The 70,730-nt window shown below is 47.3% G+C and overlaps 2 protein-coding genes across 2 annotated transcripts; one reads left to right on the top strand and one right to left on the bottom strand.

Annotated features, from left to right (window-relative positions):
• The first annotated feature begins 13,613 nt into the window (after positions 1-13,613).
• On the top strand, positions 13,614-33,243 carry ATP12A (ATPase H+/K+ transporting non-gastric alpha2 subunit). Its single transcript, XM_051812218.1, has 23 exons — positions 13,614-13,895; positions 15,549-15,695; positions 17,073-17,132; positions 17,992-18,195; positions 18,780-18,893; positions 19,028-19,162; positions 19,785-19,902; positions 20,224-20,492; positions 21,204-21,402; positions 21,904-22,013; positions 22,786-22,920; positions 23,174-23,366; positions 23,557-23,732; positions 24,744-24,880; positions 25,573-25,723; positions 27,737-27,905; positions 28,513-28,667; positions 29,269-29,392; positions 29,665-29,810; positions 30,447-30,580; positions 31,555-31,656; positions 32,421-32,512; positions 32,714-33,243. Exons 1-23 carry the CDS (start codon positions 13,887-13,889, stop codon positions 32,740-32,742), a joined length of 3,108 nt encoding a protein of 1,035 aa, XP_051668178.1. The 5' UTR covers positions 13,614-13,886; the 3' UTR covers positions 32,743-33,243.
• Positions 33,244-48,339: 15,096 nt separating this feature from the next.
• Positions 48,340-60,696, bottom strand: LOC127482201 (uncharacterized). Its single transcript, XM_051812302.1, has 20 exons — positions 60,684-60,696; positions 60,308-60,532; positions 59,774-59,900; positions 59,263-59,462; positions 58,671-58,883; positions 57,667-57,812; positions 56,870-56,997; positions 55,224-55,356; positions 54,832-54,964; positions 54,219-54,371; positions 53,712-53,838; positions 53,279-53,490; positions 52,463-52,625; positions 52,238-52,320; positions 51,435-51,595; positions 50,960-51,101; positions 50,436-50,620; positions 50,258-50,336; positions 49,647-49,784; positions 48,340-48,958 (listed from the first exon to the last, which is right to left on the bottom strand). Exons 4-20 carry the CDS (start codon positions 59,396-59,398, stop codon positions 48,915-48,917), a joined length of 2,376 nt encoding a protein of 791 aa, XP_051668262.1. The 5' UTR covers positions 59,399-59,462; positions 59,774-59,900; positions 60,308-60,532; positions 60,684-60,696; the 3' UTR covers positions 48,340-48,914.
• Positions 60,697-70,730: the final 10,034 nt, after the last annotated feature.

Genomic DNA, 70,730 nt, shown 5'->3' with positions numbered 1-70,730 from the left:
TCACAGAAAATAACAGAGCTCACCAGCAGCCCCCAGACTCCAGCCTTGGCAGAGTCCAGCCCAGCAGAGCTCAGCTTAGCAATGGAAAGTACTTGCCCTTAATCATAGCAGGCAGGAAAGCTCATCAGCTGATTGTCAGTTACTAATTTCTTATTTCCAGCTGTTTTAAAGCTAATTTAAAAACACTTCCTTAAAAAAAAAAAAATTAATTTATGCTGATCCCCTCCCAGTGTAATTATTCAGATTTTGTAAAACATAATTCAGCTTGGATTCTACCAACTGTCTCTACACTCCTGAAAAATCACCCTGAGCACCCAACTGCAAATTCCTTTCAGCTCCAAATGGAACAGAACGACGATGTCACCATCTATGGATGTGCTAAAGTGCATCCAAGTGCCCAGCAGCAGCAGGGAGGAAACCAGAGGGGGAAAAAAAGCAGAAGAGAGACGCGACTAAAGCAGGATGTGGGAGAAGACAGCACAGTTCCTGGTCAGGAAAAGTGTCTGGATGCAGGGAGCAGCAGACCCCAACACTCACCTGGGCAACAAGAAAGGAATCTCGGGGCAGGAGCTGTTTTGTCGCCCGTGTGCTGCTCTAATCAGGTCAACCCAGTCTTGGTTTCGACTGGAATTTCCTACTGCAACCAGAACAAAGCTCCCCAGCCCTTGCCTGGAGCAGTCTGGAGTGCAGCTCACGTGTGACAGAGGCTCCTGTGCTTTGGTGCAGTTCTTGGAAGCAGCATTCCCACAGTCCTCGCTGCCATTCCCAGCTGGTTGCATTTTGTCACCCACCTGCCTCACGTGGCTTGGAATGCTTTCCATGGGGAGGCAGCCAGGACAAAGTGGCAACAACACTGAACCAGGGCACAGGGACCTGATGAACAGCAGGGACCTGATGAGCAGTAGGGTAGAGCTGGCAGGGAACTCACTGTCAGTCAGTTCAGACACATAAACCTACATGGTCTGGGGTCCACTGGGAGTATTTAACCCTTTTTCATACCTTAAATTCTGCAGGAAACTTAATAATTTGCTTTTTCTTCCAGAAAATTCCCCACAGGCATCCTGGCAACCCCCTAACACCACCATTTGATTCCCTTTCACCAAAAATTCTGCCAAGCCTCTCTCACCATCCCTGTTGAATTTTTTCCCCTTCCCCAAAGTTTTCCCCTCGAGCAAGTTTTTTTTTTTCAAGCTTTGAATTCGCAGCAAACCCCTTTTATCCTTGGGGTGTAACAACCTGCCCAACCCAAGGTTTTGTTCAGAACATTGTTCAGAACCAGCAGGAGACAAATTGGTTGCATGGGAACAACCCATGTAGGTGTGACAAGATTTATGGCACTGAGACCGTGGGGCACATGCCCACAGGAGATTCCTGCAGGCAGCAGAGTATCCCCAGGGAAGCAAACAGCTGCAGGAGGGAGGAAGGTGAGACACATGTCAAAGGATCAGATGTGGAATTCAAAAATTAGGAGGCAGCACAACGGTCTGGGACAAGCTCCAAGGCAGTGTCCTGACATGGCTCGTGCCACAGAAGCCTCTGCTGGAATCAATGCCCAAATGTCACCTCTCACTCCTCAGGGAACAGGCTCAGGAAAAACCTGGCACACATTTTAAGGGGGAATCAGCAACAGGGCAGTTCACTGAGCACAGTCTGAACCTCAGTGCCCGAGCTGGGAGTCCTGACAAGCCTCAGGGAAGGAATTCTGCCATTCCCAGGCTTGCACAGGCCAACTTTGGCTGTTTATCAACTCACAGTGCAAGGGCAGAAAGTAGGGCAGCAAGCAGCACACCCCAAAAATGGAGAGAAACCATCTTCCAGCCCCTTCTTCCAGCATGGTTCTGACTGACATATGCTGGCACGATTTTTAATGACAAACCAGAAACTGTTTGAGCCCAAGGCAGTGCTGAACTCCCCCAGATCAAGTGCAAGCAATTCAGCACTCAGGAAAGGAGAAAAGATGTTCACACCCGAGTTCCTGGGGGCCCTGCATCAAAACTGAATCAAAAATCAACCCTGTGTGCAGCAAAGCAGAGATTATAACAGCAGATTTAGCCCAGGCACACACAGCTTTAAGCTATTCTTCCTGAATGTCCTACATAAGGAACCCAAACAAATTAAGGCATGAGTAATGAGAAGGTAGGAGGTGGCAAGGCTTGTTTTGGTTCAGGAAAGGATTCCCATCCCTTGCTTGGAATCTAAATTAGATTCAATTTAGATTAGAGTGAGGCAAGGCCAAATTCCCTTGATGAATGAGCTGCTGCAGTAAATCACTCATATTTTGCAGCCCATTCTTCAACAAATCTGCTTTTCATTTCCCCCTTCTCCTTTTGTCTCTGATCTTGTCAGCCTCGTGCCATGCCTTCCCCTGTTCCTCCAGGCTGGGATATCCCTCATTATCTCCCTCAGTAAGGAAAGGACTAATTTGTTGCCTGGTAGAGGGAGAACGTGTTCCTGGCCTGATAAGTGGATTATCTCCCTAAACATGCTCTGCAATGCAAGGACACCCCACACACTCCGAAACCCAAAGGAGTTAACCTCAACCAGTGGTGTGACACCCAGAAGTGAAAGCTCCCTCTCCTGCCCAGTGCTACAGCCAGGGTTTTGCTAAGGGAAAAATCCAGGGAAAATGCACATGAGGAAATGCATGTTCAGGCTTGCCATGACTGCAAGTGGACCTCTGTGCTCCCACCAGCCTTGGTGTGGTCACAGCAGTCCCAGGTGAGTCCCAGAGCAAAACCCGCAGCTAAAAATTGTTTAAAAGTGCAGAAATAGGAAAAGAGGGGCCACGTCAGGAGTACAGCACCAAAAATACCCCAAAAGGGATGGGAACAGGGGAAGGGGAGCCATCTGCCCCCAGGAACTGGGCAATGCTTTGCCATGATCCATTTGCTGCAGCCCAGGCTTGGGATTTTTGATCTCCATCCCCCAGATTATCACCTGAGATATCAGTGATATCAGCCACGATATTCAGTCCCTCTCAGGAGGAATCAACAACGAACAGCAACTTAAAATAAACACTGGACTGAAACTATTTGGCCTCTGACTCACCTCCAGGAGGAAGACAAGCAGATGCAAATCATTTGTTGATGCAGAACCTTGTACCTGGTGGACCTCTGTGTGCCACCTGCTGCAACAGAAATTGGGATTCGTTAATTTAATAGTTATCAAGTGCTGGTTTACAGCTTATTCTTCCTGGCTAACAGGAAGGCATGTCCTGCAGGAGCCTGGAACACTGAAAAGCTTCTGGCTCCTAATTGTAACCCTCAGTCAGGTTAGTAAGGTAGCTGAGATGATCTGGGGGGAAGGAGCATTAGCCAGGAGCTTGTCTGGGGATAATATATTTCTGTTATGGTTCAGAATTAAACTGCTGTATTTCACTGGTCCAGCTCCCTTTGGAAACATCCTAATTTTTGCCTCTTCCTTAGAGAACCCAATTTCACGACAGGCAGCTGCAAAAACACCAAGCTTTCATTTTTAGTGCTTACATTGTGCTTAAACATGCTGCCTTTGGCAGAACCAGCCCATTAATCATCCTGATGAGAAGGAATACACAGAACTACTTTTCAGAGTAGGAGACAATTCCCCCAGGACTGGTGATTTACTGAGACTGATTTTCTTTATGAAGCTGTTTTCCTTTTCTGAACTCAGGTGGCCTTTGCAAAACTGTTTTACTACTGTATTTCAGTCTTTGTTTCCAGCTGGCAAAGCATTCCATTCTTCCTTTCTGATCTTTGGTTTCACACACACTCACTTTGTGATAAAATTATGCTCATTTTGTAGCATCACTTCAGTAGCTGAATAACATACTTTAGGGTGATACTGCAAGACAGCAACATTTCAATGCAATGCTGATTTTGTGCAATAACCTGATAAAACCAGACATTATTCCAAGGAGCTGCCCTCTTGAATGGATGCCCAGAAGCTTCTGAAATTATTAATCTTGAAATATATTATGTTAAAGAGTAATCTCCTTCCAAAAGATGCAGTAGCCTAAACTCCTACGTGTTGGGGATTTAATGCCAAGTAGTGTAAATTTTCAGGGTTCTGAAAGAGCTAAAAATAAGATATTATTCACAAGAAATATCAAAATATCTGATTCCACTTCCAAGGAAGGAAATACTAACTCATGTGTTTTAATTTGCCGTGATTACAGTTTTCATAGGAGAGGAGAATAATACACATTTTGGAGCTTTTCTGGTCGTCTGTGGTTGCCCAAACTGCAGTGAAATTTAAAACAATCACACAGGGGAGATAAAGATGCAGTTTGCTATTGCTAAAAAGCTCATGGCCAGTGTCCAACAAAACCCCGGGGCCAGTAACTCAGCTGTGCACATTCCCAAATTTAAATTGACCTGGGCACCAAGGAGGATGAAAACTGCTCAGATAAAGGCAGTATTGTGCCACCAAGCCCTGCAAAACATAAAATAAACCTCCTCACACAGCAGCTTACATGGAGGAAAACAGAAGCATGGCTGTTCCCACGGCTTTTAGGGCCCCTCACGGAAGCAGCACCCCCAAAATGCTGATTTTTTACTTAGAAACTTCACCTGCACGTCGCTCTGCTACCAGTGTTCCAAGCTCAGGTGGTTTCACACCTCTGAAGAGGAGGGAGCCCCAACCAAAATAACCAGAGGTTTGATCCAACCCCGTGTTTTGCATTCATCTCCAGAGCCAAAGTGCCTAATTAGCAGAGAGGGCAGGCTCCAGAGGCAGGCTGGGAGCCAACCCATCCATCATTTGCATTTAAGCAACTGCTCTCAGATTTGCAAAGTGCTGTGCAAACACCAATTACTGCCGTGAGGCAGCAGAGCTGATTAACCCCGGGCTGCTGGCACTGGGCTGCTCCCAGCTCTGGGGCTGGAGCACCTGGAGCTCCAGCCCTGCATCCAGCTGCCTCCTCCTGGGGGGTGCAGTTGGGCTGTGACACCCCCAGCTCCCTCACACCGTCCTGGGGAGTGCCTGCAACAAGTCTCACACAATATTTCACAAAAACTGACTTCCAGAGCAAGAAGTTCTGGTTCAAACACTTTGCACGACCCCAGTGCTGGTGCTGCACAAGGGACAGGCTGCCCAGCAGCAAGGAGAAGGGAATAAAGCTCATTTGACAGGACACACCAGTTATCCCTTGCTTTTTCCCCTCTTTCTCCAGGGTTACCAAGTGCATGAGCGTGTGTTGCACTTCACAGTCCTTCACCTTGTTGAGCTCAGAGCATCTCATGTGACTTTGCTCTCTTTAAATTCCTCTCTTCCCCTTCCAAGGGCATGGAGCACATCCCTGGAAGTGCTCAAGGCCGGGTTGGACGGGGCTTGGAGCAACCTGGTGTAGTGGGAGGTGTCCCTGCCCAGAGCAGGAGGTGAAATGAGGTGATTTTTAAGGTCCCTTCCAACCCAAACCGTTCTGGGTTTTATTTTGGCTGATTTGCTGCTCACACTGACACTGTGCTGACCTGCAGGTACCTCCCAGCAGCCCTGAGCCACCACACACTTACTCATCACAAAACTTTGCACACTGAGCATGGATTTGGTGACACAGGAAGCCTTTCATTCATCCTCAGCCCAGATGCATTCAAAATACTTGACTCGTGAAGCAAAACTTGATGGGATTTGTGAGATCCTCTTTTAGAAAAAAAAATCAGCATTAACAGCAAATATTTCTGCAGCAAATCAGGGTGACCCTCTGAAGCTCAGTTCCTAGGAAAGTCTGTTACAAAAGCTCCAGGACTGTGCTCACATCTGGCTCAGATCATCTGTACACAAAAGCCAAATCAAAGCTTGGGAAATGCTTCCTTTAATTTAATATTTAAACCATGTCATCTGGACACATCTATACATGCATTTGTTCCTAAGGACAGGAGTCACCTGCCCTAAAAGCATGTATTTCATCTGAACTGCTTTAGCCAGGCAGAGAACAGGGTAATTATCATCTCATCTATGTCTAACACGGATGAGGAACTGCTGTCTGGAGGTGCTGCTTTCTCCCTCTTGGCTGCAGAGACAATTTGAGTGGCTGGTGCAGCCCCAGAGCTAAATTAGATGAGCTGCATCCCCTCCCAGGCAATTCTGTGCTGGGGGATCTGATGTTGTGCAGCCCTCAAGCAGATTAGACAGGCAAGGGACACACAGAAATCAAGAAAGTGGAAAACTCAGTCCTTGTCCTTTCCCTGGGACCCTCCTGCTGTTGGTTTTACACTCTCTGAGACTCAGTTTCTCCATCTGTCAAGTGCAAATGAGGCTCCTGACCCCCTTTGGTGATCACTGCTAGAGGTACTGATGGAAAGAACCCCAACCCTAACACACAGGTGTCACTGCTCACCAAATAAAGGTGCTTTACAACCATGATAATAAAAAGGCCCAGCCCTGCCACCTTCCCCAAGCTGAGCACAGTAAGAAGAGGTACCTCAGACATCACTTATAAAAAAAAATAAAAGAGCTGAAGGAAAAAATCTAAACTCAGCCAACATTTTCTGCTTAAAATAACGTTTCAGAGCTGTTCAGTACAATAATTCTCCACCAACACAGAGCTACAAAACACTGAAGGACGTCTTGCAGTTGAGTGCACTCAAGTCTAACAAAACTTTGCATTCTTTGTGGATAGAAAGAGCTTTACAAGACATTATCCACACTATCCTGAGCCGCTTCCCAAGTGAGACAGACTGAAAACCAGTGGGTTCCCTGCCAGCCAAGCCCCAAGCCTGTAACTTTCTACATCTCTTACTTAACTGCCTTTATTCCAATAAATTAAGCGGGTGGTTGGACTGGTTCTCAGCAGCACTTGAACAATACCCACTGTAAATCAAAGTCAGGGGCATTTTCCCAAGGGGAAGGTGGGTGAAAGGTGGGGTTGGGTTTTCCTGCAGCATGAACTGCCCCAGGACTGGAGGTGGGAGGTGACACTGCCCACGGCTGGGGACACGCAGGGAAGGGCTGGCAGAGGTGGGAGGCTCTGATGAGGGAGCAGAGGCTCCTTCCTCTCTTTAAAAAGCCAGTGAACATCTGGCTGTGGCACTTTTGCCATGTTCCAAGGCACTGGAGGGGAAGTGGCATGCAAAGGGAATGTCATTCCAAGGAATGCCAATGTGAGTCCCTTTGAGTCCGTGTGTGCAGACCTGCAGCATGTACAGCTTCCTGAGTGCCAGGGGAGTTGTTTCACCCTGATTTCTGTGCCATGGCAGAAGCAGAAGCAGCTCCCACTACAGTGCACAGCCAAAATGCCTGGTCTGTCAGACACAGGAGGGAATTGGCACCTTGAATTCCCCGTGTTCCTCATGCCAAGGCCCAGCATCAGCACTGGCCCTTCATTACTTCATCCACCACCGTGTTTTCCCTCTCAAACCATTCCTGCCCCACTCCAGACTGGGGGCTCTGAGTGAGGCACTGGGATCCACATCCAAAGGATGCTCTGGGACCAAGGCAGAGGCACTGGTGGTGGGAATGGAGACACTGCCAAGCCCCTTCGCGTGGCTTTGACAAATATGAAACAAGTTTTTCTTGACCCCAAGTATTTTCTGTGCAAGGCCAAGTGCAGGGAAGATCTCACACAGCTCCAAGCTGTGCAGCCAAACCCACGTGACCTTCGAATTCCACAGGTAAAATGCTGTTTGCAGCTTCACATCACAGCTCAAACATCCCAGTTGTGTAACACCTTCAACTATTTCAAGGTGTTTTCTCTGACCCCAGAAGCCCTTCTCTGAATTTTACTCAAGGGCAAAAATGTGACCATCATGCTGGTGATGGCAGAGGACAGGATTTCTAAGGGATAGAATTTCAGAAGGAAATACAAATGGAAAAATAAGATAGAGATTGCCTGAAACATCTCAGCAGGTATGAGGAGTTGAGTAGAGAATTCTCTTCCTCCCTCCTCATCTTTTAAATAAGCCAACAAAATTCCATTGATATGGATATGTGTTGATATTGAATGGAAATGAAAGAAAAAATAAAGTAAGAAGAGGGGGACAGAGCCTTCTTAAATGCTTCACTAGATTCCTTCCCCTGTGGCTGCTCTGGGAGCAGCTCTTCAGAACCCACCTACTTTTCTGGGAATGTAAAAGCAGTGATTTTTAAACATGTCTTAATCACCTTCCAGTGGAGGTCACCACATCTGGCTGTGGCACCTCAGCCACCTTCCAAGGAGAGTTGTCCTGCCAGTCAACACCAGTCCTGCTCTGCCAGTTGGCCATCACTTGTGCAGCCACAGCAGTGCAGTGACCTGCTTTTCATCCTGAAAGAAAAAAAATAAAAAAACTAACAAAAAGCCACAGAACCCAAATTTGCTAAGCAAACCCCTGCCAAATAACGCTTGCTTTGGTTCCAAGTGAATTTAGGAATCAATTGTTGCCCACTCAACGTGACTTTTGAGGAATAATGGACGCACACCTGGGCGTGGAAACCACGGGATGCTGTTTCTGGAGAGGTGCAGGGGCTTGGAGCAGCCTGTGGAAGGTGGCCCTGCCCACTGCAGGGGGTGGAACTGGATGAGTTTTAAGGTCCCTTCCAACCCAAACCGTGCTGGGATTCTGTGATGCTGGGATTGCTCCAAGCATGACACACATGGCAGGTGTTTTACAGCCTGGCTGCTCCCTCCCCTGTGTCTGCAGAGGTGCTCTGGGGTGAACACACCTCTCATCACTCTCCATTTTCTCTTCCCACCCATCCAGCTCCAGCCCAGACTCAAATCCCTCTTGGAATCATCCCATTTCCTCCTGTCTCCACCCCAAAGAGTTCTCCTGCCTCTCTCCAGGCTGGGATGTCTGTCAGGAAGGAGGTTGGGTGTGTTCCAGAGGAGCAGACCCTGACTGCAAACCACAGGTTGGATCTGCAAAGTTCCTGCTGCACCAAACCAGCACATCACATAATATTTTAAAAGGAAAAATGTCTTTTTTTTTTTTTTTTTCTCCTCAGAATGATCAAGGCATCAAGACAGCAGCTGTTTGAAAGGAAGACTAGAATTTACAACCCCCCCATAAATCATTTATGATTGCAAATGAAATGTTGGCAATATAACCATGTTTAAAGAAGAAAGTTACTCTGTGTTTCTGCACCAACTTCCAGTCCATGACTGGTACCTTTGCAGAGCCCCAGGACGCTGCTGAGAGAAAGATTAATTTTCCTTACTGTTTTTACACCACTATGGATTCAGGAATGGTTCATATTAGTAGCACTAGGAAGCAGTAAAATAAAATATTCAGAAGAGTGAGATAGTTCTGGAAGCTGTGACTTGCTTGTGGCTTGTTTTCCTCCTCACAGACAGCTGTTCTTCAAATGATGTGAAGAAATAAAGGATATATCGAAATACATATATGAAATCATATATTTAATCCACTTCAGCAGTGTATCAGCTTCAAAAGGCCAAGGGAAGCCCAAATCCTTTTGTAAAATCAGAAACTTGCCCTGAAACAACCTGCAGCTGTGGTGGCTGTGCCAGGTCTGCAGGGACACAGGGTCAGTATGGCATTTATAATGCTGTTCCTCCCTCAAAATGCCATCCTAAAATCTGGGAGTGAAGCCCATTGCTCCTCAGCATTCCCTGCTCATCTTTGATTAACAAGAAAGGAAAACTGGGAGGAAAAAAAGCACAGAAATTCAGCTTTCCATGGACTCTGTCCAGCCCCACATAGAACAGAACGTGCCATTCCCTGATCCCAGGAGGTGAATGCTCAGACAAGGAGTGGTTTACAACCAGTGCCTAAATTACCAGTGTCCAAATACCACTTAAGCTGCTTTAATTTGGCCCCTGAGAGCTTTATACAGGTGCTTGGTTCATCACTTGTGGCCTGTGAATCACAGTTTAACGTCTTTGGGTTAAACTAAGGAGGGGGAAAAGATAAGATGTAGCACCATCTTTTCCTTCTGCTGAAAGGGGATTTTCTCCTCTTGCTGAGTAAGAAAACAAGAAATCCTCCAGAATTCTCAATGGATGGACCCAGAACACATTCCCAGAATACAAACTTCTCAATGGATGGACCCAGAACACATTCCCAGGACACAAACTTCTCAATAGATGGACCCAGAACACATTCCCAGCCCCTTTGACTTGCCTGATCCTGGAGACAGGAGCAAAGCCTGCCTTTAAAGGGTGTTTAAAGGACTAGGAAACCACACAGCTCCCATGTGCCAGTGTGTGCCCAGCTCACCTGCAGCCCCATCCCACCTTTCAAAGGTGATTTCAGCACTGCAAAACCCTCACCTGAAGCTCAGGTTCTGTTTTACCTTTGGCCTTGAAGAAGGAAAAAAAACAAACCCCAAACAAAAACCCCACGTTTTTCTACAGAGTCTCAGAATCCCAGAATGGTTTGGGTTGGGAGGGACCTTAAAGCTCATCCACTCCCACTAGGGTGTCCCAGGGACACCTCCCACTAGCCCAGGTTGCTCCAAGCCCCCTCCAACCTGGCCTTGGACACTTCCAGGGACGGGGCAGCGAAGAATTCCTTCCCAAAATCCCATCTAACCCTGCCCTCTGGCACTCTGAAGCCATTCCCTGTGTCCTGTCACTCCAGGCCCTTGTAAATAGTCTCTCCCCCTCTTTCCTGCAGGCTCCCTGCAGGCACTGGAAGGGCACAATTAGGTCACCCCAAAGCTTCTCTTTTCCAGGCTGAACAATCCCAGTTCTCCCAGACTTTCCCCATCTGACAGATGTTCCATCCCTCTGATCAGCTTGGTGCCCAGGCCCACGTCCTCCTTGTGGACCAGGGGAGGCGGCAGGCTTGTGCCGGGACACCAAGGCGGACACACACTCAATTCTCGCAGAATTTAAGGAATTTTTCGGGTTTAAAAGCCGGGAATTGGGGAGGGAATGGCTGAGCCCGTGCGCCCTCTGCCGGCACCTCCCGCAGCTGCAGCCCACCCGCACCGCGCCGGGAAAGGCGAATTTAAGCAATTTTAAGCGAATTTAAGCAATTTTAAGTGTCCATTTACCATCCCCTCTGCGGCTTTAGGGCTTCCCAAGCTCTCTGCTGCCCCAGCTGAGCTCGTTCTGCTTCACACAGGAGAGGAGGCACATAAATAGCAAAGCAAAGTTCATCAGGCAGCAGCATCTCCTTCTCGCTCCAAAACCCTTCACAAAGATTTACACTTTTACCTCAAAGCCTGGGGGTATCTGACAATCTGAGCGCTGGGATCAGCAACCTGCAGCCTTCCCACACGAGAAGTGTGGTGTCCCTGTGTTAAATAACAGCAAAGCATTCTCCTGGCTGCCTTTTTTCCTGAGCTTGCATGTAGACAGAAGAACTTAGAATATGATCAAAGCACGTCATGATTGTGGGGAAGAAACGTGAGACACAATAATTGAGAAGGGACACATCGTTTTTCTAGACTGATGTTTAGAAATATTTAGCTACTTCAAGGTTGATCTTTAGAAATCCTAATTCATTTTACCTCCTAACCAGGGCCCAGCTGGGGCTGTTGTGACACACCAGAGACACACGTGATGGTTGCAGCCCTCTGGCACAGGCCCAGGGATATTCCTCTCCACACAAGCCATGTCTTGCCAAAGCAAGGCACAAGCACTTCCCTGGCAGGATTTGGTGGTGCACAAACCCTTGTCCAGAACTGCAGCCTGAATTCACACCCGGGTTCTGTTTCTGAGACTTTCCATCAGGGCCAAGTGACAAAACACAAGGTGATCAGTGGCAAGTGACTCCTGGTAACAAGGATGATCCAACCCTGGTTTGTTTGTTCACAGAGAACAGGAGATTGGACTTTTTACAGTGCTTCTCATCCTTCTCATCTCACAGGAAAACAAGCCCTTCAGTGGACAAAATTAATGACATTTTGGGCACAGAGCTTTTTAACCACCAACTCTGCCCTTTGAACTTGGCAGCTCAACACACATCATTTGTCAGCAGCAAACCCAGCTGAATGCTCTGTAAATTCTAAGCTGTGGAGATTTCCCAGTCCAATTCCTTTGCTATAAAACACATCCTTCAGCAGACAGATGTGGCAGTGCAAATATTCCACGCAGAGCAGGGTTATGAGGCATTTTGTTGCCAAAAATCTTCCAATTTGCATTTCTAACATTGGTCCCCGGGCAAAAGTCGGCAGGATTTATAGAAGACGAACACAAAAGCTGCCCAAATGACCCAGATAACTTCCTGAATCACAAACCATTACTAAAAAGTGCAGGGTGGCTGTCTTTATGGGTTCCATGAATAGCAGGATACACGTTCTTGTTTCCCACCCACCACTGGACTAGAAATCTCAGTTCCCAGTTAAAACCTCTGCATGGACAGGGTGAAGTTTGCTGGCCCTGTTTTCATGTTTTGCAGCCCACTGGTTTTAGCCACAGATCTGATGTGGTGCAACCCCATTCCTGGAAGGCATTTCCCTACTTCCAAGTCCATTTCCTTTCTCACATCCCCCCTATTTCCAGCCTCAGCAAAGCCAAATATCCTCACTGTACCTCTCCATCGTCCTGCTCCGGTGTGTTTTCCAGAACAAGCACAGATTCACTGGAGGCAGTCATTCTATCCCTGCTCCTGCACACATTGTGAAACCTGCAGCACTTACACACCTATGAAAAGGTTTATATTCCAGCCCCAGGACACAGCCCAGTTCTCAACACACCGAGCAGCAGAAACCGAACACGAAACCTTTCCAGCGGCACTTCCGCGCCTTGCGAAACGTCCCAGGATCCCAGAGTGCCATGGAAAAGGACCAACACACATAAACTGAGAGGTGGAAACGGCTCAAGGAGGTAGGAAACTCCAGTTCCCTGGAAGCCTGTCGGTGATTTGAACATAAATTATTCATGCTGCTGTTGAAGCAGCTTTTATCTACGGCTTGATAAATTCAACCTCACTTATCTCCGCTACCGCGTCACGTCTCTCACCACAGCTTGAGTCATTTGCTGGTGGCACCTCAAATGATCCAATTTGGAGTTTACGGATCCTATAACGTCAGAGACCAACTGCTGAGATGCTGTGCTGGTCAGCAGGACTGGTTCTGTCAGACAGACAGTTCCCCCCCAAATGATGCCGAACTGTGGAAAACCTTTGGCCACATCTCACTTAGTTTTTCACCAGTTAAATTTCAGAGGCGAAGAAGTTGTTTTAACTTTACTTGGAAGTGATGAGCCAAGCCAGGAATCCGAAGTGTCATAAATCTCATTCTCACTCCTGTCTGGAAGCTGGTAATTGGTGCAAGATAAACAAAGTAAACAAACTGTTCAGGTGAGTGCTCCTGCTGAAAATGCACCAGGAAGCGCTTTTTCCAGCTGAGCATGAAGGTTAAAAACACAACAAATGCAGGGCTAGAATTGAGAGTGAAGTCCAAGCCAAGAAGCTTGAGAGAGCACCACTCCATAAATCCCTGTTAGTACCTAAATGGGGCAGGGATTTGACTCTGAGGGACCTTAGGGGTCACCTGAACAGGCAAGACAAAACGTGCAGAGCCTCCCTTTGCCCCTCCACCGGGACAGCCGGAATCCTGAGGGCAGCCTGGAGCTGGAAAGTCTCGGAAGGAAACTCTTCGCTTCCAGCAAGATGAATAATACACCTGTTCCCTACTTGTGAGCAAACACTACGAGGGAATAATTAGAACCTATCTGACCTGAAACCCACATGCCCATTACTGTGGTATTTTTCCACCTACTCCAGGTGAAACAGAAGATGGGCTGGACCTGGAAGGGGAGGGGTGGAGTGGCAGCACAAGATGCTGATTTATAAAGCACTGGCAAACAGTGCTCTTTCTCCACAGGCTTTGGACAAGGAGCTCGTCCTGCCTGAAGGATGCCAAGGAGGGAGCAGGATTCCAGCTAACACCTGCTGGCCATCTGAGAGGGACCTACCACCTCCTGCACTCCAGCTGCTCCGAGCCACCTCACCTCCAGCTGGGCTTTGGCTTTTCATCCAGAGACTTTTTCACTCCATCAGGAAAGGAATAAACTCACCAAGATGGTAAAGGTGAGTACAGCTGCAAGGGATTGCCCCTCCTGCATTCGTGTTTCTTCTTAAGAAAAAGCATGAATTTAAGTTTTAATATGCCAATGTATGCTATAAATACAAGCTAAGTGAAAAACTGAATTAATACCAGACACTGTTGGGAGTGATCAGTTTGGAGAGGGGAGAATTCCAGGACTGGCTGGTTTGATAATCCACAGGTTCATGAGCACTTGCAAGTGCCAAAATCTGAGATTTTATGAAAATGTGCAGGTTAAACATAGATCATGCATAGAAGTGATCAATAGATTCTACTAACTTCATTAATTTTCTGTATTATGCTCTTCCAACTGCTAAGTTCTCACAGTAGAGAGCTGTTTTCCTTCTCTCCTGGTCTCTCTCCTTTAGAGGGATTTGAAAAGCTGAACAGATTTTTGGGTGGGATAGTTAAAGAGAGGAGGAGGAGGAGGAGAAGGAGGAAGGTGAAGAAAAAACTCCCAATAGATAAAGCAGACTGTGAATCTTCAGCATGCTAGAAAGAAATAGAACCTCTTCTAACAGACATGTCCCTTCTCTGGGATATTCATCACCAAACTCAAGTGCTCTAAGAAAGGGATTTCAGCCTTTTAAATCCCCAAACTACTCCCCAGCTCTTTGCTTTTCCCTTCCTCGAGATACAATACCAAGACTTGAATATTCCAACAGTTAAAGGGCAGCTCAGGGTAAGATGCCAGTTTTGAGTTCAGAACAGTATTAAGTAATAAGATGCCCCAATTATTATTTTTTTTTCCTTGCTATTTCCATTACTTGAGCTCTCTGCTTTGACTCTCCTGACCCTCTGGTGCTTAATCCATAAGGAAGCCTCCGGAATGGGGTCACCCAATAGTCCTTCCAAGGCCTGGCATGTAGTTTACAAGATAATTAGGAACTGGAACGTTATGATTACAGGAGCTGGTAAATCGGTGGCACAGGAAGTTTGCCCTTCAGACCACAGTGTTAACTTAAATTATTAATTAAATTAGGAAACAGCACAGCCCCCAAGTTATCCCTGAGAGCAAAACATTATCTGAGGTTCAGCAGCATCCCAGGTCAGCAGCTTCCTGGCAAAAATAAGGGAATATTCTGCTAACTCCCTGTTAGTTCTGAGCTCTGTGTGAGAAGCAGCAGACTGGCTTCTCCCTGGCTCTCAGGTGGTGTTTGCCTCATCTCTCACTCGTGATTGAGTGTAAATATAAATATGTAAATGTTAACTTTAATTAAAAAATTAACTCTCCAAGTTATGTGTCTAAAAAGCCCCGGGAACAAGCAAGTTCTCAATGAATAAATTTTCCCTCCACTTTCCTGTTGCAAATCTTTTGCTTTTCCACTGATCTCTTCTTGGAGCTGATAAAGGACTGGATGGTTTTCACTGGCAGTGGTGGGAGCCTGGGCAGTGTTTCCACACTTGGTGTTGGGCCATAAACTGCTAAAAGTGTTGCACATCCCTAAAGGAATCTCTGTAATTTACATTTGGTGAAGTCCTGCCCAGGATCACTGTAACACACACTGGGTGGATCTCAGGATAGGACAGGAACTAACACTTTAGGCTGCCAGGAGAAAGGGACAGCAGTAATTTGTAGGTTTTCTACAAAAAGTGGATTTGTCAGAGTTTGACTTGGTTTTTGTGGTCTTCCACAGAAAAGGTCTGATGTTTACTCAGTTGAGATCTACGGGACAAAAGATCTACAAAAAACAGAGATTGAAGATGAAGATGAGAAGCACAAAGACTTAAAAGGCAACAAGAAACAAAAGAAGACAGAGGAACTTAAGAAAGAGCTGGACCTGGTGAGTGTTGCTGAGCTCCCATTACACCTGCCAATGAAATCCAGGGAACGAAAATCCTGACACAGGGAAGGGTTTGCTTCCTCACACCCCTGGAGTGTGCCAGGAAAGTGTTGGGCGAGATTAATACCTAAAATGAAAGATTGGTTCTGGTTTAATTAAGCCACCGATGGTACAGAACATTATCTCCCCAAAAAAGGAGTTATTCCCCAGATGGAATAACTGTCATCAGTATTTCCTGACAACTGCCTCTTGCACAGGCAGCCAGGAAACACAGGGAAAGGCACAGAGATTTCCAGTACATCCAAAAGCATGTCTCAGCTTTAAGCCTGGGTTTTTTCCCCCAAACTAACTGCACTGTGCTCCAAGGACAGTGCACTAAGCTCAAGAAACCTGTGTTTTCCTTCTGGCTTGCTCCAGACCTGCTGGCTGCTCTTGGAAATGTTGCTTCCTCTCCACACATTCCAGTTTCCCAATCTGAAACATGAGGGTAATTATACTGACCTCTTTTTGGAGCTGCTTTGAGAGCAGCTAGGAGGAGAGGCTTTTTACAGCCTGGATGGTATTTCAGAGGGAAAGGACCCCAAAATGGGCCACTGGTTCTGTGATTCTGTGATAAATTTACCCATCATGTGCCCAGTACCAGCTAAACAGTTCCCAGGCCATTTTATCTTTGCCACCAGGGGATGTAACATCACCCTCCTGTTTCTAAAGAGAAACCAAAGCACAGACAAGTGAATTGACTCATCCAAGTGCCCATGAATCACCCCGTGAAAACAACTGTGAGATCTCTCAAATTCTTGGCTTCTAAATCTCAGCTCAGCACAGGATATAATTAGGCCAACGATACCACAGAGGTGTCACTGCAGGCAAAGGAGAAGAGCTTTGAGATTTCCCTCTCCCACACCCTTTTTAACTGTGGTTAAAACCTGTTGCCTCTCTCTGTGAGACTTGCTGGTGGATAATTTCACATCCCCTGCCTTGGCAATCCAGGGCAGAGATTGTTGTCACACGTTTTCTGCCACTGCCTGTGGTGCTGAGCCTTGTGGCACACACAAAGAGGAGTTATTGATCTAAAAGAAGCACAGGCACTTGTGGCAGGCAGGATTACCACGAACACACCATCCTGTTCTTGTGACAGATTTGCTGGAGGAGGGAGCTATTTACAAAAGCACTCTGCAAATCAAAAGAAAACATCATCTTCCAGTGGAAGATGCTTTGCTTACCAATGTGCAGATTGTCTATTGATGAAAGTGGGGTGTCATACAAGCAACTGGGTCCGTGGTCCCAGATCCCTGAGCGTTCTCCAGATGTCAAAATTTAAATTTCAGCAGGCTGGCATTCTGCTCACTCCCATTTTCTCTCCCTTTTGGAATTCAGGATGATCACAAACTCAGCGTCTGGGACCTGGAGAAGAAGTATGGCACAAGCATCGACAAAGTAAGTCCAGGGGGCATCATTAAGGAACTGCCTCAATCAGCTGCCTCTGGGCTCCCCAAAGCTTCCAGAAGCAGCAGGAAAGCATTACTAGATGTGTGTGGGTGCCTACATCCATGCTCCCAGTAAAGCCTAAACCAGCAAGTCCATGTGCAGCTCTGACCTGGATTTAAAGTGGAGTTTCCCTCAAGTCTGAAAAAGGCTGATCTACTGTTTTGGAACCAAAATCCCTGCACAAAACGGGGCCTCAGGGTTTGCACCAGGATCTCAGCTTTTCTAAAGCTTTTATCTGATATTTTGATTTCACTGCAATTCATTTCTTACTGGCAGTGCCTGTAACAACTTATAGCAAAACTCTGCATGGGATGACTTGGTTTTGGAGGAAATATTACATTTGAGAAATTGTGCACCTGAGTCCCTTTGACACCTGACATTTGAGTATGAAAGCACTGCAATGTGGGCAAAGCACAGACCAGAATTTCAAGAAATCCCTGAGCTACAAACACCTTGTGGAAATACAGAAACAGCAGCAAAATAAGTGATGTGCGTTTTTCCCTGGCTTTCCAAACACTTAGTTCAGGTGTACTTGATTTATAACCACCAGAATAAAAACTCCTCCCATTGGACATGGCCCCAGATTCCGTGGTCCAGTAAAGAAATATCTGGGGTTTTTTATAGCAGATAACTAATAGCAGCCACTCTGAAATCAGGAAGTTTGGGAATCAAGGTTGCAGGTCACAGCAGCTGATTTGTGACACAAATAACACTGACAGAAACAACAGCCTGTGCCTTTTGTTCTGAGACAAAATAAGATGTGTTTTTCTCTGTGGCTTCATGTTAAACATGTCATTTCCTTCTGCAGGGTCTCTCTAGTGCCAGAGCAGCAGAGGTTCTGGCTCGGGATGGTCCCAACGCCCTCACTCCTCCCAAAGCCACTCCTGAGATCGTGAAGTTCCTCAAGCAGATGGTGGGAGGGTTTTCCATCCTCCTGTGGATAGGAGCTGTCTTCTCCTGGATTTCTTTTGCCATCCAGCTTGTCCAGAAAGCTGAATCACCCTTTGACAATGTAAGTAGATGAATAACCACAAAGTGAGTATTTGACCCTGTGACAATCTAAGTAATTTAAATACTACACAGTTACTCAGTAACTACAAGGAGGCCTCTTACTCTTGAAGGACTCTCCCTCTACGACTGAACACTTCTGATAAAACCTCAAATACCTGTCATACCACTTCTGTCTAGAGAGTAACTATGCAAAGGTTTTATAACCACTGGGCATAATTGCAATACTTGAGTACTCACAAGAGCAATAATGAAGTCCACAAAGAACTCCAGAGTCTTTGATTAATTCCCTTATGAGTTACACTCTGCTAGAAGTATAATTTGTTTGGGCTTGTGTCAGGTACAGTTTAGAGAAAGCTTTTAGAGACATGGGAGCCTTGCTATTAAAAGCCCTTTTTATACTCAAAAAGCTTTACTAGATCACTTGCAGGGCAACACTTGAAAGCTCTTTTCTTAAACTGTCTTTTAAACTGACCAATACCACATTTTTAAAGTCTGCTGAAGCAACACAGAACTGTGATTTATTCCAGCAGAGGAACTGCTGAACGCTTGTCTCAAATTAACTGGATTATACCTTTTATTGATTAGCTCTACCTTGGAGTGGTCCTGGCCGTGGTTGTCATCCTCACTGGAATCTTTGCTTACTATCAAGAAGCCAAAAGCACCAACATCATGGCCAGCTTCAGCAAGATGATCCCCCAGGTGAGAGCCACTGAGATGAGAGTTCACCCCAACAACGCCCCTCGCAGCGGCAGGAGCACAACGAGCCCGACCCGACTGCACCCCTTGGCAGGAGGTGCAGAGGGTGATATTTTTGTCACACTTATGTCTTTCAGCAAGCTCTTGTCATCAGAGATGCAGAGAAGAAGGAGCTGCCAGCGGACCAGCTGGTGGTTGGAGACCTCGTGGAGATCAAGGGCGGGGACAGGATCCCAGCGGACATTCGCCTCATCTCCGCTCAGGGCTGCAAGGTGAGCTGGGCTGGGAAGGGCACAGGGAAAGGGGGGAAACAGGGTTTGGAGGCTTGGATTACACAGGAAGGAATTTCTGCACGACCGAACAGGACTTGGAAGGGCACAGGGAAAGAGGGAAGACAGGGTTTAGAGGCTTTTATTACATAGAAAGAATTTCTGCACACCCAACAGGAACTGTTAGAGCTCTAATAGATATAATCTGGTTAAATCAGAGAGCAAAGCTATGCTGTGATGCTCATCTAGGACTAACATCTCCACTCCCTGAACATCAAAAGAAGCCATTAGGTCCATGCCACATTCTAGCAATGCTCTTTGCCAGGACAGAGGCAGATACACCAATACATCGTTAAGAGCCCCCACAGACCTGGAAAGAAGGTTTTCAAACCACGTTTTCTTTCAGGCTTCTACTAAAAATCCCTCTGACAGACACACAGCATTGACTAAACAGAATTCCCACAGAAATAGTCTCTGTCAGTGACAGCAGAACTCAGAGAAAAGGCACTGAGAGGTTTTTGTCGCCCTGACACTGATTATTAAATATGCTACCACTGTGCCTTCTGGGCCAGACATCACTGTGTGTTACTAACCTTAACATGGGCATGTCTCCATTTCATTAAAGGTGGACAATTCTTCACTCACAGGGGAATCAGAGCCACAGTCCCGCTCCTGTGACTTCACCCACGAGAACCCCTTGGAGACCAAGAACATCGCCTTCTACTCCACCACCTGTGTGGAAGGTGGGTACAGAGACAAGGGCCTCCAGAAAGGGTCCTGCTAAATCATTGAAGCAATTCTGCTGCAAGGAACTCCAGGGGGGTTTAATTGCTCACAAGAAACTACTGTCCCAAGAAGAACAAAATAAAACCTAAAGCACTAGGATGGTCACAGCATCAACCAGCGGGGCTTTGTCTGAACAGTACCCTGGTCACGCGTGCAACAATCAATTAATTGTGGCTTCCCTGTGGGTTTTCCACCAATAATCCTTTGGAATGTCAAGCTGCAGGTGCCTCTAAGAACCTGTCTGTCCTGGAGCTGACCAGTTCTCCCTGTCTCTGCAGGCACTGCCACTGGCATTGTCATCAACACCGGGGACCGCACCATCATCGGCCGCATCGCCTCGCTCGCCTCGGGCGTGGGCAACGAGAAAACCCCCATCGCCATCGAGATCGAGCACTTCGTGTTCCTGGTGGCAGGAGTGGCCGTCTCCGTGGGGGTGCTCTTCTTCATCATATCTGTCTCCATGAGGTACCAGATTCTGGACTCCATCATCTTCCTCATCGGCATCATCGTGGCCAATGTGCCCGAGGGACTGCTGGCCACGGTGACGGTGAGTCCAGGCTCGGGGGCCACTCCAGTTCTTGTCTGAGTTGTCTTTGAAAGAAGGTGTTTTGTTTTTTTCCCCCATGAAACTGAAAGGATAAACACTTCATTTGGGAATTCCAGCATAACCGAGTCATTAATCCTAAAACCAACAATCCAGTCTGAAATGAGGTTCTTCAAGGACCGTTCTGCCTCAATCACTGACCAGCAGAGTGACAGGACTCATTTCCCCACAGCCTGTTCCCATTTGGAAAGAGACCCTAAAGGATGCATGAAAACTCCACTTACTAACACATCTGTGGCATCACTGAAATGCCTGGCTGAGGAGCAGCACTGCTGAGCACTGGTGGCTCTAAAGCACCAGCAGTAGTGCAACAATGAACAGAATCATTTCAGGATTCATTAAATTGGTGACCAGGAGCTCCCCCCATTGTAGGTTCTTCCAGCTAAAACAGCCTCTTAACTGCTAAGACATTCTTATTTCTATCAGCAGGCAAGCAGGTTCCTCTCAGCATTGAATGCACTTGTGCTGATTACAACCAAACCTCAGGGTTTTAAAAAAGAGAGAAAAAAAAATGCACTGTAGTCAATCAAAAGCAAAAAAATTCAAATGTTCTCTTCCACAAACAAAAGCCACAACAAATCCCAGGAGTATGTAACCTCACTACACCCCTCTAATCACCCCTCACTAACAGCTGGACTTCTCTGCTCCTGCCAGGTGAGTCTGTCCCTGACAGCCAAGCGCATGGCCAAGAAGAACTGTTTGGTGAAGAACTTGGAAGCTGTGGAAACTCTGGGTTCTACCTCCATCATCTGCTCTGACAAGACAGGGACCCTCACCCAGAACAGGATGACTGTGGCTCACCTCTGGTTTGACAATCAGATCTACTCAGCAGACACCAGTGAAGACCAAACAAGTAAATGTGGCAATGGGGGATGTGGGAAGGGGCAACTCCTTGGATCAGAGCTGGGATGTTCACACCTACTGGCTGCCAAACTGGTGCCAATGGGAATGTTTTTTGTAGTTAAACCAGACATGTCCTTCTACACAGATGTGCAAAGTCCCTTCTTAGACACGTAGAGATGTGAAAATAAGAATTAATATTTGAACTCCATTCACAGTAAGTCTGGAGGAGGTTCTACTCCAGAGCCTTTTGCCAACAGTACATTTAGGAGGAAAATGAACAGAGAAACATCACCTAAACACTTTCACCAGCACTGTTAACTGATAGATGGAAAAGTTTGGGCCAAAATATTTTTCTCTAAAAGAACCTGTCGAAAGAGCAACTTTTTTTTCCGCAAATACACCAATTCTGCTGTTTCACACTTAAGCTTCTACCTCTATCCCATAACGTGCCATAGGATGCAATGATCCCACAGGGGGCTAAAGGATGCCATGTGTGTTTTGCTTCTCTCAGCCCAGCCCTTTGATCAAACCTCTCCGTCGTGGACAGCGTTATCCAAAATCGTGACTCTCTGCAACCGGGCGGAATTCCGGCCAGGCCAGGAGAACCTCCCCATAATGAAGGTATTGCCCACTTCACACCAGCTTATTTCCCTTCCTCTGAGGGGACAATTTGTTCTGCTCAGCTTTAGGAATCTCTGAGTTCCCATTGACAGTGGTATTACTGCTGTACACTCACAAAACACTTAACACAAGGGAAAAACCCCACGCAGCCAAGAGTAGGGAATTAGAGAATCACAGAGGATCCTGAACTGGAAGGGATTCACAATTCCAGCTCCTGGCCCTGCACAGGATATCCCCAAGAATCCATGTCTGGGAGTATTGTCCAAACACAGCTGTGCCTGTGAGGGAAAAGGCAATACAAGCAGCAAGAATCTCTACACTAATAATTACTGTGCTATTAACTTAATATAGCAAAGGTAAACATGCCTTAATGAGTGTCTTTACACTTGACTGCTTGAAGGCAGTAAATTCCAGTGACCACACGACCAGAACATATGCCTGATTTCTGCTGTTTACTCACCAATGCCTTCCTCAAGGTAATTTGGATTTATGCCTCAGTTAGGTCACCTAGAACTGTGTCACAAAGCCACCACACGAACCTGAGGGTGCTCACAAATCTGCCTTCCAGAATCAAACATTGATTTTCTCTTGGCTGCAGCTCAGCTCTAACTCCAAGGCCAGACATTCCAAATTTTTACTGTCACAATTTTCCAGGACAGCTTGAAGATTCATTGTAGATTCATTGCTGCTAAAGCAGAAAACATATTATTGAATCACAGGAGTGCAAAAGTACTACAAAAGCTATAAACTGTTCCTTCTTTTGTGCATACAGAGAGTTGTGGTGGGAGATGCCTCTGAAACAGCTCTGCTTAAGTTTTCTGAAGTAATTTTGGGTGATGTCATGGATATCAGAGCACGGAACAAGAAAGTGGCTGAAATTCCTTTCAACTCTACCAACAAATTCCAGGTGTGTTTCACTTTTGGAATTCATTTTATGCCAGATTTATCCCAGCTTAAATAATTTCTATCACTGGGTCTAATACAACTATTTGTAACCTGGAAGTCTTAATGCAGTAAATAGCAAGTTATAATAGCTAGCATAATACATTTGATGGAATGTGTGATATTCTCATAGAAGAGAACATTACTTCCATGGAAAACTAGAAGCAAAAAAGGACCATTTCTGTTCTTCCAACCCATTTCCCATTTGTGGCACACAGCTCTCCATCCACGAGACCGATGACCCCAGTGACAAACGTTTCCTGCTGGTGATGAAAGGGGCCCCAGAGAGGATTTTGGAGAGGTGCAGCACCATCATGATCAACGGCAAGGAGGAACCACTGGACAGCGAGAAGGCAGAAGCTTTCCAGACAGCCTACATGGAGCTGGGGGGCATGGGAGAGAGAGTGCTGGGTGAGTCCAGCTGGAGGAGCTGCCTGAGACCTGCAGGAAAATGGGATTTAAAGTCTTGGCACATCCAGCATGTCTGGAAAAGTGGTTGAGTGCACTGGAGTTCTACGGGCAGGAGCAAACCCCGGTGTCACACAGCAAAACTCTCCTCCTTCTCCCGCTGTGCATCGCACCAACCCGAGTTTCTTTTCAGGTTTCTGCCACTTGTACCTGCCTGAAAACGAGTTTCCAGACACCTACCAGTTCGACACCGATTCCATGAACTTCCCAACCTCCAACCTGTGCTTTGTTGGGCTCCTATCCATGATTGACCCACCCCGTTCCACGGTGCCAGACGCCGTCTCCAAATGCCGCAGTGCCGGGATCAAGGTAGGGTTTTTACAGGGAAAAGCACGGTGATCCTACAGAAATACTCAGGATAATAGAGCTTTTAAGAACTTCCACCACGTTGTCATGAAGTATCTTTCTAGCAGCAGCCCCCAAAAATCTAAACATTCGTTAATAACACCCTAGAACTGTAACTTAAAGAAACCACCAGAGGCAAAACAGTTTAGTTTAAGTGGGAATTTGGCTACAGGAACAGCACAGAACCCCAAAACTGGGAATCCAAATTTGCCAAAGCTCAGATAGGGCCTCATCAGACCTATTGCTAGAATACAGAAGCCATGCCAGCTACAATTACTTGTAAACAGAGTAAAGTGACAGAAGCAACTCTTGAGAAGGCGTCAGGACACCAGGGCTACACTTGCCAAGAACTTTAACCCACAGGAATCACAAATCTCAAAACTGTTCAAGTTGAATGTGAAACAATGATTCCCCTCATTTCACTCCTAGGGGATCCACAGGTAAACTTTCAGCTCTAAGCAGAGGTGAGATCTGTCTAAGTAAAGGAAAATCATCTCTGGAATTGCAGATCTCAGATGAGATGAATCCCAAGCCTGATGAAATTTTCTATAGCCTGAAGACAGATCTGGCAGCTTTTCTTCGAGAAAAAAAAGAAAAGGCTGTGTCTTATCTGTCAGGACACCTCAGTCACAAGGATCCATTTTAAGATGCAATATTCTAAGGAGCTCTCACCATTGAACATACCCAATATAGATCCTTATATAAAGGCTTCTTAATTCTGCATTATTCTCATCTTGCTGCCTGTGACAAGTTCTTCCTTTACAGCCCTGATAAAACAGCCTCAATAAGGAGAGTCAGAGTCCTGCTGTCCACGTGGAGCTCAGTAATTACTGCTCATAGCCTCCCTTTGTTATTCACATAGCTTTCCCACCCTAAACTGCTTCCCGGGCTTGCAACAATAGATATTCCACCTTATCTCACTCCAGCCAGGGCATACCCGTTTGTCACTCACCCCAGTGCCTGTCCCTTGCCCAGGTTATCATGGTCACTGGCGACCATCCCATCACGGCCAAGGCCATTGCCAAGAGCGTGGGCATCATTTCAGCCACCAGTGAGACCGTGGAGGACATTGCCAAGCGCCTCAACATTCCCGTGGAGCAAGTCAACAGGAGGTAAGGGCAAACAGAGCACAGGGAATACCTGTGGGCTCGTTTTCCTGCTCCCTCCACGGAGCTTTTACAGCCCAGTTCTACACCCACCTGCCTTCTGCTCTTCTGTTCCATGGCACGTTCCCAGTTGTGTCCATCCCATGTGCCATCCCTACCCAAACAACTCGCTGGCTCTCATCTTTTTTCTCAAAGAAAACCCAGCGAATTATCCTCTACAGATCACGTTTGATTCACTGTCACAGCCCTTTTGACAAAACACACATACTCACGTAAAGCAAAATTCAGAATCACAGCTACCCAAGGACCATCAGTCCAAATTCCTCTTTCACCCACCAAATGTGAAAAAAAAAAATAGCATCACAAGGGAAGGATAAAAGCTCTTTACAAAAGGGATGTCTTCCCCTTCTGCTGTCCCTCCCTCCCACTGAGAGGCCTCTTTAAAATGCATTTTCTGCTGCTCGGGAGGAAGCTTCAATGACTCCCCTCTGTATCCAGGTAACTGTAATTCACTCCGCGTTTCTGCGGGCGCCTTTCATTCAACACCTGCTGATTAACAACAAACAGCTTCCGAAATTACCTCCATTTGCCGCTTCCCCACTATCCAGCTGCATTAACGTGCTTTCCACGAGTGTGCACTATTTTTATCTGAGCCTTTTAATTGGAAAATTCACCCAGCTCTCCCCCGGCTCTCGCAGGGAAGCTACAGCAGCCGTGGTTAATGGGATGGAGCTGAAGGACATGAACTCGGAGCAGCTGGATGAGATCCTGTGTAACCACTCCGAGATAGTCTTTGCTCGGACATCGCCCCAGCAGAAGCTGATTATAGTCGAGGGCTGCCAGAGGCAGGTGAGTAAGAGGAGAGGAAGGTTCCATGCCCTTCAGGAGCTTTCCCCGGGTATCAGAGGGTGGAAGGCAATTCCCAGTGCTCCCTGAGCTCTGTTTATACTCTTTGCACTGAGCAGGAACATTATCTAACAGATTGCCACCAACACTGCCTGGACAGAATCCAAGCCACTCAGATCCCTGCTACACACTCTGAACTCCCGCTGACAAAATGAGCTTTCCCTGGGCTTCGCTGGCTTGGAGCTGTAGCCAGGGTCTGGATTTTGGATCCTAACTCTGAGAAGCAGCTGTGCTGCACATAAAGCCTCCTGGGCAGAGACTGCACTGCTTGGGAAGCTGCCTTCCCTCGGGAATCCTTCCAGCCCAGATCAAAGCAACACCCTGCCACATCCTCTCATCTTATCTCTCGTGGCCATTTAGACCCGTGTGCTGCTGCCCACAGGAATGTTCAGGAGTGAGGTGGGTTAGGGGTGGGCTTGGCAGTGCTGGGTTAACAGGTTGGACTCGTGGAACTTAAAGCTCTAAAGGATTTATGATTCTAAAGGTATGAACCCCACAAATTGTCACAGAGTGATTTATTCCCGACCAAGCCTTATGTCTGGTGCTTTCAAAGGCTGTAAATCAACCCACAGAAAGCAGGATTTAAAGACAGTTTGTCCCATCCACAATATTATGTAAAGGAGTGTGGAGTGCAGCCAGCACAGGAGGCAGAGAAATGACACCTACAGAGCTCTGTAAAAGATGCAAATTGCCATCAAAAGATCCCCCCTTCAGAAATGACATCTTCCAGGTAGATGCTGTGAATCAAAGCTGATTCACAGTGCTGTGCCTGGGCTTTGTAGAGAAGACATGGCACAAGACATTGTTTTAGTTCTGTAGTTATGCCAGCACTAAGCTTTCCAATCAGCATTATCAGCTCGTTGGGTTTAAGCCTGGGCTGCTTTCAGGAGAGTGGGGGGGAAAAAAAAGATAAAAAAGAGATGAAATGGGAAGATCTTATTTTTTGAATGGTCTCTGTTTGGCACGTGGTGGGTAAATGTGCTCTGCACTGCTCAGACACCCACACTCCTGGGAGATTTGGCTCTTTAGAGGATGGAAATGAACACCCTCCCCCCTCAAAACTCAGTCTCCACGCTATGTTTAGTGCTTAGAGCTTATAAGCCCTTCTGTACATGGCATTATTTATAGGTAGTGACACTGAGCTAAATCCCCCCAGGGACAGGACACTCAGCATTTCTATTAATCACTTTGTCAGGCTTTTTCCCACTTGGAACACCCTGTATTGCATCAAACCACAAACTCCTGCATCAGCTAGACCAGGACCTTTAGCTGCAGGATAGTTCCATGGGAAGAAAACAAAGAAGTTGAGCTGGATAAGCAGAGTTTTCCATCTTTTGGATTACTGGAGCAATTCTAGCCTAGGCTGGTGATGGCCAGAAGGTGTTGGGATAGGATGGGAATGGGTTACATAATTTACAATTAGGATGAAACCTGGCTGATTCTGTAGGCACCTCACAAAATAACCCCAAAAACCAGGACAGAGCATGTTGTGTCAACCAAACCTCCCACAGATGACAGAGGTGAACCTGGGTCTGCTCAGATAGGGATAGACCATATATATATATATAAAGGTGGATATCTAAATCTTTCAGCTTATACTCCACAGAAAGAAGCTATCAGATTAATTGCATTTGAAGTGCATCTAACTGAGGTGTCTACTCTGTAGGATGCAGGAAATCACATCCCTGAATCTTCCATATTTCTACTAGAGGAGGAACCTAAATGACCAACTCAGAGACAGACATTATCACACCAAAGTCCAAGGTTGCTGTCCAAACCCTACCCACCATGCCTCTGATCCCTGGCTGTTTTCTGGGGGTACAAAGACGATTCAGAACTTCCCATCAGCATCTTTTTTCTAGAGATGTAAAGAGTGTGCTGAGAGCAGCCTGTCCTTAGGGGCAAACAACCCCCCTCTCCTCCCCAACCACATCTGGATCCTTTTGTGTGTTCCAGGGAGCAGTTGTTGCCGTGACTGGAGATGGAGTCAACGACTCCCCCGCCCTTAAAAAAGCAGATATTGGAATTGCCATGGGCATTGCTGGCTCTGATGCAGCTAAAAATGCAGCTGATATGGTTCTGCTGGATGATAACTTTGCTTCTATCGTCACAGGAGTGGAGGAAGGTAAAAATAATGTTGCTGCCCACTTTCTGAGCTGAGAGCTGCTGTCACACAGCACTGGCCAGCCCTTCTGATCCTTCCCCCCTGCACTCCCCTCCTCTTTTTTTTCCTTTCTGGATTTGGAGATGTGATTTTGATATTTGGGGAAATTGGGAATTAATTCCACTCATACACATGAAAGTCATCCTCTCTCTCACACAGCATTGATTTGCTACTGCTGTTTGATCAAGCTCCAAAGGCACTTCCCAGCTTGAATTCCCACTAGAATTCAAATTGTTTTCTCTACATTTTCAGTCTGTTATTTGCTCCACTCTCACCATAAAGATTCTGGGGTTTCCATTAAAACCACAGCATGGTGTGGAATGGGACTTTCCCCTCAAACTTTCTCATTGAAAGAGGGTTTTTATTACACTTGAATCTTCAGGAAGGTAGGTTAGCAGTTAAAAAAAAAAAAACACAACAAAAATAACCTGTAAAATGCATGAGGAAACATATGAGGAAAGTTGACATAAGCAGTAAATGTTTTCACTTCGTTTAGCTAAAAATGGAACTTTTTTCCTGGAAAACACTTAAGAATTCACTTTTACACAAGAGTTTCCTCCTCCCCCAGGCCGCCTGATCTTTGACAACCTGAAGAAAACCATTGCCTACACCCTGACCAAGAACATTGCTGAGCTCTGCCCCTTTCTCATCTACATCATTGCCAGCATCCCGATGCCCATTGGCACCATCACCATCCTGTTCATTGACCTGGGCACAGACATTGTAAGTCATGTTTGAAGTCATCTTTGAAGTCATTTTCTGCTGGAATATCAAGCTAAAGGGGCTGGGGGCAAAGGGAATGCAGAACAAAGGAAGGTTTCCCTGCCTTACCCTGCAGCCCAGTAACAAGGCAGTGAAAGAGGAAGGTAAAAGCAGCCAGGGGTAGAGAAAGAAGAGTAGAAAACAACAGCTACCTGCAGAGGGGGAGAGGAAGCAAAACCTGTGCTGACAAGAACAATCAGAAGTGAGCAAATACCAGTGTTTCAATCAAGAGATCCCAGAAATCACTGCAGTTACTGCAGGGGATGAACATCAGATATTTCACCAGAGCCAAGGCATCTGAAAGGCCCTTTAATGTTTTTTTTCATATCCTCCAGCTCTTTCTGTTGTCATGGGATCACCAGACCTAGGAAACAGTCTCAGACTCCCCTCAAACCCTTGAAACATGTCTAGGGAACAGCCCAGGGATCCTTCTGTCCCCTTTGGATCCTGACAAGGCAGCACATGTGAACAGAACCACCTGAGAGCTGAAACTTTGCTGACAAACGCCCGAGAAACGGGCCAGTGCTGCCCCCAGGGCTCTGATGGGTTGTTTCTGCTGCAGATCCCCTCGGTGGCACTGGCCTACGAGAAAGCTGAGAGCGACATCATGAACAGGAGACCTCGGAACAAGAGGAAAGACCGGCTGGTGAACGAGCAGCTGGCTGTGTACTCCTACCTGCAGATAGGTAGGTTGGCCTCCCAGACACTGCCTGGCATCAGCAAAACAACACAGGGTCAAGCTGGTCCGTTTTTTAAAAAACAGAGAGCTGAAACTCGACCCCCTCCTCTGCAAATTTACCAGCTCCCTTCTATTATTCAACACCACAGCAGGGTTTTTATCTACAGGGAGCAAGAAACTCGGAGCACCAAGAGCTCTAAAACCACCTGTAGGCTCATGGCATGTTCCCCAGTGCCCCTTAATCTGGTTCTTCCTCATTGCAGCCCTTTGATTTTGCAGGTATCATGCAGTCAGTGGGAGCCTTTGTGACCTATTTCACAGTCTATGCTGAGCAAGGTTTCCTCCCTTCCACCCTGCTGGGCGTGAGGGTCAACTGGGAAAGCAATGCCATCAATGACTTTGAGGATTCCTACGGACAGCAGTGGGTAAGGAAGCACTGAAAATTCCTTGCACTGGCCCTCCTTAAAAATGTTACACTTTTCCTCCAAAATAAAGAAAGGAAAATGAGATTTAAATGCAATTATAATTAGTTGCCACGCAATGTTCCTTCAGGATACACTCTGCAGAGCTTCCTGGTACCCAGCTTTCATTCAGCCTCCATTCTTTCATTCATTCTTCTGCAGTTTGCCCACTTTCTCATTCAGAGCCTCTGGAGATGCACCTTCTTCCCTGGACTGTGTGTTTAAGCCCACCCAAATCAATCACAAGCATCATCTCTCAGCCCTGCTCCTGAACAGCACCCTGCAAACAGTACTTTGCAGTCTCTGCCTCCCCCTTTCCCTCCTCACTCCCCCTCACTCATCCTGCAGAAATCACAAGGCAGAAGGCACTAATAAATGAACACAAACACCTCCTCACCCCCAGCTCGTGCTGCAGCCTCGTGACTCAGGCACAGCACCTGCTGGACTAAAACTGGCCCAAATCTGATCCCTGTGGATCTAAATCTGGACTAACTCTGCATTTACACCTTGGGAGCCGAAATAAACCCTCCTCTCGAGTTTTGCAGCCTCCTGCACGAGATGTCTGATAGAACACTCCCTGATTTTTCCTTCTCTTTGCAGACCAAATACCAGAGGACCTATCTGCAGTGGACAGGCTACACAGCCTTCTTTGTGAGCATCACCATTCAACAAGTTGCTGACCTGATCATCAGGAAAACACGGAGAAATTCCATTTTCCGGCAGGGCCTTTTCAGGTGAGTTCTGCAGATCTGACACGTGGGATCCCAGGATGGGTTGGGTTGGAAGGGACCTTAAAGATCATCCAGTTCCACCCCTTTGCCACCTTGCACCAGACCAAGCTGCTCCAACATCCAGCCTGGCCTTGGACACTTCCAGGGGTGGGGCAGCCACAGCTTCCCCGGGCAACCTGTGCCAGGGCCTCCCCACCCTCTCAGTAAGGAATTCTTTCCTAATATCTAATCTAAACCCATGTTTCAAGTTATCCTCCAGCTCATTTCAGAAGCAGGTCAGCTCAGTGATTTGACCCACTCACGTTCAGCCTTTGCACAAAGACCAAGTCTGGCCTCAAGCAACCACAAATCTCAGACAAACATTTTACTCCACCTCCCCTTCCCCCCTTTTCTGCTTCAGGAGAGGGGTTTTCTTTTAAAGCAAGGCATTGTATTCATTATCCTGAAAATGCATCAGCTTTAAACCAACTCTCCATTCATTAAAATGCTCACTATAAAAAAAAGGGGCGAGTTTCCTTTCCAGATTATTTTCTCAACTTCTTTATGTAGTTATCAACAGATAGCACGTTTGGAGCTCTCTGAGATAACTCCAGGAGGGGAAATACCAGCTGGCCACCCTCTGCACCCTTCAATCCCACGGGAGCCAGGGAATTCAAAATATCTACTGGGACAGAGGGCACAGAGCAAAGCAGGCATTCACCCCGGGCATTCCCGATAGGAGGGTGATTTGTTCTCCATCCTTTATCTGCAGGGCCAGAGCCCACACCTGTGTGCACTTCCTGCTACCATTAGCACCTGAGTCAGGCTGGGCACACTCCCAGTGCCCAGTGTGTGCATCCCAAAGCTTGCTGCCAGCTGGGAATGCTGCCAGGGAGAGCAGAGCCCACCCTGTGCCCCCAGTGCCCGCCTGGGGCAGCTCATTCCAGCTGTGCCCCCACGGACAGGGAGCTGTAACTCCTCTTTGCTCTTCCCTGCAGGAACAAAGTCATCTGGGTGGGCATATTTTCCCAGATAGGAATTGCTTTGATCCTCACCTACGGCCTTGGACACGTTACAGCCCTGAATTTCACACCTCTCAGGTGAGTTTTGGTGCTGCTGAACTTCCCTTGCCCTCCACAGACAAACACACCATGGGAGCAGGGTGCCCATGCAGGGGTAAATACTGAAGAATATTCATTATGAAGAGCAGAACGGGCTATTTCTTAACCAAAAAGGACATTATTATCATGATTTCCACACTATTCCACAGATTTACTACTGAGCATCCAGAAATTTCCCTGTGTAAAGCAAACATTTTAATGCTTTTTTTCCCAGCATCTCCAATGTTTTGGTGAGAATAGCCAGCACTTAACTTTTATTCTAAACAGATCCCTGTCAGAATAGCCAGCACTTAACTTTTATTCTAAATAGATCCCTGTCAGAATAGCCAGCACTTAACTTTTATTCTAAATAGATCCCTGTCAGAATAGCCAGCACTTAACTTTTATTCTAAATAGATCCCTGTCAGAATAGCCAGCACTTAACTTTTATTCTAAATAGATCCCTGTCAGAATAGCCAGCACTTAACTTTTATTCTAAAGAGATCACTCTCAGATATGCTCCATTTCTGTGCCATTTTCAGAGGCTGTAATGCCACCACCAGGCAATGTTTCCTTTTGAATAGGATCTGGAATAGATTCATTCCGAGGCTTTATAGGCACATTTGAGTGCTTAGTTAAGACAAAGGAAAGAGGCCCAAAAGTCCAGATTCTCTTTTAGTGACACCAAACAGCACAGAGGCCCCGGAATGGCAGCTGGGTGGTTGGTAATGCCTCTGACTGAGACCCTCTTCCCACCCTGCCAGGTTCCAGTACTGGTTTGTGGCTGTGCCCTTTGCCATCTTGATCTGGGTCTATGATGAAATCCGTAAGCTGCTCATCAGGAGGTACCCAGGAAGTAAGTACAGGATTCTTCCAGTTTAATATTTTGATTTAACGTGTCTTTTCCTACCCTTTCACTCACACACACTCCCCCCCCCAGCCACTGCTCACAGGTGGCTGCTTAAAAATGAACCATTTGTTGCCAGTCATCACTTTGCCTTTCTGAGGGAAAAAAATAACTGATTTTTTTTTTCTCCTCTCCCTTCTCCTCCTGCAGGTTGGTGGGACAAGAACATGTATTATTGAAACAGCCCTTACCAAAGGTTTTCTTCCTCCTCCTGGAGAGATTCTTCCCCAACTGACTCAGCCTCTGCTGCTTTCAAGTCCTGTCTGTGCAATATTAAGCATGGATTTGCCCCACGGTGGGGTGAAATGATTTCATGAGTTTAATGAAGAAATAAGGACTTTAGAGGTTGATGAATTAGCTCCCACTGTACTGTAAAGCCAAGACTTGTCTAGAAATTGAAATACTACCTATTTTTGTAACGACTGCAATCTCCCCTCGCTCAAAGACGAAGTTGGAGAACACTCTGAGAGGAAAACACACATAAAGGACAAAAAAAAACCAAACCAAAAGACAGAAATTCCATGCAATCTAAGGCATTAATTTGCACTGAAGGTGTTGTTTGCTGATTTTGTTCTGGTGGAAGTGAATTCCAAGCCAGTGCATACACAGATCTGTATTCCCTTACCAAGGGTAAAAGTGCTGTATAGGAACAATTTGATAATAAAACTTTTTCCAGAAAACTGTTCTCCACCTTATTTTCTTACAAAGACTGGGAAAAACTGAGTGGAACAGGGAAGGACCTGACCTCTCTGCCAGGTCACAGGGGAAAGAGGTGCCCCCCTTTACAGCCCAAAATACTTGAAATACTTCTTTTGACAAATTGGTTTCGAAAGTCAAGGCACAAAGCAGAAGATTTGAACACTTTGAGAGCCAAGATTCAATACTTCCTTTCCAAAGGTGACAATCTCCAAGGCAAAATAACCCTTGGGATGGGTTAGTTAGGAACAGTTAAAGCTCTCTTAGAAACCAGCTCTTGAATAGGGTCATTTCAGCAGGAACCAGGAGGTCCCACATCTTGTTCAGAGCAGGGATCTACCAATTTTAAAGCAAATGATAAATGATATGTATTAAATTTCACGTTTCAATACAAGCCTAGACAAGCTTTAGGGAAGGAACAAAGGCAGAAAGAGGAGTTGCATCAAACAGCCAGAGGGACTGCCAGGGAGGGAGAGACCAAGGGAAGAGCTGCAGGAGGGGAAGGAGAGGAGTGTTTTCCAACCTAAAGCTGCCTGTCCAAAAGTCCACACCCTTCTGTTAGGAGCTGCTTTGCATTTTGTGACCTTCCTTCCTTAAAACTCCTCACCTTAATAGCTGGCTGGGCACTGCACAGGGTATCAATTACACTGGGTATCAACAGAGGGACGTGAAGAAGAGGAATTGCCAAGGAAGAAGGAAGAGGGACAGAAAACAATGAGCCTGTAAACAATGGGTGAGTCCAAATTCCAGATAAATGTGCTGCTTATCACTGGTTAATGCAATCCTGGAGCACACCAACAACAGCAGGAGAGGTGCCAAGCTGACTCACTCCAACACCTTGGCACTTGCCAGGAGCCAGCACTGCTTTGTTTTGTTTCCTGTTTAAAAGATGGGAAAGATGTGAGGAGAAATTCCACGGGTGAGCAACATGAGCTGCTTTCCAGCATCTCCAGACTGGCCAAAATATCTGTTCAAACAGAGACAAGAGGAAAGAAAGAGGAGAGGGACTCGATGTGAGTTACTGCACAGAACCAGAATATAATATATAAGAATATAATAGCTGTGGTTGTCTTACTCCAAAAAACAAAATATATTTTCTTGAAACAACCTATAGAAAAAATGACTGGGTAGGTTGTATAGAATATACAGGAATAGGCAAGGCTAAAAGACAAAACCAAGAGCCACAGGAGAGGAGTTTCCCAGGATTCCAAGGCCAAGTGGCAGCTGGAACACTGGAACCTGAGCTGGCTGCTTCTTGATGTTTCCAGGAACATTCTTCTGCCATATCACAAAACATCTCTGTCTGACACCTGCAGCCTCCCCACTGTCAGAGGGAACTTTGCTCTGGGATGGAAGAAGAGTCAAATAAAGAAACGGGAAGAAACAAAGCAACACAGACTGGAGAAAAACTCAGCAGCAGAGGAGAAAAAAAGAGAAGTTCTGAGAGGAAAACTTAAAAGATGGATGTGATCCATCCATTTTGACACCAACATATGCTCCTGAGAGAGGAGCAAAAGAATTCTGCTCTTCTGTCATAGCAGTGTCTGGAAACCACCAAATGTCTGTCTCCACGTCCCCTCTGTGCAGGAGTGAGTGGGGAGGAATGGCAGCACCACATTTCCCAGCTGTATCATCATTTTAGGGGGGGGGGAAAGCAATGTAGAAGATCAGCAACAGAAAAAAACCCAAACCAAACCAATAGAAGAAAAAATAAAATAAAAACTAAAGGGAGCTGATGATCTGGAGCAAACACCTTGAACCCTGCAAGTGGTTCTGAAACAGTTTGCTCTCATACCTGTAGAGTCAGTTTTGCTTCTAACAAGAATTGCCAACAAATGCTCCTTTGTGTTGCCAGTGTTGCTTAGTCACAGCTCTCCTCAGAGGCTGGGATTAGTCTGTGTGCACCCTGTCAGCTCTGCAGTCTGTGACTCCATCACACCAGCATTCCTTTGAGAGACAAGATGTTCTCTGCAATCTGTTTTACCATATCAATGCCTGAGCAGAAAGCTCCAATCAAAGCAACTGAAAAGACAAGTGAAGAAATCAGAATATCGACACGATTTTCCACGAGGGCAAAGCCTAAAGACAGAGCCACTGTTTCTACATCTCAGAGCATTCCCATTATTACAAAAGAAAAACAGACAAGCAGGCCACAGGCACGGAAAGAATGAATCCTGCATTTGCTCCTGGCATTTGTGTTGGTTTGAACCAGCAAACCTGGGAACTGCTGCACGGGACAGGGCAGGTCATTGCATGAGAGCAGAGCAGGGACCTCCCAGCCCAGTGTCACCATCCTCTGTTGACATCCAAGGCATGAGGGTTTGGGATCTGATGCAAGACATTGTGGAACTCAACACAGGCCTCTTTTAACCCCATAAACTCAGAGAGCACTGCAATGTCCACAGGGATAAGGTGGCACAATCTAGCTGCAAACTTCAGCAACTCAAACACACACAGAAGCATCTTCCCTCCAATCTCATAACGAGTTTTTGAGTAGCAGCATCACACATCAATTCTCACACTTAGTGCTGCATCATTTATTCTCTTTAATCTGCTTTGTCTCCCATTTGTGAGCAGGTTCAGGATTTTCACCATGGCAACTTCGTGTCCTCGTGGCTCCCAAATAAAAAGTGTTATCAGGATTCAGTTCAATTCCAGTTCTGGGCAGAATACACTCTAATCCAGGCTCTGAAAAACTGAGCTGGCAAGCTCCTTATATTCTAGCTGGGAAGGAAGATAATTTGCTTTCCTGGTCAGGTCTCTGTATGGCTTTTTCACTCAGCCTTGCACAGCCTGTATCACACAGAGCCTCCAGTCTCATGTAGGTTTATTATTACCCCATGCACACCCTCATTATTATTATTATCATCATTTGAGGGGTGAGAAAACACACAGGAACAAATGAATCACGAGAAATACTTCTGTGTTGGGTACTAAAACAAAAAGAAAATGCTATTTCCTCCACTGAGTTCTTTCTTGTAAATGCCCTGAGTCAGTTGTGCAGCCTCAGCAGGAACAAACACTGCTCTCAGTAACTTGTTACTAAGATATGCAGTGGAGAGCAGCAGATTTTGAACTGTGAGATAATAGACCTTCAAACAGGTTGTTTCTTTTTACTACAATTCCACTAAGCATGCCAAGAGTTAACTCACTAGCTCATAAACTGAGAAATCCTTCTTCAACACAAAACTCTGCCTTCTTGCTCCAGCCTCAGCCAGCCTGGACAGGTCTGATGTCCCCACTGATTACACAGAATTTCACAGCTTTCCTTTACCTCCTTCTGCTGAACACAACAGCTTCCCTGCTCGGTTTTCTCTGGTTTGAACTGGCTCTCAGCATCTCCCCAGCACCACCTCCTAAAAATCCAAACACACTCTCCCCTTTCACCTCTGTGTCACTGACAGTTCCTGCATTCTGGGCAAGAGCAAGCAAAATGAAAAGGGAGAGCTGGCTCAAGGCAAAGGGCTGCTCTGCAGCAAAGGGGAAAGGGAGAACTTAAGGATGGCAAAAACTGTTGTGCAATGCAGTGTGTGAAAGTCTACCCAGGCTGGTAAGTTGTACTGGTTGCTCTGTCGTGAGGTCTGCCTCCTGACCCTCAAAAATTTATTCATGGCAAGACTTAATACTAGAATTAGGCAGTGGGATTTTAGGTCCTGCTTCCTAACACACAGATTTTGAACAGGTCAGAGTTACTGAGCAATTTATCTTGGAGTGAGTCAAGCTTTAAGATGGTAACACATAACAATACCTACCTTCCACCATAACTGCATGAGAGAGAAAAGTCCTAATGTGTGCCAGGGCTGGATTTTCCCTTATGCTCAAATACCAAACTGATTTTGGCATTAGCAGAAGAGATGTGTTTAACACTGAAGTGTAGCATGTAGACTTTTCAGTGATGACTATGCAGAGCATAGTCCCCCTTTCCTGTACATCAGTTTTGCAGACCTCATGCAGGACACTCATTCCCTCTCCAAATAACTAAGTAGGAATTCCCTGTATTACATTTTCAACCACAGAATATGATTTAAGAGCTGAAGAATTGTTTGAGAGAGCCTGAGATGTCAAGACTTGAGTGAAGACTGGAGGGCTACAGTGAAGACTTGTGAGAGTGCCTTCAGTGCCACCAACTCATAGGGAGGATCCACATTTTGAAACAGAAACTGCAGCCAAATTATACAGTGAAAACTCTCCTCATTACCCTCTCTAATGCACCACCTCTCCTGCAAGGAATCTCTTTGGCAGACACCAGGACACTGCTGGCCCAGGAAAGAAAAACAGAGGAAACAAAGCCCAGAAATTCATATGGTGACGCAAACATTTGCAGGGAACTGCAGCCCAGCACCTGCTGAAAATAGAAATGACGGTAGGAAGGCACACCCAACTCACAGCCCATCTATTCCTGTAACTCCAGAGATTACTGCTGGTGTGCCACCACACACACAACTCTGGGGTGGCACCTCCTCAGGGCAACCAGTTCTCAGGGGCCTTGCTGAGAACCTGTGATGCAGATTCTCAGTGAGGTCACATCAACACTCAGGCAAACCACAAGGAGAGACACAAAACTGCACTGAAGAATATGATTATGGTGCCAAACAGCCCAGAAATTTCTTTAGAATTACAAAATCCCGATTTGCAGAGACCCCAACCATCTGACCCAGCCCCATCCTCTGACCACTCCCAGCTGGCTGCAGAATTCCTTCTGATACCAGAGACCTTCACAGGGGGAAAAAACACCCTCCTCCTCCTCCTCCTCAGTCATGCCTTGTTACTTTACTGGCCTTAACTAAGTCAGTTCGTGAACTTTTTCCAAATCATTATTTTGCAACGACTGAAAAAACTAGTCCAGACCCACCAGCACGAAAGACCCCCCCGGGGGAGCAGATATTTTCTGGCAGCACTTGCAGAGCCCACAATCGCTCCATCCATCGGATTCCAGGCAGCAGCACCGCAAAGCACTTTGCATTCCTAATCACAGTCGGGACCTGCTCGGACCTCGACTGAGCCTCTCCTTCAACTCCACCATCGGGAGGTTTATTTTCGAGCTGAAAGGAGAGTTTTTATAATTCGGAGGTGGGAAAATTCGAGGCGGGCAATGAAATGCAGGCGAACGCGGGAATTCCAGATGCAAAGTTGTTTTCCGCCCGGCAGATTCTCCGGACCAACCCTAATCCCCCACAGCAGCGGAGTCACCTTTTGTGACCTGGGAGATGGTATCTTCGAAGCTCATTTGGCACCATTTAAATGCTCACATTTCTAAGAAAGCTATTTAGGAAACAAAGCTCAGCTGGAATCAACTTTAGCTGGTTTGGTGCTGCTAAAAAACCCTTGTAATGTTTTGCCAGGAATTTCAAGGAGAATGCCCAGTCAGAGCTATGCATTTAAGGACAAACATGATTTTTTTTTTCTAGCAGACCCATCAGCAAGAACCCTAAATAGTCTGGAACTATGTCTTAACAACCCACACCAAAACACCACTATGTTTTGTAATTAATACCCCTTTAACTGGAAAATTAATTGCAGCAGCAATGATTCTTTTTGAAGAGGCTGGAAGACTAATCCCTTCTGCCCTGTGTTTCACGAACTTTTCAAGCAAAAATCCAAAACGAGCAAGAAAAAGAATTGTTCTTTTTCTTGAAAAGCAAGAACGACCTCGAAAAATAAAAAGATCTCTGTGAAAGGGAGTTCAGAAGCCCAACTGCTGAAGGTTTAAGAACAGCAAAGAACACACCCCACCTCCAGCAGCTGAGCCTCTAGGGAGCCACAGGGGAGGCTGGAAAATCCAGAGCTCTTCCAAGGAAAATATCCCAGCACCGGCTCTGTTTTCCCATGTGTTCATGGACAGGCTCTCAGGAAGCACAGACAGGGTTAATGTCTCACCCAGCCCTCCCCGAGGTGATGGTCACCCTCCAAACACCCAAACGTGCTGCCCAAGGACTCACCACCACAAAGGCTCAGCATGGACAGGGATTCCTTGTCTGCTTGGACCAGAGAACAGCAGGGCTGACCAGGACAAGTGCAAGGGCCTGGACACCTGCCCTGTGCCCAATTCCCACCCAAGGGGTCCCAGCTGTGCCCAATTCCCACCCAAGGGGTCCCAGCTGTGCCCAATTCCCACCCAAGGGGTCGCAGCTGTGCCCAATTTGGGTGGGCTGTCCTGCCCTCTCAGCCCTGGCCATCCCAACCCCTGTGTACCACCTGTGCCCTCCCCCACAATGGCACTGCCTGTGATGTGTGTTACTAAATAAACCCACTTTGGAACAGATTCACTTTAATATTTATCGGTGTTTATCCTCCTGAAACGTTCAGGTTACCTGAAAACAGGCTTTTATACCAAATACAATGAACTTCCCAGAAGAAGAGGGCAGGACATTGAAGCCATTCCCAAAATCAGGAAGATGTGTAAAAATGGGCAATAAGCAAATTCAGCCTCCAATTCTGCAGCTTGTGTGTTTAACTCCCTGGAAGCAGACAACCCCCTGAAGCCCCAAAACCAGATTTCAACACTCACAGCTATAAAGCAGAAGCTTTTCTCTGTTCCCAAAGGGAGTGTAATAAATATTCTTCAGGACAAGAGACAGGTAGTTAGGTGGAAAATAAGCAAAAAAGACAAAAAATCAGTAAAAATGGTACCAGATTTCTCTGCCAAAGGAGGTGGGTTTGATAGCTATGAAATCTCTCCCCTGCAAGTTGACAAACCCATGTGCTGTCACAGTACCTGAGGTCTGTTCAGCTGAACTGATCCTTTCAAACACCATGAAAAATAGTGATTTTGGTAAAAATAGCCTGGCCTTTAGTGTGGCCTTCAGCTTCTCACACAACTCAACTGCTGCTGAGCCTCTTTCCTCCAAATTTTACCCCAACAGAGACTCTGTAACTGGTCCTTTTGTACATCCACTGATAGATCCACAACCCAATCTCAAGGTGAATGATTTTATCAGTCACCGAGTGCCAGCAGGCAAGAAATGCCCTAAACTATGAGACTGTCTTGACAATAAAAATATAGGAAGTGATTGCATTATTTATTTTTCCATGCCATGATTTCTTCAGCCATTCAGTTGCTCTGTCCCTCTGTTCCAGCCCCACATATTCTCCATATTTCTCCAGCCACCACTCTCGTAAAACTGGAAAACAGACAACTCTTGGGGCTGTGCAACTGAGAAAGTACAGGAAAAACCACATTGCTCTGTACAAATCTTGCTTCTTAGGCAGAAATTCCTACTCTGGCCAGGCCTGGAGCCCTGTAAGGCTGACCCACTATCCCAGACCAGGCTTTCTGATGGAGCAGTGACACCTATCCAGGTATTAAGTTAAAATCCCAATTATTTCCTTGATAGTCTGAGGAAGCTCAAATCAGTGTGCACTTAGCAGCAGTTCTGATGTTTGAATTTTAAACAGGGTATAAAATACACTCAGAAGAGTCATGGGAGCAACAGGGATGGGGAGAAAGGTGGGCAGAGGGAGGAAACCAAAGGTGTGTGGGCAAATGGACTGTGTGGAACAGCTCAGCTGTATCAGAAGTTCTGCACAAACAAAAACCAGAATATGTTGAGTAAGTGAGTAGATAAGACCCACAGGACAAAGCACAGGGAATTCCCCCAAGGCAGAAAGCCTGATAACCTGAAGAATCTTATTTTTCCTGGGGGCAAAGACTCGGGGGGAAGGGGGAGAGTTAAAGTTCAGCTCCCTCACAGCAGCTGATTTTGAGCTGGGTTCTGCTCCCTGCCTGCAGGGAGGGCTGGGGGAGGAACCAGCCAGGCAGAAGCACTACTTCTGTGACAGAAAGAGGAAGAAAAACACACATACTGCTATTTTTAAAGATGCCTGCAGCACTAGTTCCCGGTAGCCTTCTCCATTTTTAAAGAAGGAAAAGGTTGGCTAGTGAGAATTTCAGTTTGTAAGACAAGGGGTGTAAGGACAAGACTATCCAGAGCTGGAAGGGCAAGAGGCAAAGCAGGGGCAGGCTGGGACAAGAGGCACGGAAGGAACAGATCACAGAAATCACATTAAAACCTTGCAGAAAGAAACCTGGAGACAGCAAAAGCTTTTGTAAACTCCCCTGATCACAAGGAAGAGGAGAGTCAGGTTCTTACTTAAAACCACAGAATACTGAGCCAGCCCAGAAAGGCCAGGGCAGGGGGATCCTCTCAGATTATTCCAGTCTCAAGCTGCCAGTTCCTAAATTGCAGTAATTCAGCAACTGCCCTTGGATTTAATTTGATCATTTCAACCACCTCCACTGTCCCCAGTAAAGCAAATCTGTCATCTTTTCTCAGTCAAGACCTTCTTTTTTCCCATGTGGTGTTTTGTTATCCCAAAAAGTCATCCCAAAAGAGTGAGTTAAGGGGAAAGTACACCTCAAATGTCATTTCCTGTGGGACTGTAACAGATGATAACTGAAGTCAAGACAGGGACTTTATCCCAGAAAAATTGGTCTGTGTCTGCCTGGTACATAAATAAGATGCCTGTGACCTAGCAGGGCTCAGAAATAGCCTTTTTATGAGTTCTGAGAGTTCCCATCCTGTCACACAAAGGATGTGCTGGCAGGGAACTGCTGACTTACAGAACCAGCAGCACTGAGCCTTTCATCTAAGGACGTCCCTGTGCTTCCAGAACTGGAGGCCTGAATCCCTGCAAGGTTTGGAGCAACAACCTGCTGTGATGCTGTCACCTGGCTCCACTCACCTAAAAACCAGTGGTGGAGAAAAGAAAACACAAACCTGTGCCAACAGTCCAAACAACCTCAGCTCCAATTTTCCACCGGGGTTCCCAAATACTCCCCAAACCACAAACATTAACAGCTTTATCCATATAACAATGAAAAGCAGCTACTTTTATAGCAAGTTCCCCATTTCCAGGTGTATTCCTGGGGTGAGGTCAGAGGGACAATGCTGTTATTTCATTTCAGGAGTCCAGCTCAGTCATTCTGGGAGCTGTGTTGAGCTTTTCGTGTCCCAGCTCTCTGCAGTCCTCTGCCAAACTGGGAGCAGCACAGCCCTGCCTGGAACCAGTCCCTTCATTGTGGCTGAATTTTGTCCTAAGTTCTCAAGGGTCTCAAACCAGCTCTGCTAGATTAGGTTTGAATTACTCTGTATTTCTGTCTGGAATAGCCAGGTCTGAGCTGCTCTGGAGGAAAGTTCATTCTGTGCTGAACAGACAGAACGTTCCCAAGACAAATGTCCCAGTCCCCAGCTGTGGCTGAGCTTTCCTTCCTGGGCAGGTGAGCTGGGCTGCAGGAGAAGTGCCCCCCACTCCCCCCAGCACCACCCAGGGAGGCTGAATATAAACTCAGAAGGGAAGGAGCTGCTCAACTTCCCTGGATCACAGCTGGATCCAGCTTGTTGCTGAGACTAAACTCCTCCACAAGGTGAATTTCTCCTTGAGTGCAGGATCTCCACAACCCAGGGTCAAATTTCCTCCCAGTCCAGAAGGCAAAGGTGTCAGCAAGTGAAAAAAAAAACAAAGAGGGGGGCCACAAAAGAATAAAACCCAAGAGGGGTGATTCTGTGCATGAACACACTCTTTCTGAGCTTAGCTAAGGGGTTTGGAGGTGCAGTTTGCTAAGAGAGGGTGGAGAAGCCAAGGTAAGCAAAGGATTTACAGCACTACAAAGTCTTCCTCGTTCTTAGTTACTGCTGACCTAAAAAACACAGGTAAATACACTGCAGGAAAACTCCTTGGGGTGGTAAATCATTGATGGGAGACATTTGCTGGTGGACATTTTGCTTGTGGATCAAATAACATTTACATCTTAAATTTAATATTATTTCCCCAGGAAGGATGTCGAGGACTGTTTACTGAGTGTACAACCCTTCTTTTGCTAGAGGAGAAAAAATTAACTCTGGCTCTTCTGACAAGACCAAAGAAACCCCCCCAGGTTCTGACCTCATTTATAGCAAAATATATCAAAATTTCATGTTTATGGAGTTAATCCAACTTCCCAGCAGCATGTAACAAGAGAGAACCAGGTCTTTTTATAGTTCCAATCTCCAACTCCTGCAGCAGTGCTGTGATGTAGATCCAGCCCACAAACACCCCTCTGGCATCACTTGTGAGCATATTCATCAGATGGCCCCTCTCCAAAGGGCAGTTGGCCCAGGTTCTCCAGCCTGTGGTCATTCACCCTTCCTGTCCTTCCCCTTCCAGGCCATTCACTCAAGAGCTGGACTCGATGACCCTCGTGGGTCCCTTCCAACTCGGAGTATTCCGTCACTCTGCTCAGCCCGTGGATCCTGGAGAGCTCAGTGCTTCAGGCAAGAGGCTTTGGAGAACAGTTTCACTGCCAGGCAGTGTCTGACCTCAACAGCCAGGGCTCCAAGAGGCCTTTGACCCACACAACATGTTGACTTCCCTGTTGACCACAACCCAGTTATCGCCTCCCCGGCGCCGCTCGCAAAGGTCAGACCCGGGCACTTGGGCTCTCCAGGAGGGTTTAGCAAGAGCTGGGGCTCATGGAAACCACCAGCTTTCCTCACTGCCACGTTCTTCACTTTATCTGTGTTTGCCTTGGCACATTTGCTCCAAGAAATAGGCTTATTAGCAGCTTTTCCCCCCACGGGAATACTGCAGGTGTACACTTGGTGTGGTTTTGGAATGGCAAAATAAAGAGCTGTTTGCTTGGTGGCTCCAAGGTGTGGGAGTGATGGGCTGCAGCAGATTTCCCACAGGGAACTGGGCATATTTTGTGGTATTTTGGGCTTTGATTTGCCAGAACTTCCACTGGCTGACAGATGGGTGAGGGGGAGATGAGGAATCGATGCCTATTGCTTTTGGGAGATAGAAGTGGAATTTCCAGGTCTCTCTTTTCCAGGGTCTAATACTTCCAAGTCAGTAAAAGGCAATAAGGAAACCCAAGTTTCTTCTTCCTCCTCCTCACTTCAGGTTTCTTCTTCCTCCTCCTCACTTCAGGTTTCTTCTTCCTCCTCCTCACTTCAGGTTTCTTCCAGTTCTAATGACTGGACACCTGACTTACTCAAAGACAAGAACTCATCCTGCTTAATTTCTTCCCTTGGGCATCAGTTCCCTGCTGAAAATATGACACCACTTTCCCATGAAACACTGAATTTTTCCAAGATTGTCACACAGTTCTCACAAAACCAGACACAGGTGATTCTCACTGCATGTGAACCTCACTGGGGACTCCCAACAGCCCTCTGCTTATTTGGGGCTCACAGTTAAAAAAAAAATACATTTTGGAGATGTTTCTGTTTAGTTCAAAATATTTTCAGCAATGAACGAGTTGCATAACAGTGCTGCAAGTTTAAAACTGCTTGTGAATTTATCTGAGATCAATGTACCACTGGGTGTTGTAGAGAGAAAAGTCCTGCTCTTGGTGATTAGGTTTTACAACCTGTTCTATTTTTTAACAGGAACCTTGAGGAAGAAGAGTTCTATAGGCTATAGGCTTTGCAAGATGATCTGCATTTTTACACACAGTTTTAATATGTTTCCCATCGTGGTTCACACACAAGTGCTCAGCACAGCAGATCAGCTGGACTGATGAATCACCAGGTCTGTGTAAGATGGGACAGGGTCCATCCCATGAAGATAGGAGCTATCTCAGGAGTTATAAAGTTATTTATGGAAGCTGCGAGGTAAGAGATAAAATTAGAAGAACTTGTTAATTGAACACTTCAACGTTTCCAGAGACAAAACTACTGTGGTAAAGATAAACCAGCTTGGGGCTGCAGCTTGTCCTCCTGTCACTGTCTGTGAGGACCAAAGTCTTTGGGCATTTCCCTGGCTCCAGAGTGATTCCCTGCTGTTCTGAGTCAGGGGACTGTGTGCTCAGAAATGAAGTATTTGCTCTGTCAGGCTTCTGACAACCATAAATTCAGTCTGTCATCAAGGAATAAACCAAGGATAAAGGTGGCCTCCAGAGCCCAGCACCAAAGAACTTCCACTGCTGGTGTCTCCCAGTTCCTCTGGAAGTGGCAGCCCCAGTTTCATTCCTGTTGCCCTGTGGGGAACGACTCCTTTTACCTGTGGTAGAGACACAACACACCCTAAGGAAAGGGTCAGCACTGCTTTCACTCAGCTCAGGGGCTCACCTGGGGATGGAACTTCCAAAAGCAACTTGGCTTTTTTTGCCAGATTTTCTAGTTTTCCCTCTGGCAGGTAGAACTTTGGAGTCATCACATTTCTTCAGTTGAGCTGGAGAGAGAAGAGAGAAAAATCAGCTGATAAGATCCAACATAATCCTTGTACTTCCACGGACACAGCACATCATCCACAACCCCAGGACTTCACACACAATGCAAAGAGATTAAGAAGCATTTTCTCCTTAATTTATAGTTTTTTAGTTCTGGGGGGAAAAAAAAAAAAAGATTTCCCATTTTGACTATAAATTGAAAAAACTCTTTCCTCCAGGCTTTTATTCCTCCCATAGGAGCACAAGTAATAGGTTATTCTCTCCTCTCATGTTTGAGAACAAGGCTATAGAAACATCTAATTCAGGCTCACACCCAGGAATTTTGGAGTGACAATGCTGTAAGTCTTTCAGCAGTAGTGTGAAAACAGCTTCTTGGGAACCTTCATGTCCTGTACAGGATAAAACCATGGTATTAAAGCCAGAAACTTTCAAAAGAATATTTCCTGGAGGTGGAACTGGGAGATCTCTGTACTACATGAAGGCAGTCTTGACTTGCACTGGAGCATTTTCAAAACCAGCCTTAATTTCAGAGTCCAGTTTCTGGTGTTTAGCTCTGCCTTCAGTAAATGTTCAACATCACTGCCTCTGAGGGGAGCTAAGGATGTTCAGAGGCTAAAATTGGGACTCCACAGCACAAACCCTTGTTATGTTTCCATCTTGGTTCTGCAGCAAGTTCTTCACCTGGCCATGCACAGCTGCCAACTTAACTTCACCTGAAAGCACACAGAAGGCAGGATTCAAGGGCAGGAAGCTACAAAGAGCTTTGGCAATGAAACAAGAGACATGTCAGCTATGCAAAGATGATCCCCACTGAAAAATACTCCAAATCTGGGAGCATTTTAGTTGAGAACTATGATTCAGGACCTCAAAAATCCTCATTGGGCATATATATATATGCTTTTATTAGATATTTTCATTGGACCTTTCATTCTCACAGCATCTAAAGGTTCCATATCTGGGTGTGTGAGAGGAAGGATTAACCAGGTGATGAGCACAGCCAGGGGCAGCCTCTGGAAGTGCCACAAAACACCATCAGGAACAGCCTCTGGCACAGGGAACACACTGGGAGGCTTGATCACAGTTTCCCACTGGAACACAGGATCAGCAGGAGCTCATTTCAGACCTCAGAGCCACACACAGCACTAAACCAAAGAGGTTCCTTCCCAGGGATCCCAACCACCCCTTCCTTCCCAGGGACTCCAACCACCCCTTCCTTCCCAGGGACTCCAACCACCCCTTCCTTCCCAGGGACTCCAACCACCCCTTCCTTCCCAGGGACTCTAACCAGCCCTTCCTTCCCAGGGATCCCAACTACCCCTTCCTTCTCACAGCCACAGCAGCATTTGATGCTCTCCAAGAGAGGCTGAACTTTACACTGAGTGTTGAAAAGGGCCTTTTCATTTTCTGTTGAGAGAGCCACAAACCAAGGCAACCAAAGAAACACCAACAGCCCTGTGACCCTTCTCCAAACACCAAATTCAGTGACCCTGCACTCCCCCACTTCTATCAGCAGTTCCAGGGAACCAGCACCCTTTACACGTGAGGAGACTTCTCAGCTACTCCAGACACTGCTGGACTTCCAGGAGATTCCATAAAACACTATAAAATGAGCTGTCAACAGTAAATACTTCAGAAACAGAATAAACACGATGATTGCACCACTCCTCCTTTTATTTGTTTTCTCCAAGGGACTATCAACTGAGCATGAAGAGATACACTGGGAAACTCTGCTCTTTTCATTGATACTCTTTGGTTTTGTGGGGGGGAAAAAAAAAGACCCAAAACATTTTGAAACTGAGTTGTTTACTTATAACTGAAGTGTATTTGTTAAGAAAACCACAGCGGGGAAAATAAACAAAACTGAGCAAAATTCCACATCATGTCTCTTTTTTTTTTTTATTTAAAACAAAACATTTTCATTGAGAAACCACTGCAATAAAAATGTGACAAATTGTGTTTACTACTGCCTTCCACCCTGCCTTTTACAAATACAACCCCAAATCCCAGAGATAACTTTATCACCTGCTGGGTACCACATTTCCCTGTGGATATCAGAGACAGCAAGCACTGCAGGCTCTTACCTCCATGTAGGACTGTTATAAGCATATCTGCTGATAACCTAAAATAGAAAGCAGTGAAGAGAGCAACAACAGGGTTTTTTTTTTTCACTACTACATTCCACAACAGGCAACCACAGTGACGTACAGGTGCCCTGCATTGTTTGTATTTTCTGGAAGTCCCTCCCAAGTGTCAGTAAAGTACCTAAATTCTCCCAAGGTGAAGCTGCAAAGGAACTGAAACAAACCTTTTGTGTTTGGGAGCCAGCTCAGAAAACGTGGAACCAGCAAATGAGGGCCAAAAAAAAAACCCCCTGCAGCTCCTCTGGGTCCACCAGACACACCTGCCAGTGGAAGCAAACCTGAGAGCTTCTGTCTGGCCTCCTGGGCAACCAAGTGTCCCTCTCTTCACACTCCCCCTGGTTATGCAAAGGTAGAAGGAGCAAACACAGGTTTTTGTGTCGAGGAACCAGGAAGGAGCAGGCTCACAGACCTCTCCACACACAAGCCAGTCAGTAAATATTGCAGTGAGAAGAGAGCAGGCTTTGCTCTGGGAGCTCAATCCCACCTGGGGGGGTTGCCAAGGGACTGGGCTGGCTCACAGTCAGCAATCCTTGTGAGGATGGAGCAGGTGATGCTGCTCCTGCTGCATAGAAACAATGCCCCCCTCTCAGCCAGGCTCTCCTGCTCTCACAGAGACAGCTCAGCAGGAGCAGAATGGGAGGAAGGATGTTTGCAGTTTAATTTCAGGCTCCCAGCACTGGAGTCCAGCAGCTGCACAGATCCCTGCAGTCACCACTACAGGAATAATTTAATTGGCTGCTTTGCTCAGAAAAATCACCCTGAGGGTGTCTGCCAGTAGAACTTACTGAGATTAGCATGAGTGTACTGAAAACATGGATGGGGGGCAAGGCTTAAAAGTGTGGCTCTAAAACACTTGAAAAAGTCACAAACATCCTTCATATCAGAGATCACAAAAGCTGTACAGAATACACTGATAAACTGGGGGGGTTATGCCACCTGTGGTCTTATGTTTTCTGCTTCACTGACTTAACAGTGAGAATTATAAAATCAGTGACATCAAGAAGCTCAGCTTCCTTCTCCAGACCACAAATTATTGATAATCCAAGAGCAGTGTGAAAGCATTTCAAGGTTAAGCAAACAGAATATGGATTACCCATTATGTATTTCTCTAAATACATCCTTAATTAGATACGAATCCATTCTGATCTTTCAGGTAAAGCAGCTCTGTCCTCAGACACACACACACTGCCCCACAGTCCACCTTCAGCCAGTGCCAGGGATAAGGTTCCTCAAGGAAGTGAGCTGGTGGCTATTTTAGTGTGCAGGAGATGAAATGCTTCTGCTTCTGTCCCTTCAATCCCGTGAGCAGGGCAGCTCCTCTCCATGCCAGCAGCAGAGCTCCAGCCCTGTTTGCAGCCCCAGCAGCTCAGGGGAGGGCTGAGCTCCCCACGCTGGTTTGATGGTCGCTGTCTGCCAGAGAAATTCCGAATGAGGGCAGGGTGGGAATGCAGAGCAGAGCACCAGGGGCTGCTGTGCCACCACTGACCCCCAGGGCACGAATCAGGACCTACAGCCAGCACTGATCCCTGCCCAGGGGCTCCAGGGTTTGTGCACATCCATGGCACATCCAGGCCTTTGCAAACCCCCTGGATCTGAATTGCAAAATAATGCAAATGATCCAGCCATAATTACACCAAACCCACACCATTATTAATTTCCAACTCCGAGCGTCACAGCCTAAAAATTCAGCAACTGCTTGAGGAAAATGTTCAGTTCAGAAGAATCCTGGTTATTTTAACTCTTTATTTACTGCTGTAAGACAGCACACATGAAGAAAACCAGCTGAACTCTCGTGCTGGTAAATTGGTTCCAAAGATCACAGATCTTGGCTGAACAACTTTCCCCAGAAACCTTTTCTGATGCCAATAAACGAATTAATAAAATTAATTCAGTGGAAGAAAGAAGGAAACAAATCCACATGTGTGAATCAGTCAAGCATTGATGTCTGCTTATTGACCTTCTGGTGACTTCTTTCTAATGACCTGCAGCAGATATTGGTGTTTATCAGGCACCAGGGGTGAGAGATAACTCCTCCACCTTGGTAATCTTCTATCCACTACAGGGAAACAGAAATTGCAGTCAGACTAAGATTTATTACCTGGATTATCAGGGTCTGAAGGTTCCTGCAGGTTCACCAAGGCTTGCTTGATCTCACACAGGGTCTTGGCAAGGGGGGAAGCTGCTACCAGGCCCTCCACCTCCAACTCAGTCAGGTAAGGCAACTGGAGATCTAAACCTTGGAGAAATGGGAAAGCTTTTAAGCCTAAAGGAAGAGGCTTTTCATGGCTGGATGGCTGCAGGAAGGAAAATATTGCACTGAGCAGAGAGAACACCCAACCAGAGGCTGTGGGGAGCACAGAACTGATAGTATAGAATCTTCCTGACCTCCCCATATTGGCATTTAATCAGTGTAATGACTCCCATTCTCCTGTCTACAGTTGGCCACTTGATATAAAGGTGTAAAGGGTCTGTGGGGATGAAAACTCCTGCACTTCTCTCTTACAGAGGAGGCAGAAGTGGCTCCCCTGAACTGGCACCTCAGCAAAAAACAAATACGTGAAAATAAATACCAAAAATGGGAAGAAGTAATTATACATTTGCTCTCTTACCAAACATACACACCTGTCTCACCCCAGACTTCACTGAGTCAGCCCTCTTTGTGATCTCTGAAAGCACCCATGGCACCCCCAGCTATGGCACTGCCCTTACCATGCTCTTCATGCCCAGGGAAGCTGAAAAAAGCATCCTTCCTGCTGAAGAGCTCCCACTGCTGAGGCAGCTCGTGATCCTGTGGGATAAAAAGGGCCCAAGAATTAAAGAAATGAGTGAGTGGGAAAAACCAGCAGAAAGGTGAGAGATGGAACAACAACAGACACCTGCAACTCACCTGCCCTTGCACTCCTGATCTCCTGCCACTGGCCAGGCTGCCCAGGGAGGGCACAGCCTGCACTGCATCCTGTGCTTGGACCTTGTGCTCCAGCTCTCCCTTCACAGCTCCATTCCTGCACGGAGCATTCCCAAGCAGCACTTCCAGAGCTTTCATTAACTCTCTCACCTCCTGCCATGGGGCACCTGATGAACCTGATAAACAATTCAAATGGGCTCCTGCAGAACCACCTGAAGAACTACAATTACACCCAGACCAAAACCAAGAGCAGGAGCCTTCCTTTGGAGGTTTCACAAGGTGCCTCATATTGTACAACATTTCCAAATAAACGTGTGTTTATCTCTTCCTGAGCTGACAGACCCTCTCCTCTCACTGAGCTGAGATGAAGAGTCAGCCAGCTCTTGCAGAACAACACTGACAGACACAGTCTCGTGGGATCTCTGTGTGTATGAGCCAGCTCTTGTTTTTAACCTGCTCACTCTTACACTCCTCCTCTCCCTTGCTCTGCTCTCTGGTCCTCTCACCTGGCTGGAAGGTGTTCCCACAGTGTCCATCACCCTGTTCATCACCCTCTGCTGCCCCGCTGTTGTCTGCAGGTTTGTGCCCACAAATCCTTTGCCTGGCAAAGATTTTCAGGGCATCAGGGTCCAGTGCTTGCACCATGTCCTGTTCACAGAGAGCAGCAGTGTCATACTCTGGGTTACACTCTGTTATACTCTGCTAGCAATGTTACACCTGCAATCCACCCATTCCACCTTCTGCCTCTCATATAAAAACTATTTAAACTATACAAACTATTAACTAACCATATAAACTAACTAGATAAACTTAACTAACTAGATAAACTATTTTAACTATATAAAGCTATTTTATGCCAAAATAACACACTGAAAGGGGGAAGACACATCCCTCAATAAACTGTAGCTTCAGGGGAACCATTTATCTTACAAATGTCATGTTTCCAAGACTCCCTTCCCTCAAATCTTTCTTCCCACTGACCACAAGGCTTTGAATCCTGTGGCTGATCCCGTTGTAAAAGCCCAGCACGTCCACCCTGTGCTTTGCCAGCTGAGCTGCCACGTGCAGGTTCTGATCCTCCAGCTTGTCATAGACGGTGCGGGCGCTGAAATCCTCCAGGACCCTCTGTGCCAAGGGCTCTCCTGAAACACAGGGGAGGGCTCACCCTGAAACACTGCCCACGGGCTTTATTTCCCACTGCCTGCCCGTGGGGGACAACAGTATTTTGTGCTGAAGTGGATGAGGCAAGAGGTGGTGAGGGGGAGGATGACAGAGCGTTACTATCAGCTCCCCACTCGCCCAGAAAACTCGGGATGCTGCTGCTGCTCTCAGAGCTGTTCCCAGCACCACTTCATGCTGCCATCTGCTGTTCCCTCTGAACACCCCGAAATTCCCAAGGTGAGGTCATTCCCAGAAAGCAAACAAAGCCCAGGAGTCAGGTGCCTTCGGAGAAAAGCAGGACCAACAGAAGAAGCCAAGGGAAATATTTGTAAAGACTTTGTTTTCTTTACCGGCCATTTAAGTTTGCTGCCGTTTTTAAAGGGCTTCTCGGGGCTGGCCACTTCCTCTCCTGACTCCTAAGGGAGAAAACTCCACCCCATTCCAATCACAGGGGGGTTACACTGCCTGACTGAGGAGAACACAGGGACCCAGAATGGCAGGATGTGTGCCTGAGTGAATGTGGACACCATTCTCACACCAGAGAGTTAACACAGGACAACAAAACGGGGAGTAAGTGGGAAGAAGGCAGTTGGAGAACAGCTGGGGTTGGCCCAGCACTTCACCTGCACTGGGGGCTGTTCCTGTCTCTCCAGAAGCAGCATCTCCTCCAGAGCCTCGAGGACCAAGCATCTGATAAAACTGAAGGCTAGAGGGAGTGACAGAAGAGGGTGAAGAGCATCTCATTCTTCTCAGAGAAATCAGACACTGCAGTTATCACCAGCCCAGCTCCAGCAGAAGGACAGATTTCTTGTCCAGACTTTCATACCTACCGTGCAGAGGGGGTTTACCTGTCCTTAAGGAGGATATATTCTGGTGGGATGTGTGGCTCACCCAGGCTCCTCCAGCGTGGCTTCCAGCCCTTCAGGGGGCTGCTGGCAGGGCCAGCAGGCTGGAACACTATGGCCAGGGTTGTCAGCACCACGGTGAGGGAGCCCAGAACAAAGAGGAGGGCTGGGGAAGCAGAGAGGGATGGCAAGAAGTGAGAAACACAGAAACCATGTATCCTGCCCCAAACCAACATTTAGCAGCTTTCAGGTCGATTACAGGGGCTTCTGCTTTCCCCCTGTTGGTTGGTGCATCAGGCCAGGAGCAAAGTGTTTTCTGAGGTGACCCAGCCAAGGATCACACTTGCAAGCCACACTTTCATTTCTGTCCTTTACTGGCCTCTCACTAATGGACTGGTATGTGCAAAGCACTCACCCAGAGGTCTGGCTTTGAGGAAAGACCTCAACTGACCTTGTGTTTAGCCTTTAGTCAACTTTGAAATGATGTATTTAATTTCAGTTTAGTTTATCGTGGAAACACGGTGTCGCTTTCTGCTTTCCAGCCAAGGAAAACAAAGCACCCTCAATCACTTCAATTCTTGGAGCAGGGTGTGGGGTGAGACACAACTGCTCCTTCCCTCTCTCACCACTTGAGCTCCCACACAGGCAGGTTCTTGGCAGGGAACTTTGGGGAGCTCCACAGGAGAACAGGATTAAAGCTGACAAAGCCAGTGGTTTGATGGTGTTTTCAAAGAAAATGCTTGTTTAAACACACTTCAAGAAGTACAAGAAAGGTCATAGTTAAGCCTCAAGGTTGGTGTCCCAGTGTTTTGGCTGTACCTGTGATAGCAGCCCAGTTGGGAGCCAAGTTCAGATCCTGTTGCTTCAAAACCCCATGTCTGGCCAGCTGGAACAGAGAGGAGGGCTGGAAGGGCACAGCTCTGGGGTCACAGCTCACGTTGGCTTCGTTCACAGTCACAATCAGGAAGTGCTCCTGGACAGTGTTATCCCTGAAAACATATGTGCCAGACTCCAGGAAAATGTGGGCAAACCTGAAAGAGAGAAGCCAAGAAGACATTGGGTTGATCCAAGCTTCCTTTGGCCTCCAGCTGTGATAATGGTAAAGACATGGATTTGAACACGTGTTTGACATTTTCACTGCCAAGGACCTACTGATTCCATCTCAGACTCACTCCCAAATCCCAGGACAGCACCCAGGATTTGGGAGTGAGTAACACACAACACATGCACTGTCATCCACAGCAGGTATTACCAGGAGAGGTTGAGGTGAGTCTCCTGGACGAGGTGGTTTAGCCTTCGGAAGGGTCCAAAATCCCAGCTGGGGTTGCTGTTATAGAGATGCTGCTTCTGATAGACAGGGTAATGGCTGGATGCACGATCTGGGAAGGGTCCAGAACAGTGTCAGCAGCTCTGACCCCCCTCAGCTGGGACAGCTGGCACTGGGCTGGCAAAGAACTGTGTTTCATTTGTAGGGCCAAGGAGTGTCAACTCATTTATTTGAGTTTAATTACTGCCCAACAAAGATTTGTGCTGCCTAAGAGAGGACACACTTTATGTCTGTTGTACAGAAATCCAACTAAAAAGTGAAAACCATGAGGTAAGTCCCTGTCAGAGCCCAGGCTGCAGTTGTGGGATCCCCTGAGGGCAAGAGAGCAGGGATGGGAAGGGATGTGCTCACACAGGCAAACATGGACTCACTGCCCTGAACGGGTCTGCACACACAGACCTGCAAAGGGAGCACAGACCCAGCAACACTCACCCTGGGAATCGATGCTGAGCTGGAAAAGGATCGTGTCTCCTGCTTCCAAACACACCACAGGGTTGGGAACCAGGGGCAAGGCCTGGGGGTCTTTGGAGGAAGTCCTCTGGAATCGATGACCTTTCTGCAGCAGCTGATCTGATGGGAAATCTCCTGCCAGGCAACAGAACAAACCACAATGAACCCTGCAAAACAAGCAGCATGTGAAGACACCCAACCCTTGGCAAGGAAGAACCATTTATTTTGTGCCTGTGGGCAATTACAGCTCACAAGGCCAAATTCTGCTCTCAGCCACACCACCCTAATTGAGCAGCAAATAGAATCAGGAGCCAGCACACAGTTGCCAACAGATTTGCCTCCAAATGGGGTTTCTTTCTAGTTCTTGGAAATCCAGAATCATCCTGCAATCTTTATTTGACCCATTCCCAGGGAGCTAACCATGCAGTCAGTGCAGTTCCTCACTGTTTAATCCCAGACAGAACAAGGTATCTCCCTAATTTCTAAATAGTTTGGAGCATCTGATAATAAATTCCCACTGGGCCAACTTGAAAGGAAACAAATGGCTCAGTCTGGCTGGAATTCAGGTTCACTCTCAGGGGCTCTCAAGCCTTACCCATGAGAAATGCATCCAGAACATCTGTGCTGGAGACAATGAAACCCAGCACTCCACTGGGGCTGAACAGGACCAAATGCACCCTCTGGCTGTTCTGCACGTGCTCATCTGGGCCCAGGACATTTGCCACTTCCTATGGGGAGCAGAGGGAAACACTGGTCACTGATACAATCAACACTGGACTCAGATCCTGGTTTGTGACCACTCTTAACTGCAGCTGGACAAGGTTCCTCTAGTGAGGCTTTTTCCCTACAGTTCAGGAACTGTCATTTCTCTGTAAAGCACCAACCCTGTAACTTCAGGACCCACGAGTCCCTTTCCCAAGCTGTGATCTTTAAGAGCTCCCTCCAGACCTGCCTGCTGAGAAAGCATTCCCTTTCCCCCAGACCTACCCTCACTTCTCCTTCCCCCATCCTCAGGAGCAGCTCCCTGTTGGTGCCAAATGCCAGGGAGATGCGTGGGGCTCTCAGCAGGCACAGCTGGTCACAGAGCTCCTCAGCAGAGATGTACTGCTTGCACTGACATCTGCCAAGTGGACAAAAGGCCCTGATCAGTCATGACCCCTGAGCTACAACACACTGGGGGGCAGGACAGGTCCAGTATCCTACAAATTATGACAAGTGGGGCTACTCTGTGTCCATGGAAAACAGGATGGAGCAGACTATTTGTCCATCCCATCTCTACTTTGCCTGCTATTCAAGGCCAACACATGATCCCCCACTATCTGTGTTTGGTTGGTGTCTAACAGTGACCAACTTAGTCCTGTAAAAGATCATTACACATCCCTCCCTAAAGCTCAGCTTTAAGAATACAGTTGACAGAAAGAGAGTACAATTTTAACACACTGGATTTCTGTGCAGTCCATGTCAGGAGGAGGAGATTTTCAATACAGAAAGAGAAAAAAAAGTGGTAATCATACAACAAGAACCAACTTCAGTGTTTCCCTGCCCGTGACAGGGGGGTTGGAACTTTGTGATCTTTAAGGTTCCTTCCAACCCAAACCATGAATATGTGTACTATATATATAAAAAAAGATAATTATTTGTATAAATATATAAATATTTATATTTATTTGTATTTATTTTTATGTATATGTATATAAAAATTGATATATATATATATAAACTATGATTAAAGGGGGAGGGAACAAGGATTGATATCCTCATTTCTGACCTAAACCTACCAGAGTGATCATCCACTTCAGAGGGGCTCAATCCAAAGCAATTGGAAGTAAATGTGAGCTCTGTCCATCCTCACCTTGTCAGTCCACGTTCATTCTGGTGCCTCCACCCAAGACACAAAATCCCCAGGTACTGTTGGGGACACTCTCCAGGCAGAGGAATGGGGCCAGTGACTGTGGGCTGAGGGCTGGCATCTCCATGGGAAGGGACTCCACCAATGGAAACTTCCCCAAAAACACCTCCCACGGCCCTGCCCCGCTGTGAGCTCGTGGGCTCAGTGACTCTGGTGGTGAGGGGGTGGGTGAGGAGGGGCTGGGGGATGGGACCACCCCTGGAGTGCTGTGTCCAGTTCTGGGCCCTCAGCTCAGGAAGGACATTGAGGTCCTGGAGCAGGTCCAGAGGAGAGCAACGAGGCTGGAGAAGGGACTGGAGCACAAGTGCTGTGAGGAGAGGCTGAGGGAGCTGGGGGGGCTCAGCCTGGAGAAGAGGAGGCTCAGGGGAGACCTCCTGACTGTCTGCAACTCCCTGACAGGAGGGGGGAGCCAGGGGGGGGTCGGGCTCTTTTCCCAGGCAACCATCAGCAAGACAAGAGGGCTGGGTCTTCAGCTGTGCCAGGGGAGGTTTAGGTTAGATATTAGAAAGAATTTCTTTCCAGAGAGGGTGCTCAGCCATTGGAATGGGCTGCCCAGGGAAGTGGTGGATTCTCCATCCCTGGAGGTTTTTAAGAAGAGACTGGATGTGGCATCAGTGCCATGGGCTGGGAACCACAGTGATAGTTGATCTAGGGTTGGACTTGATGATCTGGGAGGTCCCTTCCACCTCAGCTGATTCCATGATTCTATGATTCCATGACTCACATGCCCAGCTCTGCGTGGATCTCTCCCCCTGCCCTCCCACACGCAGGGGAGCAGTCGTGGCGCGCGGGGACGACACAGCCTCGTGTGGCTGCCAGACGGACCTGCCCGGGGGCACAGAGCTCGTCCACCTGCAAACACAGCACCCACAGCACGTGGCAAACCAGGCAGCACTTGGACCAATTCACAGCATCCCCAAAATTCCCTCCCTCCCCATGTCATCAGACCTTCAACATAAAGAGTGCCTGCAGTTCTTTGCTGGTGCCGTGCGTCGTCAGCTCGTCTAATTACTGCCCAACAAAGACTTGGGCTGTCTAACAGAGGACAAGTTTTATCTCTGTCCTACAGAAATCCAGTCAATAAGTGAGAATCACTGACTGAAGTTCCTAAAGTAACCCTTAACAAGGTTAAAGGACAACTTGGAAAGCACAAAAGAACACAGCAATTTGCCCTCCCATCCAAATCCCTCGTGCCAGTCTGATGAAGAACTTCATATCAACAATAAGAAGGCTTAAATTCCTGCATTTGTCATCTACATGAGACAGTGCTGCTCCCCACTGCCCTGGTGTGGAAGTATCCTTTGCCTCCATGCCTTGTGAATTTAAATTTAGCCTCATAATGTCCTAGTAAAGAAATCAAGTGCCATTATCCTACAAGAAAGGGTCAAGGGTCTCAAAAAAAACCCCCCAAAAAACAGTTAAAGGACTTGCTTGTGTTTTCAGCCCAAAGCACTGTTTGGGCCAATTACATCCCCCCTCCTGCACATCACAAAACAATTTTGTTTTGAAGCCAAATTTTACCTGAGGTCGACAGTCCTGGTCGCTGTTGCTGTCGGGGTCTTTCCTGCCTCTCTCATCATAGTAAACATAACCTGCCTGGCAGATACAGGAGGCATCTGACTGCTGGAAAGCCCTGTTCAGCCCATGGCAGGTACAGCTGGTGGCACCTTAAGAGGAGAGGTTGGATTTAGAGGGGTGATTGGGGTGAGGAATAAAAACTGTGCTCTCTGGAAAGGAGCAGTTCCAGTGTTCAATACCCTTCATCAAATCCCACAGCTTATTTTAGTGACACTGCTGGAGCAGAGCTGAGGGCAGGCAGCTGGAGCCAGCCTGCCTTCAGCTCCACAGCCATCAGACATTTCCTGCAGCCCCATTTCAGCAGAGAGGCAGAAAGGCCCAGCTGCTCATTTGCAGCAGTTTTGACAAGCCCTCCATTCATCTGTACATTAAGCCCCTGGACTGGGTAAGGACTCAGTCAGTCAAGGCTGCCAAGCCCCTCTTTGTGCTTCAACATCTCAAATCCATTTGATTTGAAATGCTGGGACAGTGCTGCACACACACTGAGTAAGGCACATGCACTCTTCACTGGGCACAGCTGCCTACCTTCCAGTTTGTCACCTTTACCCCACTTTATCACGCTCTCAGTGCCCAATTTTGGCTCAAAAGCACACCTACACTTAACACAAGCTCCCCAGTTCAGGGCTAAAGTACTCCTGGTGAAAGTCCAAAGCAATAATAGAGCAGGAATTACTAGAGCAAGAATTAGTAGAGCTACTCATCTCCTTCCTTTAAGGAGCTCGAATCCCCTCAGCTAACAGAGTGTAAGAGTTAAAAAAAGACAGCTTTGAAAACTGAATTCTCTTTCTGGGTGGGCCAGAGGGAGAGCAGTTGGGCACTGGCACCGTGAGGATGCCAGGGCTTGTGCTCCCTCATGAAACCACGGGAGGGAATCACTTCCAGGTGATTTCCTTGTTAGTCTTTCTCTTAACAGCAGTGGAACTTCACTCACACACACAAAAACTCACCAGGCTGAGAGGAAGAGGAGCTGCCACAGGGGAAACAGGCAGCCTGGGCAGGGAGGTGGTTGAAGGTGCCAGCAGGACAGGGCTGGCAATCCCCTCTGTGCTTCCCAAAGTGGCTGCTCCCGTGGGTCCCCGGGGGACAGGGCAGGGGGGCAGGTGCCAGGGAAGGGCAGTAGTGGCCACGGGGACAAGGCTGCTGGTGGTAGCTCTCACTGCCTAGAGAAAAGGCACTGCTTAGGGACCCCAACACGTGCTAAGAGAGGGGCAGAGACCACCTGCTTATCCCACTTACACACAAATATATACATATAAATTATATGTGTGTATTTATATATAAGTTAATCAACATTCAGCATTTTCCCCACCTAATTCATATTTAAATATAAACTCATATTTAAATATAAATCCATATCTAAATACAAATCTCGGTTTCTTTCTCCCAGCTCTTTCACTGGGCAAATCCAGTGGCAAATCCACGTGGGAGCCCCCAGCAGGGTTTTATAACTGCAGAGGGCTGAGAGCTCTGCCCACACAGAACTGAGAGCTCTCTGCATCCAGTCTGAGCTGCTGTTTGTTGCCCCACTGGCCCAGGTACCTGGTGGGCAGAGGAAGCCAGCGGGGCAGGGCTGGCAGGGGGCTGTGAGCAGGGGGGCACTGCGGTAGGTCCCTGCAGCACAGACCCTGCAGAACTTCTCCAAGGAGTCCCTCAGACCAGGCAGGGGCAGGGCCATGGATCCCCCTTCACATGGCACTGGGTGGGCACTGCCAGGGGGGCAGTAGTATGGAAACACACACCTGGAAGGCAAAACAAGGCAGGGAGAGGGGAGAAAGCCTGTAAAAACCAGTTTGATTTCTGGGTTCAACGACCAGTGCAAACAGAGGGCAAAATTAAAAATGGTTCTCATCTGATTCCAGGCACGAGCTGAGGAGCAGAAATCATAAATGGCCCCAGTCAGTCTTAGCAGTCACCAAACCTGTGACTGCAGTTACAAAGATTCCTTTGCTTTTGCCCAGTGCACAAAGACTGTGGTTTAGGTTCAATCCCAGGCACAATTCAGAGTTTTTAGGAAGTGAAATCTGGCTGCACCAACATTCCAGGTACTCACAGCTGCTCAGGGCTGTTGTATGTGGAGGATCCTTCAGGGCAGTGGTACCCAGCAGGACACACAGAGGGCTCACCTGTGAGAGCACCACAGTACAGGCCAGGCCTGCAAGGCTTGGGATTTACTGAACCTGGGGGAAAAAGGGTGAACAGAGATATATTATGTGACATACCCAGAACAGGAGACTCTGGGCTGGGGAGACAGGGAGCAAAAAAAGTGTCCATAAACATTACTGCTCACAAAAGGGCACAGATCTGTTGGAAACCAGTTTGCTATTTAGCAGAAAATGCTAAAACCTCAGTGCCTAGCCCTGCATGAAGATATCTACTCCTTTTCTAGGTCCACACCACTTCCTTTGGCAACCTCAGCTAAACAAGAACAGGAAGGGAGGGCTGGGAGTGACCATGTCCTGGCAGGGCTGCTGCAAGAATGGGACCAGAGTCACTGCTAAATGTCATGGCTGTGCCTGCTGATCTGCCTTCTAGACTCAGAAATGGCTGGGAATAAAGGAAATAAAGAAAATAAAGGTCCTGTCACCTGCTGGGCATTCGTAGCCAGGTTTGCAAGGCACTCCTTGGGTGTTGGGCAGCCCTGTCTGTGCTGGGTCTGGGCAGTAATATCCAGGTGAGCAGGGATCACACTCTTCCAGTGACTTTGCACCAGGCTGGGTCCTGGCAGTGCCAGCTGGACAAAGGAAAGTGTCCCCTCTACCAGGGCACCAGTACCCAGGGGGGCATGGATAATCCTCAAACCTTGCCAGACCTGTGAGGAAGAGAAAGGAGAGAAGAAAGGGAGGCTGGGTGGCCAGGAGGAGTTTTGGAGATAATTGTGGGCACGACTGACCATCTCATCTCAGAGAGCTTTGTGATCAGCTCTGGAGGTGGGGAAGGGCTGGTTTTCCCCTGGCACTGACCTGGCAGGGGGCAGTGGTACCCTGGAGGGCAGGGCTGGCAGTCAGACAGGCTCCGAGCCCCCGGCTGCCCACGGAATGTCTGGGGAGGGCACTGCTGGGGTGCCACGGGGCTGCCCTGCTCACTGCCATTGCCCCCGGGGCAGTAGTGTCCTGATGGGCACGGGTGGGCCTCTGAGTCCCCTGACAAACAGAAAGCAAGGATTTCAAGAGCCGTTTTCAACAGGATTGGAACACCTTTACTCTGTGACCTGCTGGGTCCTCCCTAAGCTACTGCACAGTCTGTGCACAATCCACCTCCACCACCCAAGCCCCTCTTCTGACAGGGATATTTGGAGACTGGTTGTGATCTCAGGTTCTCCAGCATTTCCTATGGTTGCTGGAACAGCATGTTATATTAACACTGTTAAATACCTCTTTTCTCTGCAGACACTAGAACTCATCACTACAGTGTCCCACTGCCAGGACTGTCCCAAAATGCCATATCTGACCTCAAATCAAGCCTCACCAGGTTCGGGGACACACACAACTCTTTTAAAAAGCAACTCCTATCCCTCCCTCTCAGGGTTTATCCCCCAGTTGCAACCTGCTTTGCACCAGCGTCCCGGTGGACAGGGCAGGCAATCCTCCCTCCTCACAGCCCCTGGAAGATCTCTAAGGGTGTTGGCAGGACATGGTATGGGCACCTCAGATCCCTCCAGGCAGTAGAAACCTGCAGAAAGGGATGGGAAAGAGATAAAAGTAAAATATGCAAGTCACAGAACCACACAGGTTGGAAAAGATCTCTGAGATCATCGAGTCCAACCCATGACCCAACACCACCCTGTCAACTAGACCATGGCACTGAGTCCTGCAATGACAAAAATGTTTGAGCAAGAACCTGCTGTTGTTGCAGAATGAACATTGACACAGCTGCTGGGAGGCTGCTGTGCACACAGAAAGCCAAGCCAAAAGCCTTCAAACTCTTCTGGAGGACCAGTTCAGCACCACAAATTCAAGGTGCCTTTTTGGTCAGGCACACAAATTGGTCCAAAAGATGGAAAAACAGAAGAAACCAACAAGCAACGGCAATTTAAAAGAAGGGATCACAGTATATCACGCAAGATAACGTGTTTTCCAGCTGGTTAGAAGCAAGCCAATAATTCTATACCCTAAATAGCACTGAGGTCCTGACTCACCTGCAGGACACAGCCCTGCACATACTTGGCCCCAGCGACAGCCGGCCAGGAAGCGCCAGGAGAAGCTGTGGCCCTGGGGAGCAGCCTGGGAGCTCCCAGCCAGGCAGAAATATCCAGCAGCACATTTCCCCTCCAGCTGCCCGTGCCTGGAGCAGAGAGAACAGCAAGAGTCCACACACAACCCACTGCTGCTGAGCCAGGGCAGAGGCAGAGCAAGTGCTGGTGCAGTGAACTCTGCAATGAAAAATAACTTCTTACACTGACAGGAGAGACAAAATAGCCCCTTTTTTTCCATATGCAGGTGACTAGAGTGAGCCAGACACTTCTGAGTTCAAATTCCATAAACATGAACTGCTTTAGATGAATTTGTGGATGATTTTCCACCAGGCTGATCTTCCTGCATTACTTCCACGTTTCCCTAAATGCTACCCCTACCATCTCTCTTCCAGATGCTTCCTTGTACCACGACAGTGATGTCAGACTGCTTTGAGGTGCCTCCCAAAGTTCACAGATCCAACAGCTCTGTACCCAAAAGCTGTGTCTAAGCTTGTATTTCCTACTTTGAATGAGAGAGATGTGGTGGAGAAGCCAGGAGGAACTTAGCACCCACTTACCAGCACCAACCAAGGATCTCAAAGTGAAAAACAAGCCAGACTGAAATGATTCATAACCTGCAGTAGTGACCAGGTAAGCAAGGCAGACATTCCTTCTCATTCCAGAGGCCAGTCATGTTTCCAGGAGTGAAGGTGCCCTCAGGACACGTGAGAGGAACTCGTGTGCCTGGAAAGGAGACCACAGAGACAATAACAAACCTCAGGGAGGCTGTTGTGGTCTGACAAGGTCCTTGACCTGGAGCAGAGCGTGACAAATGACTCCCAGGACACGCTGGCTCATTGCCACCTCCTTGTCATCTGGCCTACAGGAATTCAAGCATGAGGGTTGTACATCTCTGGGATCACAGTGAAGGCACACAACACCTGAACCCTTGGCATGCAAGTTCCAGTGTACCTGTGGGACAGTATGAATGAGGTGGGCAGCGCTTGGGGTCTCCTGTCACCAGGTCCTGGCAGTAGAACCCTCTCTGGCAGGGGATGCAGGATGCAGAGCCTGTGGCTGGCTGGTACTCTCCAGCAGGGCATGGTGTTGGCTGGGCTGTCCCTGACAGGCAGAAGTGACCCTGCAAGGACAGAGGAGGGAGAGGATTTCATGAAGGTGATGCCAAACACAGGGGATGTGTTATTAAACTTTGAGCAACACTCTGTGTGGATGCAATCAATGTGTCAATGAGGGGGGTGTGACCCCTGGCCACTGTGGGAACTGCCCAGAGCTGAGTCCCCCCCTTCCCTCACCCCCTCAGCAGTACCTTGGGGCAGAACAATGCTGTGGGGCTGACAGAGCTGGAGTCTGCTGGGCAGTAAAACCCCTCAGAACAAGGTCCTGTTGGAGAACTCAGCCCAGCAGCAGCACAGAAGGAGCCCGGGTAGCAGGGCACACAGCTCTGGGGGGAGGCACCACCTGAGGGCAAACCAAAAACCAGGGCCAGCCAGAGGGGGAGGAGGAAGGACACCCAGCACAGAACAGCATCAGCAGCACTGACCTGAGCTGGGAACACACGGGCACCACCAGGCCTGGCTGAGGGTGCCAACACCCTGCTGTGGCCAAGGGGCAGCTGCTGAGCCATGCCAGACCCTGGGGGGGTCACACTCACCCGTGGCATTGTTCAGGGTCCCAGCTGGGCAGGCAACGGGGAAATGGGTTCCCTCTGGGCAGTAGTGCCCAGGTGGGCAGGGCCCACTGAGAGGGAAGGCAGGTGTCCCACGTGGAGTGGCATCAGTGGCTCCTCCTGCACAGTAGTACCCAGCTGAGCACAGACCTACCAGGGCAGAACAGAGAGGGTGGCATCTCCTCAAACCCTCAGAAATAGGCAGATAACTCAGAGAAGAGAAGCCAAATCCCATCCTTATCCTATTTTATCACTGCTTGAAACCCTGGGCAGTTCACCTTTGGTTTGCCTTTCCTCCTTCTCATTAACCTTTGGTCTCTATCACTTCCTTTCTTTACCTGCTCTGACCTCATCTAGCATTTGCTTATCTTATCAGTTCTCTAACTAGTTCCCTATCATTTGTTTCCTGTGGGAAGAGTCCTGCCTCTCTTCTTTCCAGGCATCCAACCTTGGCATTTTGCCCCAGGGACAATCCCTCTGTGCTTAAATGGGAGGGGAAGTGTTTAAGAGGACAGAAAGAGCAGCAATAAAAGTGTTAAAGCAAAGGAAGAGAAAGCAGGAAAAAAAACAAAGGGAGAGAAGGAAAACCAATGCACTAACATCCAAAATAACATCCAAAATAAATGCTCAGTGAAAAAAATGAGACAGGGAAAAAGAAGTGGCTGATAGGCACAGGGTGAAGGGTGACAGGCACAGGGTGAAGGGTGCCCTCCAATAGCCTTTAATCTGTTCATGGAGATATTTTCCAGTTCCCTGCATCCTGAATATCCCAGCCCTGTGCTGTGGGGTGGGTTATTAACCAAACTCACCATCAGGTTCCCAGTTGGCCTCTCCCCTGCAGTATCTCCCCACTGGGCACAGCCTGCAGGCAGTGGGGGCCAGTGCCCCCTCCAAGGTGTTCAGTGTCCCCTCGGGACATGGCAGTGGGGCAGCAGTTCCAGCTGGGCAGTAGTAACCTGCACATGGAGGGGGGAATGAACACAGGAGAGAGAGGTGGGGGTGCTGAGTAAACCCCCCGTTCCCTGAAGGAGCCCCTGCTCTGGCCCAGCCAGGAGGATTTCCTGCAGGTCTCCATCCCACCTCCTCCCATCCACGTTTGGGGTTTTCCTGCACACCTGAGCCTCACCTCTGGGGCAGGTGAGGGGCTCCACAGTGGCAGCACTTCCACAGGCCATTCCAGGTGGGCAGGGCAGGCAGGTCCCTGCCCCAGGCATGGGGCTGAAGGTGCCAGGCTCACAGGGCAACTCCAGCCCGGTGCCCGCGGGGCAGTAGAAGCCTCTGGGACATCTGTACCCATGGATCCCATCAGAAGGGCAGGGAGCAGAGTTTCCTTCCAGGCAAACATACCTGGAAGAGAGAGAATTTGGACTGAACCAACTCACAGCCCCACTCAGAGGCATTAAATAGAGGAGACATCCCTTGGAAACGCATCCTGTTTCAGTTTGGCTGACAACTCCCCCCCCATCTGTAAATTTGGTGCCCACCTGAAAATCCTGGTAAAAGGCTCTTTTTTTTTTTTTTTTTTTACACTAAGCTGCCTAGAAAGTGTTCTCATTCTAGAAGGAAAAGTCTTTGAAAACTAAAGTATTTTTACTTCAAAACACAGGGCCCAAGTGTTCCGTTCCTGCTGCCTTTGCTGAGCTCTTTTTATCCCCAGTCCTTTTGCAGGCCTCTGCTTTAATGCCATCAGTGACTCTTCCCTTTACCACTCCCCTCCCACGCCCTCACTTCAGGTAAAGATGAGGAAATACAAAAATTACAATGGTTCTAAGAGCTGAGCAACAAGGAAATTAGAGCTGTGATCCCATCATCTGCTGCAGACAGGGATTCAAACCATGTCGTGTCTGAAGAAGAAACAATTCCTAGTCCTTGAGGAAAAGGAACAGCACTGAAGGAAAGACCAGCAAAGTTGCCTTTTTTTGGATTTTTTTTTTGCCTGGAAGCAAGATCTATTCAGAGTGAATAGCAGGTGATGGGCAGTGATGGATGTTCCATGGTAGAGGTGTTGAAAAGCAACCTGGGCACAGCAACTTCAGAGTTTGGAAGTCGAGGGTCATTTATAGACATGTGATATTCATTGTCATCCAGCTCACAAACCTTAATCCCTGCTGTTGCAGCCAGGCTACATCATCTTTCTGGGGTTAAAGGATTTTTTGGGGAACATTTAAAATTTGAACAGGATGCGGCAAATCCCTCTTACTCCCAAGAAATCTGGTTTGGTGGCTCATTACTTTTAGCCCTTCCAAATGTAGCCCTCACTCATATTCTGGGCTTAGCTTCGACTTCTAGACAAATTTAATTGCGATTTTCTCCATTAGATTCAAGAGCCAGCTGTTAGTAGAAATCCTTCCCCAGGAAATCTTGTTACACTGCACTGAAATCACTTCTAAGACTCTCTTTCACATATAAAATCGAGTTTCTGTAGCCTCTTGCTATGAGGAATGTCCTGAGATGGACAGATATTGCTCAGGCTGGAAATGGTACCTTGTCCCTGGTTCTTGCACCACCTTGTGGGAGAAAGGAACACGGGAGGGAAAAAAATGTTAAATTCTCAGCAAGGTGATTATCAGGCTAAATAAGAGATTTGCAATAGTAATTTATCTGTAATGCTGATTTTTGAAGTATTAATTTTTTTGCTGAAAACAGTGGAAAACAATGGATAAGCCTGGGGTGGAATGTCAGGCAAACTGAGGGAAAAGGAAAGGCCCTGAAACATCACTAAAGAGATGCAATATCCCAACCAAAGGGGTAAGAAAAGCCCAGGATCTGCTGGTTTGGGTGTCCCTGAGCTGTAACACACAGCATGGCTGTGCTCTGTCACCGACAGGAGCTGGTCTCACACACCCTGGGTCACACAGAGACGTCTGGGCCAGCTCAGACAGCCCCGTGCCACTGCAGTAGTGCCCAGCTGGGCAGGGCTGGCACTGCTCCTCTGCCTCCAGGCCCACCGAGGGGGAGAAGGATCCAGGAGGACATGGCACAGGGTACCCCGTGCCCCTGGGGCAGAAATGTCCCGTGGGACAGATGTCATTGCCAGGCAGAGCCAGGCTGGAGGATTCCACCTGCACCAGAAAAAACACAGAGAAAAACTGCCGTGAAAAGGAGATTTAACACAATGTACACAGAGACAGCTCTGGGGAGGGCACACAGGAGATGAGTCCTACAAGTCTGCTGCCTCTGAATTAAAACAAAAGACCATGGCTGGCATAAAAAGGGTCTTGGATGCTGAGGTGTGGCTATGCCAGCCCTGATGCCGACTTTGGGAGGAGATATTAGACCACACGCTCCAGGGCAATGTACAGAAACACAGGTCTGGCCAGAATTTATCCGTGGGCAGCAACATATTCCAGCTGACACCACGAGCAGCTGAGCAGCTCTCAGGGGCAGCAGGAAGAGGCATGAGCAGCCTCATGAAGAGCAGGGATGCTTGGAAAATATGACAGCAGAAGCCAGGAGGATGTGACAGCCCAGTCCTTGCCCCCAGGTCAGTGGGGTTGCTGTGCTGCTGCCTGGCACTCACCCTGTGTTTGAAGGGGGCTGGGCTGACAGCTCCCTTGGCACAGTGATAACCTGGATAGCAAAATCCAGAGGGCTGGGACAGACCTGGGGCTGAGCAATACATGCCTAAAACAAACAGAAGACAGCCTCAGTAAGAGGAGCTGCACAGAACATCATAGCTTAAAAGGAGAACTCATGTTTCCTTCCCCCTACCCAGGTACATCCCCGGGGTGTCCTGTGCCCAGTCCCTACTCACCTGCTGGGCAGGGCTCACAGTCAGACTCACGAGTGGCACCAGTCCTGGGGCCAAAGGTGCCCTTTGGACATGGATGTTGTGTGCTGAGGTTGGTCCCTGGCAGACAGAAGTGCCCAGCAGGGCACAGCTCAGGAGTGTGTGCTCCAGGGCCTGGGGTACAAAGAACAGCACCTTGCTCAGGTGACAGACAACGTGCTTCTTTATCAACATCTATCTCTATCCTATCTATCTCTAATCCCCTACTCCTCCCTGTTCTGTTCATCCAGACACAGAAAAGCAGATCCCGTGGGGCAGGAGAAGCCTTGTGGATAGTGATGAGGAACAGGAACAACTCCAGTCTGGCAGGGGAGCAGGAACAGCAGAACATGGTCCTTCAGAAGTGGTTTTGCCCAGATCACACAGAGTGCAAACCCCTGTCTCCTGCAATCATGATCTCCTTCATCATATACCCCTAAAAAGCACCAGAAAGTACTTATTCTCTCAAGTTCAGCCTCAGGCAAAGAACATCTTAGTGCACAGGTAAGTCAGTTCTGAATTAAATCCCTGGGGAAAACAGGGGGTTTTCAGTTAAAATGCTCAGCTGGGATTCTGGGGCTCCCAGTTGTGGTTCCAGCTCTGCTGAAACTCGTGTTTTATCTCAGCCAAGTCATCTCTTCCCTGTTGTTTCAGTTCCCCACCTGAGAAAGGAAAAGCCCCTTTTGTCTCACCGATGGTGACGGATGAGTTTGTAACTGTCACAGTGTGACCACAAATATTTCAGTGCTGAGGGGAGCAAATAAACACCTTGTGGAGGCAGATGGTGAGAACCTCTGAGAAGGAGCAGCTGTCTCAGAGCACAGGCTCTGGCTGCTGGCCAGACCAGGAGCTGCTTGCCAGGAGGGTTTGTTTCCCTGAGAGGCCAAAGACGTGTCAGACACGGAGAAGAAGTGGCTGAGCCAAGAAATAAAGAAGTGCAACAGCAAACAAGAAGCTTTGTGGGTGACCTGAGGCTGCAACTGAGAAACCAGCAGGAGTTTTGGATGACAAATGATTCGGGGCATTAATATTTAGTGAGCATCACTACCCAAAGAGGATGGGAGGCACTGAGGTTGTTCTTCCTCTGTCTGCTCAGGGCCAGGGGGTAAGAAATCAAGCTGTAGGGTGGGGGTGTGACCCCCAAACACAGTAGCAGAGCCTCACCACTGCAGGAGTACCCAGCTGGGCAGAGCTGGCACTCTGCTGAGTGCCATTTTCCACTGCCAGAGCTGAAGCTTCCAGGGCTGCAGGGGACTGGGAATTCTGAGCCTTCGGGGCAGTAGAAGCCAGGAGGGCAGTGCCTGTGGTCTGGCTGAGTGGATCCAAGGTCACAGAAATACCCAGCATAACACGTTCCTGCCACAAAGAAAAGCTTCAGTGGTAGGTTTAAAATCAGAAAAAAAAAAAAGGCAAACTGAGAGAAATTAACACAAAAATAGTGTTGATTTTTTAACATATGTATTTTTTAATTTTTATTTTTAATATATATAACATAATAATAAAATAATACATAATAGAATATGCAATATAATAATATAATAAAATAAAATATTATATATTAAATTATAATTATTATATTTTATATTATATTATATTTTTATAATATATTATGTATTATTATATATTATCTTATAATAATAAAATAAAAATAATATAATAAAATAGACTATATATTATATGAGATTATAATTATTATATTCTACATTATATTATCATAATATATTACTATTTATTATTATTAATTATTATTATAATAATTATTATATATTATCTTATAATAATATAATAAAATAAAAAGATAATAAAATTATAGATTATCTATTATATGATATTATAATAATTATATTTTATATTATATTTCCATAATATATTATTATTTATTATTATAATTATTATAAATTATCTTATTATAATCTAATAATAAAATAAAATAAAAATAATAAAATAATAGATTAAATATTATATAATAATTATATATTATATTATAGTTTTATAATATGTTCTATATTATTATTTATTATTATTATATAGTATCTTATAATAATATAATAATAAAATAATAAAAAAATAATTAAAAATAATATAAAATAATTAAAATGCGTTTATTTGATACCAAAAACCTATGCAATACACACCAGAAACTGCAGCCAGGCCTTCTCCTTGGCAGAACCTCCCTGCAGGGCAGGGCAGACAGGAATTCCGGAAAACCATCCCAGCCTGAGGCAGAACCGTGCCAGTGGGACAGGGCTGGGGTTTGCTGCTGCCTGGGGGGCAGTAGTGCCCTGCTGGGCACAGGCTGCCCGTCCCATCCCTCCCAGGGTTGGGCACACGGGCCTTGGAAGCGCAGTAATACCCGGGGGAACACGGCCCACTCGGGGCTGAGAGTCCTGGAGAGAAGGAGCATCAGTCACTGAGCCAAGGGCAGCACACAAATCCCAGCCCCTGCACCAAACAAACCACACCAGCCCCGTCACCACCATGGTTTCAGAGCCTGGGAGTAGCTCTGGGACTTAAAAGCTCGATCCATACTCTCAATATTTACTCACAAACTGATTCCCAGGGAGCTGAAAGCCCAAACAGCTTTCCAGGTCACCCTCACAGAAGGGGTTGATCCTTACAGTTCTATCCACTGAGAGACAACCAAAACCAAAGGAGTCCTAGAACCCAAGCTGCTGGACTTTTGGTTTTATATCTTTGCTAGAACAAACCCATCTTAATCTGCCTTTAATTGAACTTACAAAAGACACTTTGCAAAAAAACTATTTAAAATCACGACAGAGAACCTCTGCTCCAGGAATCCCAGAGATCACTACAAATGGTACTTAAAAGCCACATGAGCTGCACAGAACATCTCACCCAGGAACTTTTTGGCTCTCCTGGGTACAAACCAGCCCAGGACTGTATTTAATCCATATGTGATTCCCACCTGCCCTGGCACAGAAGGTGCCTCCAGGACAAGGTTTGCAGTCCCTGGGGTTTCCCAGGCCAGTCTGGTTGCTGTAGGTGCCCTCTGGACACGGGTACTGGTGGGCAGCCTTTGTTCCTGGCAGGCAGTAATACCCTGCTGGACATTCCATTGGTTTGACCACACCATGGGAGATGTTCTCTTGGAGATCACCTGGGTGGTCTTTCAGGGCACAGAACCTGCAAAAAAAAAAATCCCAAGTGATGCCTCAGCCCATGTTTTCCCTCTGTTCTGACAGAAACTTCTTCTGCACAACAATGACAGTCTAAGACACACAATGAAAGCAAATTACTTGGAAAGAAACAAATGGAAAACTAAGATATAATCTCTCAGGACCATCCTGTCCATCCCAGTAGACCTACTAGGATGGGTTGGCTATGACACGTGAATTGTGGTACAGAAAATGACACAATAA

Source organism: Manacus candei, unplaced genomic scaffold, assembly GCF_025592945.1.
Source record: "Manacus candei isolate 608988 ecotype Guabito, Panama unplaced genomic scaffold, ASM2559294v1 h1tg000086l, whole genome shotgun sequence".
Classification (NCBI taxonomy): Eukaryota; Metazoa; Chordata; class Aves; order Passeriformes; family Pipridae; genus Manacus; species Manacus candei.
This window is presented reverse-complemented; position numbering and strand designations above follow the sequence as displayed.

Bases quoted from the DNA above. Each gene is read 5' to 3' on its own strand.
- ATP12A (XM_051812218.1), top strand. The intron at 17,133-17,991 runs GTAAGTCCAGGG...TTCCTTCTGCAG, and splicing joins ATGGCACAAGCATCGACAAA to GGTCTCTCTAGTGCCAGAGC. The intron at 28,668-29,268 runs GTAAGTCATGTT...TTTCTGCTGCAG, and splicing joins TTGACCTGGGCACAGACATT to ATCCCCTCGGTGGCACTGGC.
- LOC127482201 (XM_051812302.1), bottom strand. From the start codon at position 59,398: ATGGCCCTGCCCCTGCCTGGTCTGAGGGACTCCTTGGAGAAGTTCTGC. The intron at 54,965-55,223 runs GTAGGTCTGGGG...TGCTCCCCATAG, and splicing joins TGGGGGAAGGAGAAGTGAGG to GAAGTGGCAAATGTCCTGGG. The intron at 49,785-50,257 runs GTAAGGGCAGTG...CATTTCTCCAAG, and splicing joins CCCTGGGCATGAAGAGCATG to GTTTAGATCTCCAGTTGCCT.